We start from the raw sequence: 65,940 nt of genomic DNA, 5'->3' as shown, positions 1-65,940 counted from the left end.
TTGTGGATCAGAAGTGCACTACTTACAATGCAAGTTGAAATTTTCTTCTTTTATACATAGCAGTAGCAACTGCGGCTAGGGGAATAGCTAGGGGAATCATTCTGCATAACATATATAAATTGGTCTTCTGGGGTTAAACTTCTTAGACAAGTATGTATTGGAGAAAACAAATGAGAATAGTCATATCGTAGATCAGAGTAGAATTCACATTCTGTGAGGAAATGTACTTCGTGTTCGACACACTGGCGGTCACATAACCTACATAAACGGAGGTGTAGTGGTGTCTTTGGACGGGAGTAGCGACCAACTTCAACCTCCAAAGGGAGAGAACTGCAGCGTAGTTTTGCCAAGGTACTACGGTGCTGTCTGTCTAAAACAGAGCGGACATAGGTCGACGTATTTAGAGTATTCTTAAAGAGTCTGAAAGTCCTCAACTTATTCCCATGTTCATGACCAGTGTCATTCCATAAATCACGTGACCAACAATCGGCGTCCTTGCATCTCAATGTGCGTGTGATTAGATGGAATTCACTAATAGAGAAATTAAACAAATCCATAGATGGAAGTTGTAGTGATATAAACATTGCGTTAACTGTCTTATCCCATGATTTGCGGAAGGTAAGAGACCAATTTCGAATCTGTGAAACAAGTCTAGATGGCGGAACAGAGTTGATCTTTCTGCAAAATCGGAAAACTTCTATTTTCTGTTTAGTAAGCTGAGCAGGCCAACTCATCTCGCCCGGACAGCTAAATTTGGAGTATATTTGCCCACTCCGAGAAAAAAACGACAAGCTTTATTTTGAACTGCGTTTATACAACTGAATTCTCGATTGCCAAAAATAACTGAGCCATATGATAAAATTGGTTGAACAAGATTATTGAATAGCGTATTATATACGTCATATGGCATTCCTCCAAATAGTTTAAATTTACTTATAATTACACCCAGAGCTCTACTCGCGGATTTGGCGATTTCTTTGGCTGTAGAATTCAAATTTAAGTGTTCTTCTAGCCATAAACCAAGATATTTGTATGATGAGCATATGTCAATGTTGTCATTGCCACACTGAAACTCAAATGATGTTCGTTTCACAGATGGTGGCCGGTAATGTACTACTTTAGTTTTGCTGGTATTAACTTGAATTCGCCATCTCTTACACCAATTAGCAACACAGTGAAGCATTGATTGTAATGAATGCTCATTTGGCGCAATTAATGCTATGTCATCAGCATACATCAAAAGACTGAGAAGACTACCACCAACGTCTACACCGCATTTTAGATTGTTTATCTCATGGGCCAGGTCATTAATGAATACTGAGAATAGTGATGGGGACAAGACACATCCCTGCCTGACACCGCTCTGTATATCAAACCCTTCAGTAAGCCGATCATTTACCGATACACGGGATACACTGTTGTCATATAAAGACTTTACAGCAGAATAAAATTTACCATTAATTCCTAACTTCATCAGTTTGTACCATAAGCAGTCTCGATTAACACGGCCAAAGGCCTTCATGGCATCAATATAACAGACAAATGTAGAGGACTTTGAAAATTTCCTGTTATTAATTACTGAAAACAAAGTGTATATGTGCTCAATAGTATTACGCTTACTTCGAAATCCATTTTGCTCCTCAGCCAATATGTCATTATCTTCTAGCCAACTTGTGAAACGAGAGTTTAGTATATCTGAATATATCTTACAGGGAATGGAAAGTAGTGATATACCACGATAGCCAAGGGGATCTCTGGGGTCACTACCCGGTTTCTTAATAGGCGTTATTATACTTTCATGCCAAATATCTGGACAAACATTATTCTCGAAGCAGTAAGTAAATATCCGGTGCAGAATGTCAACACAAGTCTCATTCTTAAGTGCCTCTGCAGGTATATGGTCACAGCCTACGGCCTTACCACACTTAGAGCGGCTAACAGAGCGTACTACCTCATCGCGTGATATAGGGGCCTGCAGACTGTTTACATCTACATCTACCTGAGGGGGGTCAACAACCATGCTGCTTAACTCGTCCTTGGTCTGATCATAGAAAGATTCATCAAATACACCCACTGGATCAGCGTTAAACAACGAGCTATACTCACATTTCCATGCATCTAAAACCCGCGACTTATCGGTGACAACCGTGTCTCCCTGGATTATCTCCCATGGAATGACAGAATCCCGATCGGAAGCTAAGCCAATCTTACCAATAAGTTTCCAAAAATCTCTGCAATTACTATCTTTGTATTTATGCAACAGTCGCTGCTGACGTTCTAACTGAAAGGAGCGTTTGAATTTTCTATGCAGCTTATCAAAAGATTTACGATTAGAGACAAAGGCGTGTTTTAATGCCCGTTTCTGAGAGTGAATGAGTATCTCCCTTACCCGAATAGCTCTTTTGCGCACTACCTTTGCAATGTATCGTATGTTATTCAAGGAGGGACAGATGCATAATCAAATGCGTTTACATCCATAGGCATAGACTGGTATTATATGTACCTATAAACCACTTCACAATGTCTCAGTACATAGCATTTAAAGAAAACCGATCCGTTAAACTCAAACACGTTTACTGTATAAGTGTTGGGTCCGACTTGGCCCGGGCTGTCAAATTCAACTTTAACACACACACACAGATGTATCATCAAATATGTTTATATCTATACAAAGTGGAGCCATACTCTCCACATCCAGTCATGGCCAAAATTCACTGTTACCTTATAGATTTAAATGTGATTGAACGTTGTATTTGTCATGTTAACTGTAACCTTTTGATCGAAATCCTAATCTTTTGTAAAAAGAAATAACTTACGCGTTTAGAGGCCTCCCAATCTTAAATCCTTGGTAGAAAACGAATGATTTGATGTAAAAGTATTACAACTGTTCGATAAATACTAGTAGTAGACGACACACATCATTCGATCAATGTAATGGTTTGATCTCGTTGTAGTGTACGTTTTGCAGCTATTTTGCTGAATAAATTGTAACTTAAACTGTCTATTCCAACAACAGGTAAAATGGGTTGAAGTTTTGGCATGTTTATATGGTGTCATAAGCTATGATCTTGTCAACCGTGTTTTGAATTTGTAAGAAATGTAAAAAAATATATATTTCAAGACTCACATATATGTTCACATTTATTGTAATGTGAATTTTTAAAATGTGTTTTTAACTTTCTCAATTATGTTTTGACATTTTACGCAATATTTATTTTAACATCAGATGCAGACCCTTGTCTGTTTTACATAAGATCAATCTTAGAACTGTTACTCATATAGTACATGTACTTACATCGGAGGTACCACTTAGGTTTTCGTACCTTAACATATGCACATGCACATGTTTTTGCAAGAAAAACACCTTCCTGCACGCAAAATTGAGTTGATACCATTAATGTTTGGTTTCACAGTTCAGGCATCGTCTTACAATACGCTAACTTGATTATTCGATCACACTGAATTTAAATTGAGAAATGTTTCATCTTAACTACAAGTCCTGTGTCTCATCGACCCTTCTCATAGCGTCCGTATATGTACGTTAAGTGTGAAATTAATCCAAATTACACCTGTACTCAGCTTGCTTAATTGCCCCCTGTGTAATTGCAATCAAGTAGGTATTGCGTAATCAATCAACCATTTGCCCTTAATTAGCTGTCCCGAGCTTTTAGTGGTAGTTACCGTGGTAGCCTACAGTTTCATTGATAACTTATGCATTTGTTGAGGCTCATCAACAAAACCAAAATATTGTCTTTTTAACTTTCGGTAACATGTCAGTCCTGCGATGCTTCCGGTACACTTTTGTAAGCCATGATAGTGTAGTTTCCCTGACAAATACGAAATCATGTCATAACATATCGTCAAAATTGCTATGAAAAATACTATTCCATAAAAAAAACATACCATCACTGGCCACTGGCAAACATTAGCAGTATTAGAATAAGAAAAAATAATTAAACACAGTATGACGTGATGATGTGTAAGCATACAGAAAAACCTAGATAGGTAAACCTGCACAACTAACTTCAGTTCCTGTACTGTACTTGGGTTTTTTTACGAGCAGTACCTTCTTTTGCATCCTGCGTATCATTCTACCTGTCGGATCGACTTGGCCCGGGTGGTTAAAAACTATAATTGACGGCGACTTTTGACCATCACGACAATAATACTGAGTGCTCCATAGTGCACTATGACATTCGCGAATATCCACTTCCAGAAAACATCCTGTGTTGGTTTAACATGATTTAGGGATGCCCAACACGTTAATTAATGAAAGAAGAGTAGTCAAAACACTGTCATTTCCTGCCTAGGACATCACGACCCTACACGCTAAGGTCGGTGAGAAACATTCTCATCAAAGAAAACACACAGTCAAGACACTGACTTTTCTACGAGGACTCACGGTATGTAGTCATAATTATCAGTTTATTACAATGCTGAAGATGCATTTTGATTCAAACTCAATTAAATGAGCAAAACTATACGTTTGTGTACATTTGGGATCTGCCTAGATATGCACGTTTCGTTTTATTATTCTGCAATCCATTTTTAGTATTACCCGCTGGCCCGACCCGGGCCCGACTTTTAGGCAATCCCCTATTAAAGTGCACGGCTGATTATTCATATCAAGTTCAACCCTTCAGGCACCTGTTAGGACTATCCGAGTTTTCTTTACAGTTAACATTTTTAAGTCGTTCACCATATGGATTTAATTACCAGTTAATGAAATTTTATAATGTCTCAGATAATGTTATATCTAAATATATCGATGACATGCATCAACCAAGTCAGCGAGTCTGACCACCCGATCCCGTTAGTCGCCTCTTACGACAAACATAGTCGCCTTTTATGGCAAGCATGTGTTCCTGAAGACCTATTCTACCCCGGACCTTCACGGGTCGGTCTTTGTAGTAGTGATGTGTTCAGTTAGTAGTATTCATCACAAGTTTAATTGGGATTAGGAGACGTCCTGACCCTGTTATTACCAACAACATATTGCACTAATGGTTGCCAAATGTAATATCAATATTACAATTTCGTCAAGAAATGCGTACTGGAGACTGGATTCACTCCTTAGACATAATAGCAATGTTTGTTTATTACAGGGTACAGGAATATCCAGTCACACTTAACCATGGCATTTAAGTTACTATATTTCTTTTTCTCCACATGTAGTAGTATTTTATTTTTGTCATACCCTTTGTGCATCGTTGTCAGTATTTTCAAGGATTGATATAATGCCAAAGTACTTAAATGATATTACCATTACGTCAGTATGAGCATTGCAATCCAAAGGTTAGGTCTACTATCGTCTACAGTGCACTTTGCCTACAGTATTATCAAAACAATGTTATCAATCAGTGGCTGTCACTCATGAGCTCCCATTAGCTTCAGTATGAATGTACTCTCCCACAATGAGAGACTGAGAAAAAACCCTTGATAAGTGATAACAATTTTATTTATACTTTGCAACAAGAAAAACATTACAAATCATGACATCAAGACATCACATGATATGATCATTTCTCACTCATTAAAATAGCACATCACTGCGTCAGAAAATTGATTAAATATTGATTAAATGTCCACTCTTTTCCCTACATCATATCCCACTCATTACAATAGCACATTAATAACTTGTCAATCTGCATTGATCATGTCTTTCACACAGTCAGGCTTAAAGATGTGACCAGGCAGCATCAAGGAATTCAAGGGGGCCTTTGTGTCCATTTGATAGCTGATCTTTCAGTCTCTGCAGTCTCTGGTCAAGTTCAACATAGATTCGTTTGCGAGGAGGATGGCGCGCACCTTGCTGGAACTGTACCAGTTTGTTTCTCTCGGTCTTCTCCAGTAGCTGCAACACTCGGATCAAGGCGAAGATGTTTGGATGGGCACGCTGGACCGTCTTGTTGAGGTGACTGTGCCATCCTTCTGGATGATTGTTTGTCCTTGGACCTGTGTTGTCACCGTGGTTCCAAATTGATGGCTTGAACCGGGCGTCGTCATCCACCCATATGTTCATCATGTAATCGTTGAAGATTGTGTCATCTTGTCCATCATCAATGCAGACCATCTGTTGTTATCTTCCAAGTGTCGGGCAGGTCAACCTGAGTCAAGGACCATGGTAGGGCAGGTGTTGTCTTTCTTCGTCGACGGTACAATCCACTCTTCAGCGTGTTGTAGGACTGAAGGGTAGCAGCTTCTTCTCTGTTCAGGGTTTGCAGCTTCTCATTGTAGATGGCCTGAACAGGCGTCGTCTCTTCCTAGACTCGACCTCGGAGATTGCTAGGAATCTGGTGTTGGCCTCATCTTCGGGAGGATGGTTGTGGGGTGTACTGTTTCGGACAAAATCACCAACAGTTGTACATTTGCCAAGGCACCTTGTATCGACACACTTCCAGTGTACACAGGTCTGACGGCGATTGTTCAGTCTGTATCTGTACCCAACAAGGAGCACCTGCCTGCCACCTCTCTGGGACAAGACATACTCTACACGCTGTGGATTTGCCATGGCATCTGATGAAACTTAGATTTTTCCTGCATATTTTATAGCTAAACTCCAGTTGGAGTCCTTAGTCCCTATTACTCACTGTAGCTGCATGTGTGGACTAACCAGTATCATCTTGTATGGCTTAGCCTTCATACTTGATTAAATGTTGTTACTGATATTATACTTTGTTGTTAATTATATGCTGGCTAACAACATAACAAGATCAGAGAGTTACAAGTTTTATCTTGATATGTTGTTACAGTATCTTTGTTTGAAAATTTTAACCTGTAACGAGACAGTGAGTGGACTAATCCATTTGTCAGTTAGGGATGTACTATTATTAGTGTAGGCAAACTACCACACCATGCTACAATTCCTGTAGGCAAAGTGCACTGTAGGCGATAGTGGACTCCACCCAATCCAAAACCTCTACTGTGTGCACGCATTTCGCAGGGTTGACTACAAATGTGTATTCATGTATACTAAGTGGTAGCAACTTATGTTTCATCAAGATTTCTTCACGGAACTATCTCCTATCTCGAAATCTTGTCATAGTCCCCCCCCCCCCCCCCCCCCCCCCCCCTCCCCCTCACATTCATGCTGCTGGAATTTGATACTGGTCATATCAGGTTCCGGCCGACTGCTAACGCAGACTGGCATGGCTGCAGCCAATCTCTTTTCTAAATTGCCCCTTTACAGTATTAACAGTTATTTTTACCTGTTTGTATTCACTGAAGGAGTCTTTGTTAATTTTTCGTGTTCATATATACCATTTTGCTTAGCCGCCATTTTATGGTATATTCGAGTGGTACTCATATTTTAACCCGGATGTGATGTAGCGTTAAAAAATTGATGGAAATTTGATAGCTGACTCATTAATCAATTTCTTTCTCATGTACACAATTGTCTGGATTTATAAATATTGATGGAAATTTGATAGCTGACTCATTAATCAATTTCTTTCTTATGTACACAATTGTCTGGATATATATATATATATATATATATATATATATATATACGTTCTGTATGACACCACTTTATGACAACATCCAGCATTTTCTGTAGCTTTTCTGTAGCTCGTCCACATATAATACTACAGAGCCACAGATCTCGGCCCACTTGCACAAAGCGATCTTAGCGCTAAGACGATCGTAACTCCCATACTTAACATAGGCTTGCAATAGTCGTAGCGCTTATGTTCGCTTTGTGCAAGTGATCCCTTGTCAACAGTAACACCTTCATTTAGTTCGTCTAGTTCCTGTACCAGCTGCAGGTCGTTGATATACAGGGAGAACGGAGATGACGACAGAATACCGCCCTGTCACTTCCCCTGGTCACACAGAAGAATAGTGTTAACAGGTCGTGCGCATAGGGTTGGTTGTGTTGTCGTGTAAAGATGGTAAAGTTGTAAATAGTTTCCCCTTTATCCCAGCTATTTTCAACTTTTAACAAAATAATTTCTGTCCACATTATCAAACCTTTCTTTATATCCAAGAAAAAGGTAGATCTCTGTTGGTTACCGTCCAATCAACCCTATAATTATTGTGTATAAGCTATAGATGTGATCAAAACAGTTCCTCTGTTTAATCCATTCTGAGAATCAGCTATAATGTTCCTCGAATCAACCATAGTGATATTCGAACATTTAAATTTCACTATAGATCTTACTAGGAACTGATATATCGTCGTTATTTGGTTGAAATACTGCCGATGCGACGTTAAATTTTAACTCACGCACTCAGGAACTGATATAAGTGATATTCCTATGCATGTCAAAACGTGTGGTAAGTTGTTGTTTGTTTGTTTGTTGTTTAATGCCGCACTCAGCAATATTCCAGCTTTATGGCGGCGGTCTGTAAATAATCGAGTCTGGACCAGACAATCCAGTGATTAATACCATGAGCATCGAGCCACGCAATTGGGATCGATGACATGCATCAAACAAGTTAGCGAGCCTGACCACCCGATCCCGTTAGTCGGCTTTTACGACAGGTAGAGTTACCTTTCAAGACAAGCAAGGGTTGCTGAAGACCTATTCTACCCCGCATGCTGACAAATAGGATCTTAAGTCTCTTTCAAATATCACATGCTCCAGTCCTCACTTCAAAAATCTGGCATCAGTGCCTGTTTGTTTGCTTGTAGAACAAACAAAACAAACAAATGTTGTATCGTATCTAAATCCATCAAGCAAGATGTCTAACCCGTGATGTTTACCGGCTACAATGTCATCTATAGCATCCACATAGTGAAATGTTTGATTTGGTTTGGTTTGTTTGTTGTTTAACGCCGCACTCAGCAATATTCCAGCTATATGACGGCGGTCTGCTCAGTTATTAATATCATGAGCATCGATCCAGGCAATTGGGATCGATGACATGCATCAACCAAGTCAGCGAGCCTGACCACCCGATCCCGTTAGTCGCCTTTTACGACAAGCATAGTCGCCTTTTACGGCAAGCATGGGTTGCTGAAGATCTATTCTACCCCGGATCTTCACGGGTCCATAGTGATATGTGACCAATGGACATGCATGGTGCTATTTATTACAGACTAATTTCCTGCTTAATTTCCTTAATTTACTGCTCACATGTGCAGAGAATTTTTCTTTATCAGTCCAGAATTAGTTGCTAATCCCTCCTTACTCAATTACTTAATTAATTACGATCAGTTGTCCCCGTGTGACACTGTGACGTCATCCAATTCCCAGTGTGGCCACTGTGTTGAGTGAGGCGTAGGCAGGTCGGTGGCCACACTTGGAGGGTACCCCTGCAACAGGTACACTATAGTCTGAAACTACTTCTGGTCTTAATCCCTATTGGGGCGGTCGGGTAGCCTAGTGGTTAAAGCGTTCGCTCGTCACGCCGAAGACCCGGGTTCGATTCCCGACATGGGTACAATGTGTGAAGCCCATTTCTGGTGTCCCCCGCCGTGATATTGCTGGAATATTGCTAAAAGCGGCGTAAAACCATACTCACTCACTCACTTAATCCCTATTGTTCTTGACTACAATACCTGCCGGCAAAGTGAGAATACCCCATAATGGCTGCTAAGTACCACACTGTTTCTACACCGACTCCCTCCTAAAGCCAAGAGATGCAATAGCGAAGGCCAAACTAACTCTGTTTCTGAGAGATGGACAGCTACTCGAACGTATATACAGCAGCCAAAATATAAATGAAATTATATCAATATGCGAAAACAGAAATCACATCAAAACAAAATCAGAAATTCTGTGACTACAAAACTCACAATAGACATGTGTACCCTACCCACACAAAGGAGTCCCAAAGAGGGACAGGTCAGCCGAAATTGCTACTGCAGAAGGTGACCTCTGAAACACTTAAAGCAACAACAACTACACCGACTCCATCGACTCCATAAGTGAATTTGTGGTGATTTTAGAGACCGCTTCATGATCTGATGCCCATTTTCAGCTGGTGCTTCATTAATACAGTACTTCATACCAGAGATCATATAATAATTGTTCTCTCGGACAAAGACAAAGCTAGATCACAGCATGGACACTTAATACGATATTAGGGTCCATGATCACAGTCATCAAATACAGTGACAACGACATGCTTTAGGGCACCAACAAATCTCAGTTGTAATGTTAACAATGTTAAGAAATACATGAGTGTAATTTTGTATTGTAAAATATATATTTTGCATGGAAAAAAAGGCGACAACGATGACTGCAGTGAACGCGTTTCTGCTCGCTTTTTGACAGGCTGCGCAGTACAAGCCGTAGCACTGATGGTTTCGCGCATAGGCTAGAGGGCCGTCCCTCTATTATATGGTCTCTGTTCATACAGCTCTGACTTGCAAAAATATTTTGTATTAAATCCATTCATTTGTCAGAGTGTTATCCTTCTCGTCAGTCAACATATACAATACCATACACCGTCTCTTATTTAGTTGGTTCTTTAAAGGCGGGCTAGAGCTCCCCGTCAAGTTGATTGAAGTCATTCATAACCCTCTATTGTCTGTGCCAACTATCCCTCTAATAGTTTATGACGACAATTAAGTACATACATACAATGTCTCAGGAGAGGTTTCAAAAATGAAATAGATGATAACCATATATAAGATAAAGCTACGCTATAAATCGGAAAGAAAAACGAAGAATGAAGCGCGGTTTATTTCACGATAAAAATTAACATTGTTCTACATGACGTCATTTCTGGACATTCGAACATACGCCGGAACTTGATGACGTAAATTGGACGACGTTATTTGTGAGAGGGAAGTGTCTTGTGAGTTGTTCCCTATAGATGTAGCAGGGCAACGCAGATGAACGAATGATCGCATTCAAAAGTGGGAGAAATATGACAATCGGTACTGAGAAACAAGGTACACATTATCGACATGAAAATTGTGACAATATCTGGGAAATACCAAACATACACCCCCCCCCCCCCCCCCCCCCCCCCCCCCCATCTACATAAAACTTGTTGAAGTGACTGTAAGATGTGGCGAGGCCTGTGGCAGAGATACCAAGTTGACCGCAAGGGGAAATCTGGGGCGGTGCTCGGGATGAAGCATCCTTGTGAAAACAAAGAAAAACTTATTCCCAATAATATTACCGATTATTGTGCATGTGCATTTTAGTGATTCTGAATTTTGATTGGTCATCTGTAGTGATATGACGTTACATTCTTTCAGTTTATAACATTACATCATCTGAAAAATAGTTGATATCAGCGAAATCTCTCTCCAGTGGACACTTCAAACGTTTTCCCTAATTATCTGGCTTAGATGTAACAATGAGCAATATATATTTACGCATAACAATAGTTCCTTGTATTCATAGTTATGATTTATAAAATACTAGCGGAAATATTTTAAATCTTCTTGGCCTATATCTTATTCCAGTTACTTTAATGGAATATTTGATATGATTTACGTGTATATATACGGTATAGATATGCTGCGGGTCTGTATTTGTACTCTGCCAACAAATATGTTTTGTAACAGGCGTAAGTGGTAATACATTTATATTTTTGCCCTCGTTAAATTCTAAGCAGCCAAAAACACACGAAGAAGAACGTTAAAAATACATAATATCAAATCAAAGACGTATATATACGTCTTTGATCAAATAAATATCGTTGAAGGTGCTGCACTTTTTTAACAGTATGCATATCATTTGTAGTAATTTCATGTAAAGAAAGAACATCATAGTACAAAAAGCAGTACATATATGTACACCGTACAGTGATGTATGGACCAAATTATTGTAATTACCGGGTCTATTCATATTTTTCGTGGTATTATGTAAATCTTCGATAGAGTTATGTCCCTTAGACCCGGTTTTGCCAGAGGCGTTTGTGAGTATACACACTGGCATTTACTAATATAAATTCCCTTTCAACGGACATCTGATGGTCTTGTTTCTGGATACAAAGTGTATGGTGAGTACCCCCAAAATATTTTATTTTCATTCCATGTTCTTTGATGTAAAACGTCGGAATGATGAAGTCTAGGAACACAAGCTTCATCTAACAGTAAATCGTGATAATCAAGCCTACTCCCATTTTGAGAAACCTGTTGTCACGGTTACTTTCACATCGTCAGTCGGTCTTGTCTACGCTACGTGCCTCCATCACCGAGAAGTATTTACGATGGGTTAATTTTCAACACTGACAACACGGTCGAAGCAGTACTTACTTAATTTAAAAGTTTATGTAATACCAACATTGATATAAATCTCAATCATTATTTACACTATTAGTATCACAAGTGATTAATAACTTAAGTTAATGCATAAGCCTACTGAGTAGTTTTCTTTTGAAACTTTCTGGCAAATATTATTTAACACATTTAAGGCACAAGGTGAGTATTGCACTTTTGTAAATAAACATGATGAACCTGCAAACAAAAATAAAGAAGCAAGTTTATGATAGAAGCCTTGGTCCTGTTGTAGCATGGTATGCTATATTATCGTGGTAGATAATTTATAATGGATTGTAATGGTGAATGCTTACAAACACATTAACTGTGTCATATGAAAAAATGTTTTTTGTTCTTTATTCAACTTTTATGACACATCAAGTAGGATTGATCAATGCTGATTTTCTTTACCGAGTTTGGTAAACAAAGTACCTGTCATTGGCAACTCAAGCATGGGCAACTCTATATTATTGCAGTATGACAACTTTCTGTGTGATACGTTTTGATTATGTGGTTTACATCAATTCCTGTTTTGGATTATGCATGATCAGTATTCATACGACCGAGAGGTAGGGGTAATTCCACTTCAAAAACATTCCAGAAACTATCATAAAAAAGTTAGCGTGTATACGTACGAGTAGCCGTGACACACCGCTACGAATCCTGCATTCCGTCATGCGGTGAAATATTGCGCTAAGTTTTGCATAAGTAAACAGTCAACTGGGGATGTAGATTACAAGATTTACCGATACCACGACAATATAGAGCCAGTGATAATATGGAGTCATACTATACACATCTTGTATGGTGTGCCAAAACTTCAATTATGCCGTATGTGAGGTTTTCCTTATAAAATGTTTTTAATAACACATAAATCTGTTCTAGTTTTCCATGGTATGTATTTAGGCCTAATACTATTGCAACTTGCTAAGATCAGCATTTATAATGCCTGCACTCCATCCTCTCATTGACTGGCTATTTCTGCATCATTTTTGTCATGTTTGCAGTCTGCCATAACCGTTTGGATCTACAAGCCTTGACCAGTCATTTGACATTATTTTCAGTAGAATATACCGTATTCGAGGTAATAAGCGCCCAGGGCGCTCTCAAAATTAGAAATAGGGGGCTCTTATTAGAATAGTATTTTGAGTTGAAAGATCGTAAATTTCGTGGTTTATGCTGACAGCCTGAAATGTTTATATACGACAGAAATATTTTTCCAGGATTTAATTGCCAATAATTAAGGGTGCATATAACATACGAGTGCGTATTATACACAAATAAATAAGTCTTATGTACGTAAACCACTTGGAAGGGGTGCTAATTGAGATTGTTTACTAGCCAAGATATTGGCAAATATCGCCGTGGGCGCTTATTAGAGCAGGGCGCTTATTACGTCGAATACGGTAGTTGTAACTTTGATAAACAAAGCTTGCTGGACTGAAAGAAACTGTACGAGAATCGGGCTACAGACTAGTAGCTGAAGTCACCGACTGTGTTTATGTGGTCAATATACATGATAGTATGGTACACAAATATGTCTACTGAAATATATCACAAGATAATACCCTGCGAGTTATACTTGTTAAATTACATATTTAATGATGTTATAAATCTTATGTCATCATCAATGTTCATAATACCTGTTGGTTATCACATTTCTAAGCAATAGAAATGTCTTGCAGCTTCAGCATCTTGAAGATGACATAGCAAGTTTAGAAGTTGAAACATAAGACGTCTAGAAACAGGTGTATACACATGATTACTAAAACAGTGTTCTGATCTTTGACATATAATATTTGTCTGTGACCGACAAATTGATAGACTCCAGATACCAAAATATATTCTACTTGAATGCACTATATTATAAACATGATATTTCCATATCTTCAAGTTTGTATTCTTTAACCTTGAGGGGTCACGGGTGACCCAGTCGTCTAAGGCGCCGCGATTCGCTGTGCAGAGTTGCGTCACTTGGGCATGCCAGAAACCTATGATTGTGGGTTCAAATCCCGGTTCGCCCCGATTATTATCTAGGTTTGTCAGCACCATACCCGTGCTCGTGGGTTTCACCGAAGTGGTAAAAGTCTGAGACCTGCATCACTCCCACATTAAGCTGACACAGCGTGATATAACTGGAATACTGTTAAAAACGGCGTTAAACACAACTCACTCACTTTAACCTTGAAAGAGTCAACATGTTCAACTGATTTTTTAAGCATTAATAGTATTATTAAAGTAGGTTCAATCATGTTGTTAAGAAAAATGAGAAGAAAGCTATGTAAACATTCCAACAATAGCATCATGTGCACTATGAAATGGGGTCCTCCCAGTTGTCAGACACCAGCATATTTTTTAACAGCCAAATTTTTTAACACCCTTTTTTTAATGGTCATGTGACCCAGACACTGGCAATCTCTTTGAAGTTTTAAATGGCTTGGTTAAACTGTAAATATTTTTTCACTTAAGTTTGTGAGATGGTACTTTTATTTACAAGTGAGTTTAAGATGCTTCATTAACATAACCAGTTTGTTTTCGCTAGTAAGTAGGCCAATTTAAAGTTAACTGTATCCCTTTGAAGTGTATGTACTTCATATTTTAATGTTTCACAGTTTGTTGTCACTGATATTTTCACTGAGTAGATATGTTTTAGTCTCATAGCTTAATTCCATACATGCTAGAAGCGGATCTGTCACCTACACCATTTCGAATCATTCTTGCTTAAACAGTCAAATTTGTGTCTTCTAAAGTCATTGCTGTGTTATAGGACTAGTCTATTCGGATTTAAGGGAATATATCACACACCTGATGTGCCCTCAACCATGAAAGTTGTTTTTAGCAGTCTGACAAATGGAAGATGATCTATGAAACACATGTATAGTCTGGAAGGTAATTTAAGGTACCGATGTTTACTACAATATCTGAAAAACTATCGGACCTACTCCATTCATAGTTGGTATGAGATGATTAAACAGTCATGCATAACTGGATATTACATTTAACATTGTTTAAAGACAATCGGTGCATGAATAAAAAATCTGTCTATTAGCTATCACTATTTCATCAACAACCAGACCTGTTCGTCACGGGTGGAATGAGCATTCATTGAAACAGCCATCTGCATAATGCTACCCCTGCGTCACAGGGCCATATGACACAGTTGAACCAATCAACTCCACTTGAAAGGGTGCACGGGAATCACGCACTTTGAGACGCCCAACGCTAACAGTAAACATTGCAGTAAACGTCGGTACTTTAAATTACCTTCCAAACTATATATGTCGATATGCGTGATTTGGATGACTTGTTTCATCTTTGTTGTGGCGATGTGAAAAGCACCATACTGTACCACGGTAGGGACAGATTTGTTGTTGTGTTAATTCGAGAACTGGGTGAACAATAACTGGCAGTACAAAATTTACTGTCATGCAAAATGTCAAATGTCCTAAATATAGAGAAGAACATCATAATGCCATTTCGTCTATCAGTGTGGTTGTGTACCAGCAGAATGGGGGTCCACTTACAACATAGAACCAGTATGGTATTTGAACCATTTCCTTACATATGGACTCTGACAACAATTTTGTGTACTTTTTTATGCTTCATCTGTCCAACTACAATCAAAGAAAAATAAGGAATAATATTATACAGTATTCTCCGTATTTAGTGCCATACTCCAATAAGGCGCCCTCAACAACTTTTTACCAATCCTGCAAGTAATCTTTGTAAGCACTCCCTACTTAGACCGAAAATTTATATGATAGTCCATATTTTATTGTGTATATAACAGATTGTTTTCAGAAAATAGCAGCACATAAGAAGTATTTGATATGTTTGATGTCCAGAAATTGCATTTGGAGCCGCCAGAGGTTTTAAAGTTTTAACATTACTGTGCATTCTATATTCAATGATGCATACAAATCTGAAGAATATAATCCTTTGTCAATATTCCATCATTATAACAGCATCCTCAGAGCTATAGATAAGCCTTTGGTTATTTGGGTATTTTACCCAGAGGTTTGATTTTGATGCCCTTGGGGCTCAGTAGTATGGAGTTGTATGGATCTTCATCTCAGTGATCACCATGCAGCAACTCAGACTTGAACAGCTAGTTGTAAGTACTGGCCACCCACCCACCCACCCAAACCCACCCTTCCATCCACCCACATGAAAAGTATCAGTGAGTACTTGCAGATCAATAATAACACAAATGCATCTTGAGCTGTTAAAAAACTTCAGCATATTAAGCAAAGCTTGATATATTTGTTTCGTCATGGAGACATCCAAACAGAATGTCCAATATGACAATACGAACACATTCGTGTCCGTCTTCTTGGGATGGACCATTAAGAAAGTGAAGGTTTGCAGTTAATTATTGATGTTAGCTCATGGTTAGGGAATTGACTAGATCAGCGTACATGCCACACTTCAGTAGTGAGCAGCGAGGGAGAAACAGGTGGGACAGCTCCTACAACATTCCTGGACTTCTTCCTCAGTTTCACACCTTCACCTTCTGTTGCAAATGTTTCACATAGTGACTTTCACATTTTCCACCTTGTATTGCAAATGTTTAACATATAGTGAGTTTCACATTCTCCACCTATTGCAAATGTTTCCCATATCATGCATATAGTGAGTTTCACATTCTCCACCTTCTATTGCAAATGTTTCACATATTGAGTTTCACATTTTCCACCTTGTATTGCAAATGTTTAACATATAGTGAGTTTCACATTTTCCACCTTGTAATGTAAATGTTTCACATATAGTGAGTTTCACATTCTCCACCTTCTATTGCAACTGTTTCACATATAGTGAGTTTCACATTCTCCACCTTCTATTGCAAATGTTTCCCATATCATGCATATAGTGAGTTTCACATTTTCCACCTTCTGTTGCAAATGTTTCACATATTGAGTTTCACATTCTCCACCTTCTATTGCAAATCTTTCACATATACTATATAGTGAGTTTTACATTTTCCACCTTCTATTGCAAATGTTTAACATATAGTGAGTTTCACATTTTCCACCTTGTAATGTAAATGTTTCACATATAGTGAGTTTCACATTCTCCACCTTCTATTGCAACTGTTTCACATATAGTGAGTTTCACATTCTCCACCTTCTATTGCAAATGTTTCCCATATCATGCATATAGTGAGTTTCACATTCTCCACCTTCTGTTGCAAATGTTTCACATATTGAGTTTCACATTCTCCACCTTCTATTGCAAATCTTTCACATATACTATATAGTGAGTTTTACATTTTCCACCTTCTATTGCAAATGTTTAACATATAGTGAGTTTCACATTTACACCTTGTAATGTAAATGTTTCACATATAGTGAGTTTCACATTCTCCACCTTCTATTGCAACTGTTTCACATATAGTGAGTTTCACATTCTCCACCTTCTATTGCAAATGTTTCCCATATCATGCATATAGTGAGTTTCACATTCTCCACCTTCTATTGCAAATCTTTCACATATACTATATAGTGAGTTTTACATTTTCCACCTTCTATTGCAAATGTTTAACATATAGTGAGTTTCACATTCTCCACCTTCTATTGCAACTGTTTCACATATAGTGAGTTTCACATTCTCCACCTTCTATTGCAAATGTTTCCCATATCATGCATATAGTGAGTTTCACATTCTCCACCTTCTGTTGCAAATGTTTCACATATTGAGTTTCACATTCTCCACCTTCTATTGCAAATCTTTCACATATACTATATAGTGAGTTTTACATTTTCCACCTTCTATTCAAATGTTTCACGTATAGTGAGTTTCACATTCTCCTCCTATTGCAAATGTTTCACATATAGTAAGTTTCACATTCTCCACCTTCTATTGCAAATGTTTCACATATAGTGAGTTTCACATTCTCCACCTTCTGTTGTAAATGTTTCACATATAGTGAGTTTAACATTCTACTCCTTCTATTGCAAACATTTCTCATATGGTGAGTTTCACATTCTCCACCTTCAATCGTAATAGTTTCTCATGTTTCAGAAATTTGATTATTGATCACATGTTTATAAGGTCGGTAATAAAATATTAACCCAAATATTATATAACATATTTCCTTTGTGTCATGTTGATATAAAGGTATACATCCCCAGTCTCCATTTGGTAGGCATTTTTGGGAGGATTTGTAATTTATAAAAGGGAGGATTTGTAAATTGTTATGACAAGATACATCAAGTTGAGTGGGGAGGATCTGGCCTTGGCTGAACCATTTCCTCTTATGTTCAGCATATCTGAAGTTGAGTGGGGAGGAACTGGCCTTGGCTGAACCATTTCCTCTTATGTTCAGCATATCTGAAGTTGAGTGGGGAGGATCTGGCCTAGGCTGAACCATTTCCTCTTATGTTCAGCATATCTGAAATCAAGGGGGGAGGATCTGGCCTATGCTGAACCATTTCCTCTTATGGTCAGCATATCTGAAATCAAGGGGGGGGAAGAACTGGCCTTGGCTGAACCATTTCCTCTTATGTTCAGCATATCTGAAATCATGGGGGGGAAGAACTGGCCTTGGCTGAACCATTTCCTCTTATGTTCAGCATATCTGAAATCATGGGGGGGAAGAACTGGCCTTGGCTGAACCATTTCCTCTTATGTTCAGCATATCTGAAATCAAGGGGGAAGGATCTGGCCTTGGCTGAACCATTTCCTCTTATATTCAGCATATCTGAAGTTGAGTGGGGAGGAACTGGCCTAGGCTGAACCATTTCCTCTTATGTTCAGCATATCTGAAATCATGGGGGGAAGAACTGGCCTTTGCTGAACCATTTCCTCTTATATTCAGCATATCTGAAGTTGAGTGGGGAGGAACTGGCCTAGGCTGAACCATTTCCTCTCATGTTCAGCATATCTGAAGTTGAGTGGGGAGGAACTGGCCTAGGCTGAACCATTTCCTCTCATGTTCAGCATATCTGAAGTTGAGTGGGGAGGAACTGGCCTAGGCTGAACCATTTTCTCTTATGTTCAGCATATCTGAAGTTGAGTGGGGAGGAACTGGCCTTGGCTGAACCATTTTCTCTTATGTTCAGCATATCTGAAGTTGAGTGGGGAGGAACTGGCCTATGCTGAACCATTTTCTCTTATGTTCAGCATATCTGAAGTTGAGTGGGGAGGATCTGGCCTAGGCTGAACCATTTCCTCTTATGTTCAGCATATCTGAAGTTGAGTGGGGAGGAACTGGCCTATGCTGAACCATTTCCTCGTATGTTCAGCATATCTGAAATCAAGGGGGGAGGAACTGGCCTTTGCTGAACCCTTTCCTCTTTATGTTCAGCATATCTGAAGTTGAGTGGGGAGGATCTGGCCTAGGCTGAACCATTTCCTCTTATGTTCAGCATATCTGAAGTTGAGTGGGGAGGATCTGGCCTAGGCTGAACCATTTCCTCTTATGTTCAGCATATCTGAAGTTGAGTGGGGAGGATCTGGCCTATGCTGAACCATTTCCTCTTATGTTCAGCATATCTGAAATCAAGGGGGGAGGATCTGGCCTAGGCTAAACTATCCCCTCTTATGTTCAGCATATCTGAAGTTGAGTGGGGAGGAACTGGCCTAGGCTGAACCATTTCCTCTCATGTTCAGCATATCTGAAGTTGAGTGGGGAGGAACTGGCCTTGGCTGAACCATTTCCTCTCATGTTCAGCATATCTGAAGTTGAGTGGGGAGGAACTGGCCTATGCTGAACCATTTCCTCTCATGTTCAGCATATCTGAAGTTGAGTGGGGAGGATCTGGCCTATGCTGAACCATTTCCTCTCATGTTCAGCATATCTAAAGTTGAGTGGAGAGGATCTGGCCTATGCTGAACCATTTCCTCTCATGTTCAGCATATCTGAAGTTGAGTGGGGAGGAACTGGCCTTGGCTGAACCATTTCCTCTCATGTTCAGCATATCTGAAGTTGAGTGGGGAGGATCTGGCCTATGCTGAACCATTTCCTCTCATGTTCAGCATATCTGAAGTTGAGTGGGGAGGATCTGGCCTATGCTGAACCATTTCCTCTCATGTTCAGCACATCTGAAGTTGAGTGGGGAGGATCTGGCCTATGCTGAACCATTTCCTCTCATGTTCAGCATATCTGAAGTTGAGTGGGGAGGATCTGGCCTATGCTGAACCATTTCCTCTCATGTTCAGCATATCTGAAGTTGAGTGGGGAGGATCTGGCCTATGCTGAACCATTTCCTCTCATGTTCAGCATATCTGAAGTTGAGTGGGGAGGATCTGGCCTAGGCTGAACCATTTCCTCTCATGTTCAGCATATCTAAAGTTGAGTGGGGAGGATCTGGCCTACGGTAAGTTAAAAATTTTAGGGGGCGAAGATCTGGCCATGGGTGGGGAAGAACTGGCCTAGGATATTCCTTCCCCGGGAAGGTTTAGCCTAGGCTATTTTGTCCCTGGGGAAGGACAGGCCAGGGGAAGGTTTAGCCTGGTACACCAGTAATTACTAGAACATTAGATTATAGTTCAAGTCCAAAGTTTCACAAACTGCCCCCAGGATGTTATATAGATGAGGTTGATCAATGGGATCAAAGAATCCAAATGTCTTAACTAATTATTATTGAGGTTTATTGTTTCGGAAAAATTGCATTTAAATTTGCCATATTAAGCGCCTCTTCCAAAGAATGTCTCAGGACCAACTTCTAGACCAGTCTATAAGTAATCATTTTGAACTTTACCTGACAGTTCTTGTTTTCTTGTGTATATTATAGATATTTAAAGAAAACAGCAGCATGGTATATGATTGTCTTGTAACGATTATTCAAAAAGCTTTAGTTTCATCGACAGTTGAACTAAAATTTGTTCACTACCGCTCGATCTCGTTTAGCTCATTTGCATGGTTCTATTTTCTCCCCTTTGTCAGTTATCTAGTCATGTGAGATCAAATAAAAAAATGATTTGTTTGACTTTACGTGTTTACACTAAGGATGAATAAAACATACACAACTCAAATAATTTAGTCATGCCTGGTCAAACTGGGTTTAGAACTGATCAGCTTAACATGGTATATTTGGTAAGGTGTGAGTGTTTCCAACTAGAAAAGTCATGGGTAACAAAGACGGAACAGTCTTGGGTCAGTGGCAATCCACTATTTTCTTGTGTATAATGCACACTTTTTTTCCAACGGTAAATGGTCAAATTGTTCCATGTGAAAAAAAATAACTGACAATAGCGATGAGCTGCTACGCTTAGGGTTATTATTATTTTAAATATATTTAGTAAAAGCTGCAACTTAAATAACAAAATATTGGAATATATTATTCCTGAAAAGAAAATAGTTTCAGATACAATTTTTGCTGATCCTTGCATAAAATCCTGTAAAGTAATGTCATTGGGTGTGTCTTGACCAAATCACTGGTAGATTCCAAGAAAATGTGTGTTCAGCTGATTGCTGTTTCCGACTTAGTTTACGAAAAAATACACAAGGTAATCTTAATCCCTGGATGTAAAACAATGCCTAGCAGAACAAAAAATACAATTTAAAAGGTAAATCAACATGTCTGGTGATTTTTTATCTCAAATTTCAAATTTGTACTGACAAAATTTCTTATCACCCGTTCGTTTACCAGAATTCGCTGAAGGGGTACAGTGTAATTTTTTTCTGCGCATACTATTCGAAATGTTTTTCCCAAATACTGAATCCCCTAGAGGGGGGTCTGATTATACTTGGGTGCACACAATCTCAAGAAAATACGGTAGCTATGTTGCCATTCATTCAAACCCACTTTGTTATTAATTTTCATAACCAATACCCTAAGTACACTGTCTCCCATTCAACTAATTAAAACATCTAGTACCGGAAATGGTCACCAGAACGTCCCTTTAAGGATAGCCTTATGAATGAGTTGTCTGATTGGTTACTCAGACTGACCATCAAGGCTGAGTAATGACCCTAAGGTCCATCTCTGTGTAGTTCCCGTGGTAAGTCCCATGCTGTACTGATGCAATGTGGTATAACTCCACATCAACCCCACTGTGTTGACATGTGCTCAACAACAATCACCATCAGAGAAGGCATCCCTCAGTGTTGCAAAACATGTAGTACCAGTCTGTCAACTAGTCAACAGTCATTTACAAAAACGTACATGTTTTGTCCTATGATTTTTTACTAAAGGGACCATTACCATGAACTTGATGATTTTAGGCAATTTGGGTAAAATGTACATTGTCCAATTTTTATATTTTTTAAGTCCACCTCCCCTCTTATTCTTAAAGTCGGATGTACTTTAACATTAGCTATAACGTTAAAAAAAGCATTCAAAGTAATTTTCTCTTTATAATGTCAGTGAAAAACAAATGTTATGAGCAAATCTTTATTATTTTGAATAATATTAACCTGATTGGGAATTTGCTTACTCCAACTTGGACATTTTGACCAACCTTTGCTGTAATCGTGAGAGGTTCAGTCAGTTGACCTGTGAGAATGCCAACATCAATTGCTGTATGTAGTTAGCTGTAAATTCACCTTTTATTGCCACTGGGACTAGTCACTACTGTGGACTGCCTATTTAACAATAAGAATAATTAGAGTGAGTGAGTGAGTGAGGTTTTACACCGCTTTTAGCAATATTCCAGCAATATCACGGCGGGGTACACCAGACATGTGAATCATTAGACAGAACTGCTAAATCATTCACTGCCTGTCTGGAAATATTAGCCACTCACTCGAAAATCCTGTCTGCCAAATTTTCAACACAAAAGAAGTTTTTTAGCATTGTCTATGGCACCACAATTCGTTATTTAGAGTTGCCTCCCTTAGATGTGTCAGAATCATGTGATGATGCAATTGAAATTTGAATCTGCGATTTAACTGGATTATGATTTGACTTGACCAGCTGTTGACAGCATCTTGCCTTTAGGTTTCACCATCACCATCATCCCTTCTAGCTGTGCTACCTGATAGTGATACAATAAGATATAACTGAAATACTTTTCAAGCGGCATTAAACCTGCCCAACTCTCTCACTAACTACAAGCTGTTCGACCCGTAAAGATCCGGGATAGAATAGGTCTTCAGCAACCCATGCTTGCCGTAAAAGACGACTATGGTTGTCATAAAAGGCGACTAACAGGATCAAATCGTCAGCCTCACTGACTTGGTTGATGCATATTATCATATCCCAATTGCGTGGATCAATCATGGATGATGCCAATCACTGGTTTGTCTGGTCCAGACTCGTTTATTTACAGACCGCCTTTATATAGCTGGAATATTGCTGAGTGCGGCGTTAAACAACAAACATCACATCACCATCTGTTCCTGACCCTACCTAATAGCAATGGTGTACCAGTGTGTTGATTGATTGCTTGCTATGCAGATTGCCAGACCTGTTACAGGTCATACTGCTGAACTGCCACTGACTATCATTCATCATCTTCATCACGCAAACTATAGCTGCATCCTGCTCTCATAAGATACATATTAACAATATGGATAGGATTACTCATGAACTTTTCTATTATTGATATTCAATGATTAACTTTCAGACCTTCAGCCACTGCAGTAATCGACTACTGCCTCCGGCAATGAATCATATGAATGGTGGAGACAAAGATCTGTGCTGCTATAACTGAGAGTGACAAGTAGAAGCCTGCCTGCATTAAGACTCCCGTGACGTCAGATCCAGTAAGATGGACAACTGGGTGCCTAACCCTAGAGCCAAGCCCTACGTCCCCCGTAGTCGCTTCCAAGGAGGCAATGTGTATGGTCAGCATATTCGCAGTTACAGCAGTAGACGATGTATATCCAAAGTGTTGCAGGTAAGGTTATTGTTTTTGTTACCTGATTTCAGGGATGAGAATTTCATTACATCCAGGGTCATTTTTTGTCATACAAGCCATTATGATTTACGCATAAATCTTTTGGTCCCCTGGCTTACTTTCAGTGTTTTTTATGTAAAAAAGCAACCCCATTCTCATCTCTTGTATTCGAATATAGGACTATATTTATTAAGATGATATTATGTGGCAGTGTAATTTGTTTGTCTCTTGTATTTCAGATAAGTGATTGTTTAGGAAATGGTCTGATTCAGAACATTTACATAGGTAACAGGTCATGTAATGGTTGATGTTAGTTTGGCTGTTTTGCAGAATTAACATTAAACATTGTTACATAAAGGTTGATTTCATGATGGTTTAGAGTGTTGATTGTAATGTTACATAATGGTTGATTGCAGGGTAGATTGGTTGACAGATGGGCTGGTTTATAGAGTTCATTTTAATGAATTTACACAATGGTTGGTCACAGGGTGGACTGGTTTAGAGAGGTGACTGTAATGTTACACAATGGTTGGTTGCAGGGTGGGCTGGTTTGGAGAGGTGCTGGTTTAGAGAGTTGACTGTAATGTTACACAATGGTTGGTTACAGGGTGGACTGGTTTAGAGAGGTGCTGGTTTAGAGAGATGCTGGTTTAGAGAGTTGACTGTAATGTTACACAATGGTTGGTTACAGGGTCGACTGGTTTAGGGAGGTTCTGGTTTAGGGTGTTAACTATAGTGTTACGCAATGGTCGGTTACAGGGTGGACTGGTGTAGAGAGGTGCCTGTTTAGAGAGGTGCTGGCTTACAGAGTTAACTGTTACGTTACACAATGGTTGGTTGCAGGGTGGACTGGTTTAGAGAGGTGCTGGTTTACAGAGTTGACCGTCACGTTACACAATGGTTTGTTGCAGGGTTGACTGGTTTAGAGAGGTGCTGGTTTAGGGAGTTGACTGTCATATTACACAATGGTTGGTTGCAGGGTGGGCTGGTTTAGATAGGTTCTGGTTTAGGGAGTTGACTGTAATATTACACAATGGTTGGTTGCAGGGTTGGCTGGTTTAGAGAGGTGCTGGTTTACAGAATTGACCGTCAGTTACACAATGGTTGGTTACAGGGTGAACTGGTTTAGAGAGGTGCTGGTTTTGAGAGTTGACCATCACGTTACACAATGGTTTGTTGCAGGGTGGACTGGTTTAGATAGGTTTCTGGTTTAGAGAGTTGACTGTGATTTTACACAATGATTGGTTACAAGGCGGATTGGTGTAGAGAGATGCTGGTTTAGAGAGGTGCTGGCTTAGAGAGTTGACTGGTACGTTACACAATGGTTGGTTGCAGGATGGACTAGTTTAGAGAGGTGCTGATTTAGAGAGTTGACTGTAATGTTACACAATGGTTGGTTGCAGGGTAGACTGGTTTAGATAGGTTCTGGTTTAGGGAGTTGACTGTAATGTTACACAATGGTTGGTTGCAGAGTGGGCTGGTTTAGATAGGTTCTGGTTTACAGAGTTGACTGTAATGTTACACAATGGTTGGTTACAAGGTGGACTGGTGTAGAGAGGTGCTGGTTTAGAGAGGTGCTGGCTTAGAGAGTTGACTGTTATGTTACACAATGGTTGGTTGCAGGGTGGACTGGTTTAGAGAGGTGCTGATTTAGAGAGTTGACTGTAATGTTACACAATGGTTGGTTGCAGGGTGGACTGGTTTAGAGAGGTGCTAATTTAGAGAGTTGACTGTTATGTTACACAATGGTTGGTTGCAGGGTGGACTGGTTTAGAGATGTGCTGATTTAGAGAGTTGACTGTTACATTACACAATGGTTGGTTGCAGGGTGGACTGGTTTAGATAGGTTCTTGTTTAGAGAGTTGACTATAATGTTACACAATGGTTGTTTGCAGGGTGGACTGGTTTAGAGAGGTGCTGATATAGAGAGTTGACTATAATGTTACACAATGGTTGGTTGCAGGGTGTACTGGTTTAGAGAGGTGCTGGCTTAGAGAGTTGACTGTAATGTTACACAATGGTTGGTTACAGGGTGGACTGGTTTAGAGAGGTGCTGGTTTAGAGAGATGCTGGTTTAGAGAGTTGACTGTAATGTTACACAATGGTTGGTTACAGGGTCGACTGGTTTAGGGAGGTTCTGGTTTAGGGTGTTAACTATAGTGTTACGCAATGGTCGGTTACAGGGTGGACTGGTGTAGAGAGGTGCCTGTTTAGAGAGGTGCTGGCTTACAGAGTTAACTGTTACGTTACACAATGGTTGGTTGCAGGGTGGACTGGTTTAGAGAGGTGCTGGTTTACAGAGTTGACCGTCACGTTACACAATGGTTTGTTGCAGGGTTGACTGGTTTAGAGAGGTGCTGGTTTAGGGAGTTGACTGTCATATTACACAATGGTTGGTTGCAGGGTGGGCTGGTTTAGATAGGTTCTGGTTTAGGGAGTTGACTGTAATATTACACAATGGTTGGTTGCAGGGTTGGCTGGTTTAGAGAGGTGCTGGTTTACAGAATTGACCGTCAGTTACACAATGGTTGGTTACAGGGTGAACTGGTTTAGAGAGGTGCTGGTTTTGAGAGTTGACCATCACGTTACACAATGGTTTGTTGCAGGGTGGACTGGTTTAGATAGGTTTCTGGTTTAGAGAGTTGACTGTGATTTTACACAATGATTGGTTACAAGGCGGATTGGTGTAGAGAGATGCTGGTTTAGAGAGGTGCTGGCTTAGAGAGTTGACTGGTACGTTACACAATGGTTGGTTGCAGGATGGACTAGTTTAGAGAGGTGCTGATTTAGAGAGTTGACTGTAATGTTACACAATGGTTGGTTGCAGGGTAGACTGGTTTAGATAGGTTCTGGTTTAGGGAGTTGACTGTAATGTTACACAATGGTTGGTTGCAGAGTGGGCTGGTTTAGATAGGTTCTGGTTTACAGAGTTGACTGTAATGTTACACAATGGTTGGTTACAAGGTGGACTGGTGTAGAGAGGTGCTGGTTTAGAGAGGTGCTGGCTTAGAGAGTTGACTGTTATGTTACACAATGGTTGGTTGCAGGGTGGACTGGTTTAGAGAGGTGCTGATTTAGAGAGTTGACTGTAATGTTACACAATGGTTGGTTGCAGGGTGGACTGGTTTAGAGAGGTGCTAATTTAGAGAGTTGACTGTTATGTTACACAATGGTTGGTTGCAGGGTGGACTGGTTTAGAGATGTGCTGATTTAGAGAGTTGACTGTTACATTACACAATGGTTGGTTGCAGGGTGGACTGGTTTAGATAGGTTCTTGTTTAGAGAGTTGACTATAATGTTACACAATGGTTGTTTGCAGGGTGGACTGGTTTAGAGAGGTGCTGATATAGAGAGTTGACTATAATGTTACACAATGGTTGGTTGCAGGGTGTACTGGTTTAGAGAGGTGCTGGCTTAGAGAGTTGACTGTTACGTTACACTATGGTTGGTTGCAGGGTGGGCTGGTTTAGAGAGGTTCTTGTTTAGGGAGTTGACTATAATGTTACACAATGATTTGTTGCAGGGTGGTCTGGTTTAGAGAGATTCTTGTTTTGAGAGTTGACTATAATGCTACACAATGGTTTGTTGCAGGGTTGACTGGTTTAGAGAGGTTCTGGTTTAGGGAGTTGACTTTAATGTTACACAATGGTTTGTTGCAGGGTGGGCTGGTGCTGGTCCTGTTGGTGACTGTGTTCATCAATATCACCTTTATTCTGGACACCAGCAAGAAACTGCGAGACAACCCACAAAGCACAGGTGAGAGATTCTGGCACATCCTAATCCGAAGTACGGGATATGTCAAAGGGTCAAGGTATTATAAGGCCATTTGGCCCATGGGATATGTATCTAGGTAATGAGAACACCTTTCACAAGTTACAATGAAAGTTTAGATGTGTTCAGAAAAACATGATAAGCCTGAGAAGGGAGAATCAGACTCTTTTCTGACAAAGGCTGCTTTCAGAGGTTTCCAGGAAACAGTTTACTGAATTTGAAGATAAGCAAATCATACACCCAAGATAACTTTCTTAGAAGATGTAGATAAGACCAGTATACTGATATTGATATTGATATGCACTTGTGACATTTTCATTTATTTTTACACAATCGCCCCCCCCCCCCCCCCCCCCCCACACACACACACACACACACACACATAGAGCACAATTAAGCAATCTTTTGCAATTTTTAAGCTGTAGAATGAATATTACTGATTACTTGTGTTTCAAAAGTCAAAATTTGTCTTTTGTCTTGGGTCGGTCCCTGCAAAATAACTGTGACCGAAAAATGTTTCATCTTATTTTAGAATATACACTTCCCAAATCAAATGTAGGTCCTTCCATGCCTAATTATTTAATACTCAAGATAAAAAAATCCACACAACCTCCCCATCTACCCTACTTCATACAAGAGGGTTGCATTGGCAAAACATACATTTTTAATGGTGGCCTAAAAAAACAGTGGAAAAAGTACTTACCTAGATCTGACGAAAACTGACTCAGGCCAGTCACAAACTGCTGATAATATGGACAAGGTTTATGTTTATAATATATATTTTGCTAAAAAGGCATGTGAGTTATGTCATGTTTAAAAGCTGAATGTTGGACAATATTGAAAGCTTGAGACAGCCAACGCTACGCCCTTCACTATGGTGTTGTTTGTGTTCAGATATCCTGATCAGCCAAATGTGTAAATGCTGTCCCTCAGTCTGTGTGCGTCCTATTCAAACCAAGAGCACAGTTTCCACAGATCACTATAGAAGGCAAGGGGACAACTTGGTATCTGTTGTAGAAATATGCGTTGGGTCATATTCTTACTGTGTCATCTTAATTGTAACGTGATGACCCAGTTAAACTGACTGCATCTGTATTCGGCTATTAGATGTCATTTAGAATTGCACAGGTCTCTGAGGCAATAATTATTAGTTTAAATCATAAGTTCTCGATTATGTAAACAATCCAAGAAGTGAGTAAGTATGGTTTGATGGTTTGATGCCGCAGTTAGCAACATTCCTGCAATATCACAGCTGGGGACACCAGGAATGGGTTTCACACATTGTACTCACATGGAGAATTAAACCTAGGCCTTGGCTTAATGAGTCAGCGCTTTAACCACAAGGCTAGCCCAGCGCCCCACAGTCTTGAAGTGTCTTTGAATGGAGTGCAGTAGTGCAATCCTGTTTATTTCAAAGTCTGGACAAAGTTGGACAGGTTTTAATTCACCATTACATGTGGATCTGAATTTCATGATTCATACGACAAATGATATTAAATTCCACTGATAGGAGATCATTTATTTACAGCTGTTAAAGACTAGCAGCATATGTTTCATTTGCGTCATTGTGCTATCCATGGATCAGAATTGATTTTTTTCATTCTTAAACACTGTTAAAAGAGATGTAATATGCTATCATGCCTGTTTGACTGACTCAAGATGACTACCATATGTCGCTGTGTATAAGGCATTTTTTCATACCTAGAATTAGGGAGCTTTAAAGGGGGGTCGTCTTATATACAGGGTTGAAAAGTTTTGATGTTTTTTCCCCCCAACACAAACACATTACCGGAAATACCATGTCAGCAAATCCGTGCTGAAGTACGCATCCTAATCATGCAATTACACTGTCTGGTTACAAAAAGAGAACTTTAGTGGATAGAGAATGGATATATATATCATAAATGCCATACTTTGACTTTCGGAAAGTCATATTTGTTGTAGTTTGACTATTATATTGTTAATTGTTTTTAGCATGAAATAGCAATTGGGTGTTTCACTTGATCAGGGCTCCAGATAAGGTTTTGAGCAACTGTGTATTTACTCCAATGTTTTCATCACATTGGTAATTGAGAGTATTTTCTGGGTATACGATATGTTGTTATTCCCTTGGCTCCAGTCTGTCGGTAAACTTGTCTTTGAACCAGTGTTTAGACTTTTTCTAAAATAATTCTCCTGTTCGGGTGACTTCTAATTTACATCTTTTCGTGTGATTCCAAGCATGTCTGGTGTGTCACGCTGCATAAACAAGACTAGGTCGTAACAGCAATTTGCATGTGGAAGTTACGACATGCAAAACAGTGTTTTTGTGCAATACTCACTGCAGTAGAGGGCGTTGGGTTAGCCTAGTGGTTAAAGCGTTTGCTCATTAAGCAAAACAATGTGTGAAGCCCATTTCTGGTGTCCCCCGCCGTGATATTGCTGGAATATTGCTAAAAGCGGCGTAAAACCATACTCACTCACTCACTCATGAAGCAAAAGACCCAGGTTCAATTCCCCACATGGGTGCCATTTCTGGTGTTCCCCGCCATGATGTTACTGGAATATTGCTAAAAGCGGCAATTACCAGGCTCGCTCACTCACTCACTCACTCACTTACAGATTGGGATGAATGGAATTATGAAATAATCAACAACTAAACATCTTGTATCTTACTGTGTGACTATTGAAAGATCATAGCGTCAGTTATAATTCCGTATCTTCAAAATGATATGTGGACTTTTGTAAACATTTAAACTAGTTACTACTGCATGGTTTTATGCGACGCACAAATATGGTCTAAGACTCACAAATGTAGAGAATAGACACAGAAAAAAATTATACCGCGTCCCGTTCATTCATTGTACTTTCCTACAGTGCATCAAGAGCAGTTATGGGTGTCTGTAATTTCACCCATCAATCATGACCACTGTCCACATGATCATTGATTCATTCCAGGCTCTAAAGTAATTATCTGAACATACAGTACATGGTACACTACACCATGTCATTAATTTACAGGACCTTCAGTTTGCCTGCAAGGACCCTTAAAATTATTTATTGGGGTCAACTGAATCCCCACTTTTTCAAGTGAAGGTAAAAGCCTGCTACTAGGTCTTGCTGGAGGATTTATGTTTGTATGGGTCTTCTAAGTTTTTGGACCGCCTCCGTGGTCTAGTGGCAGAGCATCCGCCCGGGGAGTGGAAGGTCCGCGTCATACCAAAAGACGTTAAAAGGTACTTGTTGTTACCTGTCTGGTGCTCGGCATTAAGGGGCTAAAACAAGGACTGGTTGACTCGGAGTCAGTATACTGTGTCTGAGTGGGGTATTCATGTTAAACTGTGGCATGGTATCTCAGTGTGCTGGTACTATAAATTGGCATCAGTCCGGACTAGTACAAGCAGCCACACACACACACACGCACATCCATGCACGTCGCTATATAAGTGCAATAATCTTGGACGCGACATTATACCCAATTTCACCTCACCTCACCTAAGTTTTTGATGACTCATGCATATCAGAGACATCCACATTGCAGCTGATCGTTACTTTTAGCTTCATTCTTACAGCATGTACACAACCAGTCCTAATTGCCATCTGAGGCAATCAGTTAATATTCTCTACCGTAATAGCCTAATGAATTCTTCATGACAAATGGATTGAGAAGGATTATGTTTTATTGCTAAGGTGGTAATGGCTTGTTTCAGCTTTGGAAATCAATAATAATTTATTATTTGTGATCACTCATGCATATGTGACGATTGTCACCATGACAGGTATTGATTGGGGTGAATTCTCTGAGACCCTGTCCTGGCTCTGTCATAATGGTTGCAGCTCAGAGATTATGGGTAGTATACGTGAATCTGCATTTCCACTGCGAATCCAATATCCTGCATTATTCTACTTTACATGGTATACGTGACCCTGCATTTCTACTGTGAATCCAATAGTCATTATTTTACTTTACATTGTAAGACGATAAATCAACAGTGTAGCTAATTATGAAAGTCAAGATGTCCTTGTTTGGTTGGTTGGTTGGTTGGTTGTTTAACGCCGCACAATATTCAGCAATATTCCAGCTATATGACGGTGGTCTGTAAATAATCAAGTCTGGACCAGACATTCCAGTAATTGATATCATGAGCATCGATCAACACATTTGGGATCAATGGCATGCATCAACTAAGTCAGCAAGCCTGACCACCCGATCCCGTTAGTTGCCTTTTACGACAAGCATAATCGCATTTTTGGCTCTGTATGGGACGTCACCATGGTCACAAAAAAGGTCCAGTTGTGTCGTCAGTAACTCCTCCTTATGTTTCTTGCACATGAAGGGGGGCATTGGTGGCCCAGTCGTCTAAGGAGCCACGATTCACTGTGCAGAGTTGCGTCCCTTGGGCACACCCGAAACCTATGACTGTGGGTTCGAAACTCGGTTCGGCCCAATTATGTTTCTAGGTTTGTCAGCACCATACCCGTGCTTGTGGGTTTCACGGAAGTGGTAAACATCTGAAACCTGCATCACTTTGGGTGTTCCTCCCACATTAATCTGACACTGTGATATAACTGGAATAATGTTAAAAGCGGCGTTAAACCCAACACACCCACACACGATATATAGGGTTTATTATTCTTTTTAGAGTCAAACAAAGCTATGATCACAAATGTTTCCTAGATATTTTTCTTAGTAGAATATGTCACACCGAAGGCCCGGGTTCGATTCACCACATGGGTACAAGTTAGGCCAGAAGTGAAGCAGGCCTCAGAGGTTTACCACTTCTGGTGAAACCTACGAGCACGGGTATGGTGCTGACAAACCTAGAAACATGAATGGGGCGACTCACGAATTGAACCCACGATCATAGGTTTCTTGCATGCTCAAGAGATGCAACTCTGCACAGCAATTGGGGTGCCTTAGATGACTGGGCCACCCTGTAAGCAGTAAGCATAACCAGGGTGTATTCAGAATGGACAGAATGTACTGATACACACAGGGTCATGACAGTGAAACACCAGACAGTCATGATCAGTTTTAGAAATTAGGAAATATGTATGTGTTCGGGGGGGAACCTGATTGGCATCATCCCTGAGATTTTTTTGCTCAAGTAGTTAAATCTAGCAACCCCTGATCAAATATATTTTTTTAACAAGAAGTATGTGACACGAACCCCTTGAATTTCATTCCGAATTTCAAACACTGCCTGGAAGTGTTTCTTTCTATATGTTGGCCCAGTCGTCTTAGGTGCCGCAATTCGCTGTGCAGAGTTGCGTTCCTTGGGCACGCCAGAAACCTATGATCGAGGGTTCGAATCCGATTATGTTTCTAGGTTTGTCAGCACCATACCCATGCTCGTGGGTTTCACCGAAATAGTAAACGTCTGAGACCTGCATCACTTCGGGCTTTCCTCCCACATTAAGCTGACATGCCGTGATATAACTGGAATACTGTTAAAAGCGGCGTTAAACCCAACTCACTCACTCACTCACTCTTTCTATATGTATGATCTAATAAGGTGGAAACACTTCTGATGTGTCAACCCAAGGTATATTTTTAGTGAAGCATATTCAAACAAGGGGCACTTTGGGAAATATATACCAAACACAGTAAATCTCAGGGTGGTTCTGAAAAGATATATGGAGGGTAAAAGTACAAGTATACAAGTCCATATTGCAATTTATCATCCAAAACTGCCTCCCACAGGGGATATAGCTTGGGTGAGATCAAGCGATATCTACATTGTAGATATCTCTGCAATGAAATTGCATCACAAAGCTTTGCAGACCATTGTGACGTCATTGGTTACCATGACGTCACAATCAAATGACATCACTAATGGCTCTGCTACTGAAGCTGTTAGCAGTACTTTTTATACTGAGACACTGCTTATTTCTGTCTACAAATTGAAAAAGTTGGAAGAATGATGTAGGATGATAAACAAAATCTCTCCCTCGTGTCTTTTGATATCAAATATATCAACACTCGTTGATAAAAGTGGAAAAACTTGTCTGCAAGACTCAAGTTTTTCCACTTTTTCAACTCGTGTTGATATATTTGATATCAAAAGACACTCGGGTGAGATTCTCTATATTTATCAAGATATGTTGCACGATTTATTGTATAATTCTGATTTTCTTCAATTTTTCAAACAGTTTGTTCTTTGCCGAATTCTGGAAGCAAGTACCTTCTTCATTGTAAACAACTCTCCACATGGAAAGTGTGACTGTCGCCATGATGGTGATGTTACCTGATGTTACCGATTGATGGAAATGAAATTATCACTATGAATTAACCTTGATCTTCTCGAGAAACAAATTACTTTGCATTTTGTAATGAAACACATTATCAAAGTTGATATTTGAAATCAACCGATATACTGACCCATAAAAAATAATATTGTGATACTTATCTTTGAACATGTTGAAAAGAACACCATGATTTACTGGTATAATTATTACCATGCACCCTTTAACCATTGTGTCCAGATAGACAGGGTTTAACTGTATTCAGATTTGCTCATTGTCATACAGGGATGTGTGCACCCATTCAGGAGTACATCACACACCATGGGGACACACACACATTAGTCTTTCATTCTCTGGGACTTGCCAGAGTTGACTGAAACTCTTACCAGACTTTACATCACTATTGATTGATATACTTCATTATTGAGGTTCATTGACAATTGTGTATCGCGTGTTGTTTGTGTTTGTGCATGGAGCCGTGCTTCAATGAAATACAACAGTGCTGCACATCATCATGACAATCGCTTCGAAGATTTAGTCTTAGATGTTGTCAATACTCATACAATAATCATGACAATTAGTTCTGTTTCAAAAGGGTTTATTCACAGCCTCTTATAGAATCAATGCAACTACAGTTAGTGTCAGTGAAAGCGTTGCAGATACTTCAGTATTGTTTAGGTTTTAGGAAGCCTTGATTGATTTCATCTCGAGCTTTGTTCCTTCATCCTTAGCAGGATTAGAAATTGGCACTAGTCCTATGGTCCTTGCCAAACTGCCCAATAGTAAAGGTATCCCAAGGACTAGTAGAATTTTTGCCATTTTTAAAGGTTTTGCTATATGCTATCATTATAAGGACTAGTGGACTGAAACTGTTAGTTTCTACCGCTCCTTAGGGAGAAGGTTTTTAGAGATGCTTTGTCTTTGTAATGAAGTGTACAGCGCCATGACAAGACATAGTTGTGGGGGTGCTGTTAGTGGTGCCGCTGGCATGGTGTGTTTGCCCTTTTTTGCGAGCACCTGGAGTCTTCACTGGTTTTCAGTCGTCCATTCATATGGTTTTCATTACAATTTTGCCATTTGCACTAAAAATAGCTGTGTGGGGATTCCAAGGCAGTATAGGTCCAGCTTTCCCCATTCCTGGTCATCAGAGGCAACTAATGTGGATTTCGGTGACCAGGCTCTGTAGCATGATAGCATGGTCAATGCTCATGTTTTCAATCATTGGTTTGCCGGGTCCAACTTTGAATATACACACCTCTGTGATATGGCTTGAATGTGTATGTGTCAGACAACATTCAATCAATGTTTTATTTCTCATTTTCATTTTGAAGCAGCTGAAAAAAAAGAAATAATGAAGATTATTACTTAGGCATTACTGAGAAGATCTTAGTGAGTGTGATTCTGGTTAATCCCCCTGACAAAGGAGCTACTCATGTACCAAGGTGGAGAAGGTGAAACGTGATGTCAGGTAGCAGTTCTGGGAGAATGTTTTAATATTTTATTGTGGTTAACAAATATTTGGACAATGTCTTAACTAGGGGTGAGTTTTCATGCCACGATATGATACATGATATGTTTTGTTCTGTATCGATACAAGACAATACCCTTGCTGAAATACTTACTACTTGTTCAATGACACCCCAGCATTTGTCTCAGTTAAATATTGCAAAATGTGTTGAAATCCACTACTAAAAATAGCCGCTACAAACATGTGTCTACAGCTAGCTTTTCCTTTTGAACCTGCTATGAAATATTTACAGTCAAGAAGTTTCCACGTGATTTGACGTAAATATGTATCGCGATATGTATAGTATTGTGACCTTGCTGATCAAAGTGGTGTTCAAGCAAACCCACTTATTCTTGAATGTAAATGACCCAAAAATTCAGACCCATGAATATCCGGGATAGAATAGGTCTTCAGCAACCCATTCTTGCCATAAAAAGCGTCTATGCTTGTCGTAACAGGTGACTAACAGATCGGGTTGTCAGGCTCGCTGACTTGGTTGATGTTTGTCATCATATTCCAATTGCGTGGATTGATGCTTATGATGTCAATCACTGGATTGTCCGGTCCAGACTCGATTATTTACAGACCGCCGTCATATAGCTGGAATTTTGCTGAGTGTGGCATTAAACAACAAACAAACAAAAACAAGTCATATCAACCCTACTATTGTATAGTGAGATGATCTGTGAGGACATGGACAAGAATGTTGTTGTAATGCCAGGCCTTATAATTAACAGGGAAAACCATGTGCCTGTTCTTTAATGCTCTTCATGTAATAACTATTATGGGTATTTGGTGGTAACAATGGCAACCAGGTTGAAAGTACATGGTAGGGGTGTCACGATAAATTGAAATATCGATATATTGCTATTGGTAAGCACTTAAAGTCAATAAATCGATTGTTAAGTCAGTTTCCGATCAAAAGTATCGATTTCGGTTAGGAATATTGATAGTTTCGATTGTATTAACATATCATGCGATTGAACCAAATGCTGTTCAAATTTGTTTTTCTTTTGATCATGAGTGGTAGTAATTTACACATGGTAATGTGGAAGTTTCTTTTTAATAAATTATTAGGGTAAAGAAAAAACCAAATCAGTCATACCTCAAACTTTACTTTTATTTGTTGTTATGGTTATCACATTCAAAGGAAACTTCAGTTCCGAGGTTAAATTCAAATTGAAAAATCCTTCTAAAATGATACACTGAAAACTATCGATATTTATCGCAATAGTTTCTTTCAATATCAATAGTTATCGCAAAAGTTTCTTTCAATATCAATAGTTATCGCAATAGTTTCTTTCAATATCAATAGTTATCACAATAGTGATTTCCAGACCATTAGTCACCCCTAGTACAGGGACTGATGACCTTCAGAACACCAGCTCTCAGATGTAAAACCATGGTAGTTGGGCTTATTATGGCTTACTGTACAGTTTCAGCTGGTATAGTTGCTTGCCCTGTCGACCACTGTTTGACTGATTTACTCCACTTGGTAATGCTAAAGCACCTTCACACTCAATTAGCAGAGAATGGCATGTTTGCAATTGAGTAAACTGCACAATTATCATTTGTCCTATCAAGATAATTATCTGACTTCATATCCAAGACGCTTTTGATCATAGGTCAGGCAAAGAGTGGATAACAAAGTTTGAAGAATGATTGACCTATCTGGGTATCAGCAACACGTGTGATACACATTTCAATGGAGAAGGCTATTATTAACCTTCTCTGTGTGTCTTCTGCTGAAGGTAGCCTGATATTTCAAGCATCTGTTGCATGTTCCTTCCACAGCTGTTGACAACAGCCAGTGTAGCCTCAGTGCTGACCAGTGATGTGGCTTCAAGGTGGCTGTGAACATGCTAGGAACAAACCAGTTTTGTGAATATTCATGCAAGAAACCGGAGGACAAGTTTTTAGCTTGACATGTCTTCAGTTTTATAGCCCTGAGAACAAACTGGATTAATACTCATTTCTTATCTAAGAGGATCAAGAACAAGGATTATGGATTGATCAGTAAATCTCCCATGGCTATGAATAATGACATATTGCAACAAGCTGATTGACAGCAACACGTTGGATTGATGTTCTTCTGAATGTGGATGATCTGAGGAGTAAAATACGAGGTTATTTATTGGTGACTCTTCCTCAACAGTGAGCAACAACCTCGAAACTTGGACTTTCTTGTTGTTTTGACTCTGGTGCAATATTACGGACTGCTGGTTACGTAGGAAGTGATGTGCAGAAGTTTATTTGAATATTTTGGTGTTATTGATCCTCCCCAAAAGTATTAATCTGACTATACTGATTCTTGCAGACAATGCATATTTCAGTCGTGAAAGTTTTAGGGTCTTGATGACCATGCACTTGTGATGACCTTGAGTGTATGATCAAACCCTGGCGACAAGAGGATGGATGTACGAAGATCCTGAGTGACTTCATTTTTCAGATCTTGTGTTTAAATTTGTTACAAGCCGAAGGATCAAGCAATGGTTACTTTTACCAACTTTTTTAGAGATATGCCATTGATATCTCATATTGGACATGTGTCTGTTGTGGTTGTCATTGTGATAGCTGTCATGACGGTGACCTTCAAATTAAGGGGAAGTAACTCTTGTTCAGAGGGCAACTCCTGGCTTGGAGAACTACAAACAGAATGTAGGACCTTTTCTCACCTAGCTCCTATAACTTCTCCCAGTCTCTTAATAACCCTCATCCATGTCATCTGTGTACTGTCAGTCAAAGGAGTGATTAATGGATATATGAAATTTTAATGACAGTGTCATATGCACCATGTCAAAGTCCCAATTGTATTGCATTGATTTTTGATATTGCAGCTCTTGCTATAATAAATTATGCTGTATGATCGGCGTGCAACATCTGACTCATGGTCAATAGATCTACACCTCAGCAGTACTATATAAATACCTCAAGTCATTCTCTGTCAGGCTTATGAATATTGCAGTATTTGATGCCTCCTGGAGATTCTGAGTTACAATTAACCTATCAGTGGTAGAAATTAACAGTTTTTGTTCACTAGTCCTTATAATGATAACGTACACCAAAGCCCCTAAAATTGAGGGCAAGTTTTTACTGGTCCTTAGGATACCTTAACTATTGAGCAGTTGGGCAGACTAAGGTCTTGTGCAAATTTCCAACAGTGACCTTTGACTGATGATGTGGCTTCATGGATCGTGGTCAGACCCTATGACTTAGTTTATTGCGTGTAATTGTACCCCGATGACTTAAATCATTGCTCATGATATCAGTCATTGGTTTATCTGATCCAGGCTAGTGGTTAAAGCATTTGCTCATCACACACGTTCGATTCCCGACATGGGTATAATGTGTGAAGCCCATTTCTGGTGTCCCCTGCAGTGGGTAGAGCAGTTCAGTCTCTGGCTGCTTCATGACCACCTTCATGGTCTAGTGTGTAGGGGAGTTCAGTTGCCGGCTGCTTCATGACCACCTCCATGGTCTAGTGTGTAGGGCAGTTCAGTCTCCGGCTGCGTCATGATCACCTCTATGGTCTAGTGTGTAGGGCAGTTCAGTTGCCGGCTGCGTCATGATCACCTCCATTGTCTAGTGTGTAGGGCAGTTCAGTTGCCGGCTGCGTCATGATCACCTTCATGGTCTTGTGGGTAGGGCAGTTCAGTCGCCGGCTGCGTCATGACCACCTTCATGGTCTAGTGGGTAGGGCAGTTCAGTCTCCAGCTTTTGTCATGAGCACCTCCATGGTCTAGTGGGTAGGGCAGTTCAGTCGCCAGCTGCTTCATGACCACCTCCATGGTCTAGTGGGTAGGGCAGTTCAGTCGCCAGCTGCTTCATGACCACCTCCATGGTCTAGTGGGTAGGGCAGTTCAGTCACCAGCTTTGTCATGAGCACCTCCATGGTCTAGTGGGTAGGGCAGTTCAGTCTCCAGCTTTGTCATGAGCACTTCCATGGTCTAGTGGGTAGGGCAGTTCAGTCTCCGGCTGCGTCATGAGCACTTCCATGGTCTAGTGGGTAGGGCAGTTCAGTCTCCGGCTGCGTCATGAGCACTTCCATGGTCTAGTGGGTAGGGCAGTTCAGTCTCTGGCTGCGTCATGAGCACTTCCATGGTCTAGTGGGTAGGGCAGTTCAGTCTCCAGCTGCGTCATGACCACCTTCATGGCCTAGTGGGTAGGGCAGTTCAATACCCTGTCCGCATCCTATCAAAAATGTCAAAAGATGGTACTTGTTACCCTGCCTGGCGCTTGACTTTCGGGGGATGAAACATAGACTGGTTGGCTCAGAGTCAGTACACTGTTCTGAGTAGGGTATCCATGTTAAACTGCAGCATGGCGTCTCAGTGTCTCATGGTGTCCAGACTCATATAGTATAAGATGTAACTCACACATAAACACACCTACACACATACACATGCATGTTGCTATACAAGTGTAATTATCTTGACAGCGATGTTAAACCCCATGTCACCTAACCCACCCACTGTAAGCTTATGTGCTTATGTGTGTCGACCAACAAACCCTGGTTTCTATAAGAATCAGTTGAGCATCATGTTAATTTAAGGGAGGGCGCAGGTTCACTGTGAGTTTCTGCTTACTTAACATTCTCAGTGTTGTTGATGAATGTCAATGCAGCATTCATCGATTACCCCTAATTACAGAGACAGTGTCTCAGTTTTACACACGGCACTGATGAAGATGTCCATCTTTCATTATGTTAAAGGGGATTATGCTCCACGGTTTAAAACCAGTTTTAGATCTAGTGCCAAGAGTGCAATTGGAACCATGTCTGTTGTAACCTAGGTAATCATTATCTGCTAAATTGTAATGCTTAGAAAAATTTGTTGGCAGACCACCAAAGTGGGGTTTTAACATGTTACTGTTAGATGATTTGCATCTAACTCACATGGTGTGATAATTTGCTTCAACCCTCTCTGCCTGTTCACGGTCGAGTGTCTACACTGCAGTTGTCTTTATCAATAATATTGATAGGTTTACTTGCTGTCTGCAGAATTCCTGACGCATCGATGAACAGGTCAATTAAACAGAATCTCTCAATATATACATTTCTGCCACAGCATCAATATGCCACAATGGTTGACTAGTTGAGCAAAACTGTCTGTCGATATCCCATTGTGACATGCCATCTCCCTGATGAACTGAAGGTGGTCAGTATGTTATTCCTATATGGGCTCAGTTAATCAGGCTGAATTGATTAGTAGAAGCTGATGGGGAAATTGTTCATTGTATTATTAATGTTAAGGATTTGTTTTGGGTGCAGGCAGGTACTGCGAGGTACATATAGATAGATACAATAGTGTGTGTCTTGTGAGCATTCATTTGCCATGCCAGTCAGATCGGGCTGTGTTATAACGAAAGATGTAAAAGATAGTACTTGTTGTTACCCTGCGTGGCGCTTGACGTCAAGGGGATAAAACAAGGACTGGTCGACTCAGAGCCAGCATAATGAGTTTGAGTGAGGTATCCATGTTAAACTGCAGCATGACTGCATGCGACCAGTGAAGATTCCCCGGGTAGAATAGGTCTTCAGCAACCCATGCTTGCCGTAAAAGGTGACAAACGGGGATCGGGTGGTCAGGCTCACTGACTTGGTTGATGCATGTCATCGATCCCAATTGCGTGGATCGATGCTCATGATATTAATCACTGGATTATCTGGTCCAGGCTTGATTATTTACAGACCGCTGTCATATAGCTGGAATATTGCTGAGTGTGGCGTTAAACAACAAACCAAACCAACCAATGACTGCATGCTTGACAATGGTATAAGGATCTGTACCTAAATATCGCCTTTACAGTAATTAAAGAAGTTGTTATCCATAAATTGTGTCTAAATTTGCAGCATGGTATCTCCGTGGGTTAGCAGTGTAAAACTGCACCGTGAATCTGAACTAGTAAAGACTACAAGCAGACACCGAATGCATTCACCATGTTCACATCGTTAAATAAGTGCTATAACCTTGAATGCAACGTTAAATCCCATTATGCCTCACCTCCTTCGCCATGTTGATATTTACCAGATGTTGCCATGATGTGAAGTTAAACTGAAATTGTTGTCTCGAATCACTCATATGCAAACATGTTGTCAGCTTGATAATTTCTAATCATATTAATGTGACATCAGCAGTTTTCATTCCTGTAATTTGAGTTAATTTTTATTTTCACTTATCTGCAAAACTGATCTGCTGCAGAGTTGCCATCTAAATAATGGTAACTGTGTGTCTCTGAATTTTACTAAACTCAGACTAGTAGACATATGTTTATTTTAATTTCATACCCTGTAGTTTTAATTCTTTACTTATGTACCATTTGTATTCGTTGGAATAATCAAGAAAATTTATTCTTAATCTGTTTGACCATAATATCAAATCAATTATCATGATTATGTCTCTGAAACGTTATTCATTTTGTGAAGAATGACATGATAGAAACAAACATTTTTAGTGCACTAGTCCTTATAACATGTATAATCATGATAATGATAACGTATTGCAGTATATACTAGTCCTTATGATACCTTAACTTAATTGGGCAGTTATATAATTAGGCAAGGACTGTAGGACAAGTGCCAATTTTTATCTGTGTATGACATTCATGAATGAAAAAAACATTTTGTAGTTACAATGTTGAACTCATCACAAATTTATAATTTATATCAAATATATCCTCAATCAATCAGGAAACTTTTCAGATGGGAAGTATAGTATTTTCACTGATCTAAAATAGGAATCAATGATATTGATACCAACAGCTACCATGTACACATGACTACGTGTGGTATTGACTGTACTCCACTGTACGTGTGGTATTGACTGTACTCCACTCTACGTGTGGTATTGACTGTACTCTCCTGTATGTGTGGTATTGACGGTACTCCACTGTACGTATAGTATTGACTGTACTCCCCTGTATGTGTGGTATTGACTGTACTCCACTGTATGTGTGGTATTGACTGTACTCCACTGTACGTGTGGTATTGACTGTACTCCACTGTACGTGTGGTATTGACTGTACTCCACTGTACGTGTGGTATTGACTGTACTCCACTGTACGTGTGGTATTGACTGTACTCCACTGCATGTGTAGTATTGACTGTACTCCACTGTACGTGTGGTATTGACTGTACTCCACTGTATGTGTGGTATTGACTGTACTCCCCTGTATGTGTGGTATTGACTGTACTCCACTGTATGTGTGGTATTGACTGTACTCCCCTGTATGTGTGGTATTGACTGTACTCCCCTGTATGTGTGGTATTGACTGTACTCCCCTGTATGTGTGTTATTGACTGTACTCCCCTGTATGTGTGTTATTGACGGTACTCCACTGTACGTGTGGTATTGACTGTACTCCCCTGTATGTGTGGTATTGACTGTACTCCCCTGTATGTGTGTTATTGACTGTACTCCCCTGTATGTGTGGTATTGACTGTACTCCACTGTACGTGTGGTATTGACTGTACTCCCTGTATGTGTGGTATTGACTGTACTCCCCTGTATGTGTGGTATTGACTGTACTCCACTGTATGTGTGGTATTGACGGTACTCCACTGTACATGTGGTATTGAATGTACTCCACTGTATGTGTGGTTTTGACTGTACTCCACTGTATGTGTGGTATTGACTGTACTCCACTGTACGTGTGGTATTGACTGTACTCCACTGTACGTGTGGTATTGACTGTACTCCCCTGTATGTGTGGTATTGACTGTACTCCACTGTATGTGTGGTATTGACAATACTCCACTGTATGTGTGGTATTGACTGTACTCCACTGTATGTGTGGTATTGACTGTACTCCACTGTACGTGTGGTATTGACTGTACTCTACTGTATGTGTGGTATTGACTGTACTCCACTGTATGCGTGGTATTGACTGTACTCCACTGTACGTGTGTTATTGACTGTACTCCACTGTATGTGTGGTATTGACTGTACTCCACTATACGTATGGTATTGACTGTTCTCCACCTTATGTGTGGTATTGACTGTACTCCACTGTATGTGTGGTATTGACTGTACTCCACTGTATGTGTGTTTACTGTACTCCACTGTACATGTGGTATTGACTGTACTCCACTGTACGTGTGGTATTGACTGTTCTCCACCTTATGTGTGGTATTGACTGTACTCCCCTGTATGTGTGGTATTGACTGTACTCCACTGTATGTGTGTTATTGACTGTACTCCACTATACGTGTGGTATTGACTGTTCTCCACCTTATTTGTGGTATTGACTGTACTCCACTGTACGTGTGGTATTGACTAATCCGTATGGACAGCAACCATCTCACCTATGAGTGTTCAATAAGAGTTTGATTACATGGACTATTGATTGTGTCAAGCTTGATGTTTATCATGTTTATTCAGCCCTAATCACATGCTAATGGAATTATTATAAATAATACTAATATGTTTACCGTATTCCCCATATTAATCACCCTGCTCCAATATGCTCCCTTGACAAACCTCTAGGCCAATCTGTAAGTAATCTTTATAAGTGAGTGAATATGGTTTTACACCGCTTTTAGCAATATTCAAGCAATATCATGGCGGGGGACACCAGAAATGGGCTTCACACATTGTACCAATGTGAATCAAACCTGGGTCTTCGGCGTGACGAGCAAACCCTTTAACCACTAGGCTTATAAGTTCACCGCCCCTTATGTTTATGAGCACCTCCTACTAAGACTATGAACTTACATAACAGTCTATATTTTCATGTCAATATTACATATATTTGGAGAAAACAGTAGCACATGAGGGGTATATTATTTCCTTGTACCTGTTGCAGCTAATATTGAAAAGCTTTAAACTATGCTGTTCAGTACCAGGTCGATCTCGGAAAACAAATCTGTACTTGTTTTGTATCATAGGCTTCAATATGCATTCCCTGTGAGGTTTCTAAGTTGTCAGGGCACTTTTTACAGTGAATATGGTATATGCAGGTAAGTACTTCACAGTGATCGACTGGTGGTTAAATTGCTACTTCAATAAATTGCTCTTGAAGGAGCATGTGAAAATATGATATGTAGCACCTGGTGATAATGACTAAATTGCTAGGACAGGAGAGTGTCATAGATTAACTGATTAACTATATACATAAAGTGTAGGAGGGATTTGTTCAAGTATATGTGGCAAACGGAAGGAACGATTAATCAGAATGTATTATTAGTATTGTTGTTATCTAGTGCCTTTATGCAGTCCATACCAATGCTACAGTAGAAACTAACTGTTTTAGTCTACTAGTCCTTATGATGATAACACATAGCAAAACCCTTAAAAAGGACAAATTTCTACTAGTCCTTAGGATACATTAACTATTGGGCAGTTTGACAAGGACTGGAGGAATTAAGTGCCAATTTCTAGCTATATGACAGTCACAGCTGTCTGTGAATAATTGAGTCTGGACCAGACAATCCAGTGATTGACATCGTGATCATTTAACCGTGCATCAACCAAGTCAGCGAGCCAGACCTCCCAATCCCTCCTGTTACGACAAGCATAGTTGCCTCTTATGGTTAGCATGGTTGCTTAAGACCAATTCTACCGCAGATCTTCATGGGTTGAAGAATAGGAAAAAAGATGGTTGCATGTAGATATGACAAATACTTCTGTTGTTATTTCTTATCATATATATTATTTTTTACACACACAATTAACATCCACGATGGTGTACATCTGCTTCCTGATGGCTAGGTCAGACAGTAATACGGTCAAGTTGGATGTGTCGAAGTCGAACTATTTCTAGTTAAGAGAGCTAAAGGTTTGAGACAGCCTGGTTTAAGGCTGCATTTTTAATATCAATAGAAACATGAGTTGATGTGCGTCTAGGTAATTGTTATGGTTAGTTTGTGGTTGGGGGCGATCGGGTAGCCTAGTGGTTAAAGTGTTGGCTCGTCACGCCGAAGACCTGGGTTCGATTCCCGACATGGGTACAATGTGTGAAGCCTATTTCTGGTGTCCCCCGCCGTGATATTGCTGGAACATTGCTAAAAGTGGCGTAAAATCAAACTTACTCACTAGTTTGTGGTTGGTGAAAGTGCACCGGTGTCTGAAATAACTGCCTGCCCGCCTGCCCATGGCTGGTAACTTTTCTGACGGGCTGCATGAAATTTTCTTCCACCTGCCCAACTGTTTTAACACTACTCATGTATTCAGTTTAATTATTACTCCTTGTAGATTCTCAAGTTAATGATTGCATTATTGCAACTGAATCAAGAGACTATTTGTCTCTTATCTTTTGCAATTTTTCAGTATTTATAATGTCTGAATGCGGGCAGGTAGCTTTAAAGATGGGCAGGCAACACGTCACCTGTCCGACTGTCTTGTTGGGTTTTTTAAATTATTTCAAACACTGAAGCACACCAATAGATAAACAGTTCTTGTTACATGATGATATTAAGACGATGTAGTGATCCCAAGTTACAATGAATGATAACTTGATTCATGGTATGCAGTGTTTGAAAGTGTGTGTACTTCTAAACAGTAAGGTAATGACAAGGGCCCTTGTATATTATGCTTAATTTTGAACATGATTGTGCACATAAATACTACCATTTATTTTCAAGACAATATCCAAATTAGCAAAAACATTATTATCATGATAATAGAGGACATTTGCCTCAGATTGGAGGACAGATTGCCTCAGATTGGAGGACAGATTGCCTCAGGTTGGAGGATAGATTGCCTCAGATTGGAGGACAGATTGCCTCAGATTGGAGGATAGGTTGCCTCAGATTGGAGGACAGATTGCCTCAGATTGGAGGACAGATTGCCTGAGATTGGAGGACAGTTTGCCTCAGATTGGAGGATAGGTTGCCTCAGATTGGAGGACAGATTGCCTCAGATTGGAGGACAGATTGCCTCAGGTTGGAGGACAGATTGCCTCAGATTGGAGGATAGATTGCCTCAGCTCTAGGCTGAAATTAAGTATTGCTCTAGCCTCCATTTGGATTTTATTATTTTTCTTTTAGAGATATATGTTATTAAATAATATAGCTTTACTTCTTTACTCAGTCTAGAATGCATCCAGCACTGCTGTCCAGGTAGACAGCATTGGTCATACTCAATAGTCCACAGTTCTGAATGAATAGTGGATTATGTAATGCAATTAGATTTGTCGATAAAGCAACTAGTCCTTTGAGATTTTCACTAGTCGGGGACAATGGACTATTGGCTATGTCTACTCCACTATTATGGTCCCTGTTGTACATGTTGCAGACTCTGTTGACAAGGCTGCTGGTGGTGACGGCAAGGGCAGTGTGGTCGAGATGAGGCAGTCCAAGTCCATCTCCATCGAGGTTGTGTCCAGCAAGGAACTCGTCTTCGTCTCGGTGGACGGGACAACTGTGAGTATGGGTTATCAAGTAAAGGACAAACTCCAAGCTTACGTCTGGGATTGTACAAATTACAAGAACAAATAAATAATATATTGGGTTGCATTGTCCAGGTAAAATCGGTTCTTTGTGTGCGCAAAGCCTCTGTTGCCACATTTGTACAACTGACAAACATGTTCTCTGTTTTCAGATACTCCATGAAAATGTGTTTGAGCTCAATAGGGGCATGCATGTCGTCGTCCTGAATCAAGCAACGGTAGGTTCACTCTGCCTGTTTATTCGTGTTGTCAGTGTCCTTTCAAGGTCAGTCCCGTGAAGATCCGGGGTAGAATAGGTCTTCAGCAACCCATGCTTGCCGTAAAAGGCGACTATGCTTGTCGTAAAAGGCGACTAACGGGATCGGGTGGTCAGACTCGCTGACTTGGTTGCTGCATGTCATCGATCCCAATTGCCTGGATCGATGCTCATGATATTAATCACTGGATTGTCTGGTCCAGACTCGATTATTTACAGACCGCCGTCATATAGCTGGAATATTGCTGAGTGCAGCGTTAAACAACAAACCAACCAACCAACCAACAAACCAACCAACCAACAAACCAACCAACCTTTCAAGGTCATAAGGACCACAGGTAGGGCTGGGTCGGGTAACTCGGGTACCCAGGTCGGGTGGGTACTGAGTAGGCCCCGGGTACCCACAGGATTACCGGACCCGTGGTTATAGTCACATGATATTTGTCTAATGACTAAAATTATCTGGAACTCTATGGTTACACTACAAGTCATTAATGTTCGCTTTTTTTCCTGACTATTCCTTCTGATTTGTCATATGGTTGAATAAAGATATAACTTAAGTCAACTTCAGTGTATGCATGACCAGATTGTTTAATACATGTATCTAAATACGTTTTGCCAGGGCTATGCTAAAAAAGTTCCCAATCGGACATTTTGAGACATCTCCTGAGACCTACAGTGGGTACTCAGGTAGGGTAGAATAATAGGGGGTGGGTACCCGGGTTGTAAATTTGGACTCGTCCCAGCCCTTACCACAGGTCCTATATTTTTCATGAAATTGTGTTTTATCTTCACTTCACATAAAATCCCCCAAAGTATTCATGATCCCTATCCTTTTTTGTTCAGTATATATGTATGTTTGTCATCATGGTCAGCTATGTGCCACCAGTCCAAGATGAAAAGGTATCATGACTTCACATGACATACTTTTCCTCGGCTGATGATGACAATGGTCTCCCAGTGTTTTCATTGTCTGAATGTTGTTTGTTTTCCCCAGGGCAGTGTGATGGCGAAGCGGGTGTTCGACACGTACAGTCAGCATGAAGACGAGGCCATGGTGTTGTTTCTCAACATGGTGTCGGATGGCAGGATCATTATCTTCACCATCAAGGTGAGATACTTTACTTACAATTGAGTAAAGCATCGGTTCTAGGTAGGAGGCTTCAAGCTATCTTAAGCCAGGGTTAGAAATTCATTCTTCGTTTCACTAGTCCACAACAACAACAACAACAATAATGATAATAATTAAAAAAAAAAAAATAAAAAAAAATAATAATAATCTTGGTTCGCAGGCTCCACCCGCATCATCATAAAGTTCGCTGCACGTTTCATTTTTGTTTCCATTTTTAAAAAAACTGAATAAATACTTAAATATTCCATGTCCAATGGTAGTCAAATGCTGTATTCCTGTATTTTACTCATCAAAGAATACGTTTATGTAGGGAGGCCCTTTCCCACAACTGTTTATTTTGTTACACATCTGTTTATTTGGTTACATACTAGTTTGAACAACAACAAAAAAAAACGCCCGCCCACACTATATTTTCAAAAGCCATTGCCTGACAACCGATTATTTTACTTTTTTTAGCCTAATTAATGCATATTTATGACACCTAATCCATATCCTAAGATATGCTTATACATGTAGCTCATGGAAACACAACTGATGATGACTTCCTGTCATAGTTCGCCATGAACTCACTTACCACCAGACCACAAGGCTGCATACATTTATTCACTCGTTGGAGCCTATCAAATGGAATCTCTTGCAATATTATTATAATAAATATGTTGTGGCTAATATAGATTCCAATGTGTCCCTAATTCTCACATTACATGCAACAATATTTTTACACATAAGTCAACAGTAATATGATTTGTGAGTCAAAGTCAGTGTATGCATGACCAGATTGTTTAATACATGTATCCAAATATGTTTTGCCAGTGCTATTGTGAAGGAAAGCCCAATCGGACATTTTGTACCTATCTCTTGAGACCTAGAGTGGATCCCCGGGTAGGGCAGGGTAATAGGGTGGTGGGTACCCGGGTAGTAAATTCAGACTCGTCCAAGCCCTACCCTGATTATGTTTTTTGGTTTGTCTGCATCATACCCATGAATGTTGAGCTACACTTGATAGCCTGAAAGAAAAGATGGAAAGATGCTTCAGAACGTAATGTGTTATCATTTTATTTCAGGATGAGGCGTCATTCCATCTTAAGTCTGTGGCTCGCACATTCTTACGGAACCTAGGCAGTGAGAATGTTGAAGCTCTCAACTGGCGGGATATGTGGTGTTTTGCTGCGACCAAGGGAGGTAAGTGTTGTGATGTAACTTTCACGACTGAAAGAGTGAGTGAGTATGGTTTTGCGCCACTTTTAGCAATATACCAGCAATATCATGGCAGGGAACACCAGAAATGGGCTTCACACATTGTACCCATATCGGGAATCGAACCTGGGTCTTAGGCGTGACAAGTGAACAGTTTAACCACTAGGCTACCCGACCGCCCCTCACCACTGAAAGAAGGGAACAATGAAGCTCCGACAATGTAGTATTTCAAAGAACTGTCAACAAAACAACAGTTGACAGGAAGACATGTTTGAATTGGTTATATTTCTGTTTATACGTTTTTTTATTTATGTCTAATGCCGCACACTGCAATATGTCAGCTATATGATGGCAGAATTATGTCTTGAACAGACAGTCCAGTGATTGATATCATGAGCACCGATCTACATATTTGGGACACAATGATAACTCATCGACCAACTCAGATGATTGTCTTTCATATGTGGCTTGATTATATCTTACTATCTACCTGGAATTATTTAAGATATACAATTAAAATTTCCCATTTTGTATTTTCCTTAGAATATTTTTCTTGTGCATGAGCAGACACTTTTGAATGTGAATGGAGGACTAGAAACATGAAGTATCCATATTTCTATATCTTAGGCAAGAAGTTGGGGGAAGCACATGGCAAATCCCCCAATCTGTCCTCTTGGGGGGAGCGGGCAGCCTTCAAGGTGGACATCCCACTGTCCAGCATAGCAGGTGGGTACAGAGTTTTGTCCCTTGGGTGTAGCAGGATGAGTTTCAACAAAATTGGTAAATGTCTAACACCCGCATCACTTAAGGTTTTCCTGATATTTTCTTGTGACTTGAGGAGAAATATAAGAAATATGATTCAAAGCACTGTTAAAATGCACTGACTCCAAATTTTGATTTAATTCAGATGTCATTTGCACATGAAACAACTCAGGATTTGTCTTTCATTTTATGAGCAGTTGAAGATGTGTTATGTTGTGTCCATTGTAGATGCCGAGTGTACGTGGCCTGACGATGATGTCGGGCGGAGGAGGAAGGCTTTCTGTAGCAAGGTGGAGGGGTATGGCAGTGTGTGTAGCTGCCAAGACTCCGCCCCCATTGTCTTCACACCGGAACCGGTAGGTATATAACTATATCTTAGGTTTATGATAAGGGGATTAAGCTTTGAAAAAGCATCATTTCATGCAAATCTCAGGCAATCTGTGCATGTAAAAGCCACTGTCACCTGATGATCTGGCAAGTATTTTTTGAGCCTATAGTAAATACTAATTAACTGCCATATATTCGACTATAATTGCCTTTTTCATGATGTAAACGGGGCGGTCGGGTAGCCTAGTGGTTAAAGCGTTCGCTCGTCACGCTGAAGACCCGGGTTCGATTCCCGACATGGGTACAATGTGTGAAGCCCATTTCTGGTGTCCCCCGCCATGATATTGCTGGAATATTGCTAAAAGCGGCGTAAAACCGTACTCACTCACTCACTCATGATGTAAAACTATTCCTTGTTTGGGTATTATGCGGATCATATTTAGTCAAATGATGAAAACGTAAAGATCCAGAAGTCTTGTTTTTCACGTGGTAAGAGTTAGGGGTTTTGATGCAGTATAGGTTTACGTTTCTTTTATCTGTAATTCTGTATCGGTGTATTTACAATTTATGTTTCAGCTGAAAAACAGTAAAATAGCCTCTGTTCCAGTGGCAGTTATAGCCAGCGACCGACCCCATTACTTATATAGGTGGGTGAAATAGGTCATGCTGTGGATTATGTATAGGATAAAACACATCCGAGGGTTGTTATGATATTTAAAACCCGCATCCCGAGGGATTTTCTGAGGGAAAGGGTTTTAAATTTTTATGTTTCGAACATACTTTCCATGAACCTTAGGAAACGAGCGTAAAATATCTGTTGCTGGCGTACGGATCTTGAAAAGGACATTCTAAAAAGCAGTGCGGCTTATCAACACCTCTGTAGCCTTATGGTACACTCACTGGGCTACAGATATGAAGGTTGCGAGTTTGATCCTCGGGAATAAAAAGAAAACATTTGTCATTTGATTTTACATTTCATTACATGTTACAATCTGAACGGAAGTTATATTAATAAAATACCCAGGACATTATATAAAATCCCTGTGATATTATAACACATCATATAGCAAATATGACTTGAATATCCTATAAAATCCCGGGGATATTATATAAAATCCCAGGGACATTACAACGTCCCTGTTTATGAGATTTAACCCAACTGGAGAACAATAGGATGACGTCACCGGAGGTTTATAAGTTCAGTTTATTTTTAGTCTTTTCTGAAAGATTAATCATGTTAATAGATGTTCCGCTAGACAATTCAGAGATAGGATCTGCATCACTTGATGTAACTTGAACATTGTTCAGAATGGCGTTAGACCTCACTCACTCACTCACTCACTCCAGGTGCAGCCTCTGTTTTCAGACACTGGTGTCAGTTCCTCTATTGCTTGTTTCTATTCACCTTGTGGCTGTGTAGATGCAAGTGTTATTAAGAATCCTGGCTGCTCCTTTAGTTCAGGTGTATATCAGATGTATTTACTTTTAACTCTCTCTGTTTCCACATGTGTCAGAATGTTGCGGACCCTGTTGTCGGTGCCAGGATCTAACCCCAAGATGGTCACAGTCTTTATTGATGGCTACTTTGAGGTATGGTGTAAACATTGGGTAGTGGATGTTTTAAGTGTAATTGTTTCAGAACATGTTTTAAGCGGAATAAAAGAATTGCTTCTCAGGCAATGTCTTTTTAAACTATAGTACTGGTGGTGTTTTGGGGTGTTTTATTTTGTTCAGACTAGCATGTAACCAAATAAACAGTTGTGTACCATCAACCTGGGAAAGGGCCTCCCCACGTAAACAAGCATACACACTCCTATTGCCCCCAGGGCGGTCGGGTAGCCTAGTGGTTAAAGCGTTTGCTCGTCACGCCGAAGACACAGGTTTGATTCCCGACATGGGTATAATGTGTGAAGCCCATTTCTGGTGTCCCCCTACCGTGATATTGCTGGAATATTGCTAAAAGAGGCGTAGAAACCATACTCACTCACTCACTCACTCCTATTGCCACCATGACCATAACATGAGATGTGCAGTAAAATATTAGGATTTTTTATGTTTTTTGGAAAATGGAAATAAAAATGAAACGTGCGGCCCACTTTATGATGATGTGAGCGGTGCCTGAAAACCAAGGCCATTATCTTTTTTAGTCTGATTGTGTCAGTGTTATATTAAGTGAATGTCATTGGAACTAAATGCCTTTATTTCATGTTTAAATCATAGATTTTTAATTGACTACAATATTGAACTTTTAAGATGTTATTTGTGTTCATGTTTTAGTTGCTATAAAAAGAGAAGGATATGATTCCAACTGTTAACAAATTATTTATTTTGCTGTAGCCTACATTTTTTTAATTTTGTGACTCTGTCATATAGGAACCACTGGAAGTTACCAAGCTGTTTGGGTTGAGGGGAATACAGCACACACCCCTTGGAATCAAGAACGCCCGCATTTCCCAGCACTACAAGGCCAGCATGACAGCCACGTTCAACCTATATCCTGTAAGTTAATGACCAGATTGTTATCGTTAATGACGAGATTGTTAACGTTAATGATGAGATTGTTAATGTTAATGATGAGATTGTTAATGTTAATGATGAGATTGTTAATATTAATGATGAGATTGTTAATGTTAATGACGAGATGGTTAACGTTAGTGATGAGATTGTTAATATTAATGATGAGATTGTTAATGTTAATGATGAGATTGTTAATATTAATGATGAGATTGTTAATGTTAATGACGAGATTGTTAACGTTAAAGATGAGATTGTTAATGTTAATGATGAGATTGTTAATGTTAATGATGAGATTGTTAACGTTAATGATGAGATTGTTAATGTTAATGATGAGATTGTTAATGTTAATGATGAGATTGTTAACGTTAATGATGAGATTGTTAATGTTAATGATGAGATTGTTAACGTTAATGATGAGATTGTTAATGTTAATGACGAGATTGTTAACGTTAATGATGAGATTGTTAATGTTAATGACGAGATTGTTAATGTTAATGATGAGCTTGTTAATATTAATGATGAGATTGTTAATGTTAATGATGAGGTATTTTTGTTTGTCTGATGACACAGTTGTAATTAGCACTTCCAGGGATTCGGAACAAATAATATGCTATTTTCTCATTACTATATGAAACATGAAAGGAGAAAAAACATATTCGCCAGCACAATGGCAAGGTACTTTTTCAAAGCTTTCTATAGCAAAGTTCAACAAGTTTGACAGTAAATTAAGATTTTTGCTTTGTCAGTTTTCACTTCACGACTTATCATAAGGGCATGATTTTTGTAGCGTTTAGTGACAATGTTGTAAACGATACAAATTAGCAATGGTTTCAATGTGAGCACGAGATGTTCACTGATGATATCCTTTGTACATTTACAGAATGCAGAGTATGCCATTGTCATTGAGGAAGACTTGGACGTGTCCCCAGACTTCTTCAAGTAAGTTTCCTGGGAGATTCTTGTTAGCATCTGGAATCTCAGCATGTGTGAAATACACAACATACATGGTAGTTATACGAGCAGTAGTAAGGCTGGCATTTTATGAGGGCTTCAAATTGTTTCCCATCAACTTTCATTCATGTTCTTCATGGTAATTGTCAAATCAATGAATTTACCTGTGATTTTTGGATAAGGATTTTATTGGAGTTTAATGAGGTAGAGGATCAAAACTGTGAGTTTAGGTACATTATATCTAACCTCAGTATCAGTTTTATTGTACAGAGTTGAGTTGAACTGATGTTATTGAAATATTGTTACTTATATAAGCCGAGAACTGAGATGGACAGGTTATAAGGAAATGTGAAATGTACTTGGCATGGTTGGATGACTGACATGACTAGGTTCAGTCTCATGAGATGACTCGAGGCAGTTATATGGTCGGATTCTGATACGTTGCAGATTCTCAGATCTATATCAGATTCCACATTTGGGGCAGATATTGTGATTTATGTTTATGTTAATATTTATTGCCAAGATTAATAACTGGCAATTTCTATTAATAATTGGTAACTTCTTTTTTATATATTCCTAATGATTCGGCATTAGGGTCTTTCGACTGTGGTTTCTTCCTCTGACCGCCATAAGAAAAATATCAGTTTCTGAGGTGTCCAGCTACATCGTCCTTGACCGATCACTGTGTCTAATAGTAATAGATGTTAACCTGACATGACGTCTGCATAGGCAATGAGTCGTGACGTTATCTCAAGCATTTGAACTGATTGTCCGGTCATGGATTAGATACTGACATGACGTCAGATCACAATGAGAATCTGCCACAGATCTGAGCATACACCACTGATTAGAGTCTCGCCATAGATCTGAGTCCTACATATATATTCAAATACACGTGTGAAAGTCGAAGGTGATTGAGGCTGATTTCTGTCACAAGTCCACCCAAGAGGTACACATTCGGTGTGAGGGTTTGTTGTTTAACACTGCAGTCAGCAGTATTCCATCTATATCACTACGTGTAAGTCAGCTATACCACTAGACCAAGCAACCAGTGACAATCGGGGCAAGTGACAGGCATACACCTGATCACCTGGGGAAATCCCCATGGGGTTCAAGAGAACAAAGAATATGCATCTAAAGGATAGAGAGTGTAGTGAGTGGTACTGCCTGTTGCAGCTACTTCAGCCAGACACAGCACCTGCTGGAACAAGATGAGAGCCTGTACTGTGTGTCAGCCTGGAACGATCAGGTGAGTCACCTTGTACAAAACATCATACCTCCGAACCGCCTTCGTGATCTAATGGTAGAGTGTCCGCCCGGAGAGCGGAAGGTCAGGGGATCGATCCCCAGCCACGTCATACCAAAAGACGTTAAAAGATGGTACTTGTTGTTACCCTGTCTGGCGCTCAGCATTAAGGGGCTAAAACAAGGACTGGTCGGCTCGGAGTCAGTATACTGTGTCTGAGTGGGGTATTCATGTTAAACTGCGGCATGGTATCTCAGTGAGCTAGCACTATAAATCGGCATCAGTCCAGACTAGTACAAGCAGCCACACACACACACACACACATACACGTGCATGCACGTCGCTATATATAAGTGCAATAATCTTGGACGCGATGTTAAACCCCATTTCACCTCACCTCATACCTCCATGTCAGAATGATACCTGATTGGTCCACGTGATCTTGATAAAATACTGTGTAACCCGTCTTGGAGGATGATACATTCTCAGCGGGGGAATAAATCTCTTATACCCCGCCATGAACAATACAGGCTGCAGGTGGATTTCAGAAAGGCAGAATAAATCCCTTATATCCCACTTCAAAGCAAAAAACTACACGCCTTTTTCGAGTCAATGGAAGTCACGTGACATAGCACAGGTTGATATCAGCTCAATCGAACATCTGTTTTCTATCAATTTTGAATTTGTGTTAATTCTTTTACAATGTTACATTAAAACATGTCGGTAAGATAAATTCAGTGTAGCGGGATCACGAAGGGTACATGGGTTTTATGCGTCCCTCGTCAGGAGGAGAGGGATGCTTAAAACCCTGTGTACCCCTCGTGATGCTGCTGCAACTTATATTGGATCTTGACTACTGTGGAGTTTTATCTGGGTCTCCAAACTTGAAGACAAGACTCCCTTGGTCTGAACATATTGTCTGTAAAACCTATGTTTTCTTGTAATTTTATTGTTAATGGAGAGTTATGATTTGACACACAAGAAGCCTGGGGTTGAATTCTGGCCACTGGAATTTGCATTTGCTGAAAACATGAAATTTGACATATTTGTTCATTGAACGTGTTGAAATCAGTCGAGCACAGTCTCACTTTGGGAGTTGATGTCAAATGAAAGTTATCAACAGAAGAAACAAGGAACGTGTACTCAAATGTTTAAAAGTTACTACGGAGAAAATAACATCTGTTGTGTTTTTCTGCAAAATGGGATGGAACTCCTCATTTTTATAGATGAAGTGTTTAACTGCCAGTATACCACTGTGTGTGCATACCTCTGTCTCACACCATCAGCATTAAGAAACCCAACTGCACTTGAAGTGTGTAGATGAGCATTACAAACTGCAACTGCACCTGATCTGTGTATGCCCTATGTTACTGTGCAGGGCTATGAGCACTCCTGCAAGGACCCGGCCCTGCTGTACCGTGTGGAGACAATGCCCGGGCTAGGTTGGCTGCTGAAGAAGAAGCTGTACAAGGAGGAGTTGGAGCCGCAGTGGCCGACGCCGGAGAAGGTGGGTCACAGAGAAGTGCACAACCAACAATGTTAATGTTCCCTTCTCATGTTGTCCAACCCGTGAAGATCCGGGGTAGAATAGATCTTCAGCAACCAATGCTTGCTGTAGAAGGCGACTATGCTTGTCGTAAGAGGCGACTAATGGGATCGGTTGATCAGGCTCACTGACTTGGTTGATGTACGTCATCGATCCCTATTGCGGGGATTGATGCTCATGATGTCAATCACTGGATTGTCTTGTCCAGACTCGATTATTTACAGACCACCGTCATATAGCTGGAATATTGCTGAGTGGGGCGTTAAACAGCAAACATCATCATCATCATCATCATCATCATCACCATCATCACCATCATCATCATCATCATCATGTTGTCCATTAGGTGATTCATTGTTTATTAGGACATGTGAACACTAGGATGAATGGACCACCTCAGTGGTGAAGTGGATAGATGGTATGCCCAGAGATCAGAAGGTTGTGGTTCGTACTCTGGCTGTGTCATACCATATGATGTTAAAAGATGGTACTTGTTGTTACCCTGCCTGGTGCTTTTCATTAGGGGGATGAAACAAGGAATTGGCGTCTTGATGCAGTATACTGTGTCTGAGTGGAGTATCTATGTTAAAAACTGCAGCATCTTGTCTCAGTTGGCTAGCACAATACAAACCAGGATTAGTCAGGACAAGTACAAGCAAGCTCACGAGTAAGTGAGCGTCGCTGTGTGAGTGCAGTAGTCTTAAACACATTGTTAAACCTAATTTCACAACACATGACCATGGATGAAGTGACCACATGGTGGCAATGACTGTTACATGTTACAGCAACGACCACATGGGAGCAATGACTATGTTACATGTAAGAGCAATGACCACATGGGAGCAATGACTGTGTTACATGTAAGAGCAACGACCACATGGGAGCAATGACTATGTTACATGTAAGAGCAACGACCACATGGGAGCAATGACTATGTTACATGTTACAGCAATGACCACATGGGAGCAATGACTATGTTACATGTAAGAGCAATGACCACATGGGAGCAATGACTATGTTACATGTTACAGCAATGACCACATGGGAGCAATGACTGTGTTACATGTTACAGCAATGACCACATGGAGCAATGACTGTTACATGTTACAGCAACGACCACATGGGAGCAATGACTATGTTACATGTAAGAGCAACGACCACATGGGAGCAATGACTGTGTTACATGTAAGAGCAACGACCACATGGGAGCAATGACTATGTTACATGTTACAGCAATGACCACATGGGAGCAATGACTGTGTTACATGTTACAGTAATGACCACATGGAGCAATGACTGTTACATGTTACAGCAATGACCACATGGGAGCAATGACTGTTACATGTTACAGCAATGACCACATGGAGCAATGACTATGTTACATGTTACAGCAATGACCACATGGGAGCAATGACTGTTACATGTTACAGCAATGACCACATGGAGCAATGACTATGTTACATGTTACAGCAATGACCACATGGGAGCAATGACTATATGTTACATGTTACAGCAATGACCACATGGGAGCAATGACTATGTTACATGTTACAGCAATGACCACATGGGAGCAATGACTATGTTACATGTTACAGCAATGACCACATGGGAGCAATGACTATGTTACATGTTACAGCAATGACCACATGGAGCAATGACTATGTTACATGTTACAGCAATGGGACTGGGACATGTGGATGAGATCAAGCTTTATCCGGAAGGACCGCGAGTGTGTCATACCCGATGTGTCCCGCACGTATCACTTCGGCTCCAAAGGCCTCAACATGAATCCCTACTTCCAGGAGATCTACTTCAAGAAACATTCACTGGTCACATTCTCCAATGTCAAGTTAAAAAATATTAACAGGTAAGGCCCCCCCAAAATAATAGTCTTGGTTCTCAGGCACCGCCCGCATTATCATGAAGTTCGCCGTCCGTTTCGTTTTTGTTTCCATTTTAAAAAACAAAACAAAAAAATCCTTAAATATTCCAAGTCCAATGGAAGTCAAATAATGTGTTCCATTTTTTTACTCATCAAGGAATACATTTATGTAGGGAGGCCTATTCCCAGGTTGAATGTACAGAAGTGTTTACATGGTTACATACTAGTTTAAAAAAACAACAACAAAAAACCAAAAAAACCCACTGCCTGCTTGCACTTTATTTCTAAAAGATATTGCCTGAGAACCAATTTTTTTAAGCCTAAGGAAAGCACAGCATTGACTGTGTCATAGATGTTTTTATGTTTTTTAAGAATGATGGAAGATTGAGTCTAAAACATTAAATATGTATAACCCAAACTGGCTTCTGCCTGAGATATCGGTTTGGTGTCATCAAGCAATATCTCCTAGGAGATATCGATGGATTACATCACAGTGCTTTGCAGACTGTTGAGATATCATTGGTAACCATGATGTCACAATCAAATGACATCACTATTTTTACTGACTGAACCGTGCGCGAAATATGCATATGTCGGAAAGCGCATGTTAAATTCCCAATTTAAGTAAGTACGTACTGACTAACATTCTCATCATAAGTTTGAAATGAAAGCGCCATGCTTATGAAGCTGTATTCAAGCTGTGAGTCGTTGCTCTAGCTGAGATATTTTCTCACGGGTTCATAATTCTATATACACCGATTAAAAAAATGGCGCTTCGCTGTTGATAGCAACATAACAATCATTACAAGATTAAAAAAGACAACAGAAACAGCTTCCCACATTAGGGTAGTGGATGACAGGTTTGTTAAATCTTCATTAGAAATTATAATGACTTTTTCAATATAATTACAACGTTTTCCATCTTATATTATTGAATATCTGCGAGTACCGGCACATGTCTTGCAGTCTGACTTCACAGTGTGTTTTGCCTTTCACTTCCTGGTTCGGCTTATCTGCGGGTCATATCATTTTCTTTCATATTTCAATGGTCAAGTTAATACCTCGGCTTATCTATGGGGACTGCTCATCTGTGGTCATATACGGTAATCTCTTTGCCTTTGAAGCTGGTGAGCTGTATGTTTTACACAAAAGACACTCCAAATTACTGTTTACAAGTTGAAAAAGTTGGAAGAATGACTTTGGATAATAAATAGAATCTCACCCTTGTGTTCTTCGATATCAAATATATCAACACATTGATAAAACAATCCTCTGAGATTTAAACGTATGACCATGTGTTGAGATACTTCATATGAAAAGACACAAGAGTGACATTCTCTATATATACACATACAGCAGGAATTCCAAGTGCACTCTTTCACACCTCCACCACAGCCTGCTGTTCAAGTGAAATGGATTCTTCCATTGCTAGCAGAATGTCTACTTTCCCAAAATGTGGTGTTCACACAGATGTTTGTTAAGTTTGTTTATCAGTATCTGTACGTGGTCCAATGTCTGCATGGTGGTGACACAGTGCTCACTGACTTATCTTCCTGTTTCAGCATTCAGAAGGAAAACTACGAGGAGGTCGTTAAAAGTCTCATCAAATCGGCAGAGGTGTTGGATCATAAGAAATCTCCATGTAGTGAAGACTTTATTCCTGTTTCACAGGTATACATGCAGGGCTGACCTCTAAAGTATGATGAATGTTTAGCAGTTATAACCTGAAACCTGAAACAGTCATTCACATTGTCATACTACATGACTGCTTCTGACTGAATAACTAAGTCTGTCAAGGGAGTTTAATAGTTAGAACTGTAATCTGAAACAGGCAGTCACATTGTCATACTACATGACTGCTTCTGACTGAATAACTAAGTCTGTCAAGGGAGTTTAATAGTTAGAACTGTAATCTGAAACAGGCAGTCACATTGTCATACTACATGACTGCTTCTGACTGAATGACTAAGTTTGTCAAGGGAGTTTAATAGTTAGAACTGTAATCTGAAACAGGTAGTCACATTGTCATATAACATGGCTGCTTCTGACTGAATAACTAAGTCTGTCAAGGGAGTTTAATAGTTAGAACTGTAATCTGAAACAGGCAGTCACATTGTCATACTACATGACTGCTTCTGACTGAATGACTAAGTTTGTCAAGGGAGTTTAATAGTTAGAACTGTAATCTGAAACAGGTAGTCACATTGTCATATAACATGGCTGCTTCTGACTGAATAACTAAGTCTGTCAAGGGAGTTTAATAGTTAGAACTGTAATCTGAAACAGGCAGTCACATTGTCATACTTCATGACTGCTTCTGACTGAATAACTAAGTCTGTCAAGGGAGTTTAATAGTTAGAACTGTAATCTGAAACAGGTAGTCACATTGTCATACCACATGACTGCTTCTGACTGAATAACTAAACCTGTCAAGGGAGTTTAATAGTTAGAACTGTAATCTGAAACAGGCAGTCACATTGTCATACTACATGACTGCTTCTGACTGAATAACTAAGTCTGTCAAGGGAGTTTAGAGTCATTTTAAACAGGGGTTCTTGGTTATCATGACTCATCGCTTTATGGCTGGAATAACGCTGATGCAACGTTAAAGTCTAACTCACTCACTGTTCTCGTGCCAAGTCAGCAATAAACTGACACACTCCTGGAGGTGGGCAGTGAGGTTAAGGTATCTTCCTGTAAGCTGTCAACTGCAAGATGACCTAGCTATCATTGGATAGGACTGTCATGACTGATCGTCTTTCTTTGTATTTCAGGATAAGACATATGTTATGTACATACAGATGAATTCACCAACAGATTATGTTACTTGGAAACAAATAGCAAAGGTAAGTGTTGCAAAGGTATTCTCTGCCAGTTGTAAAAAATATGAATGATCATACAAATGTTGTAAGAGAAATTTTTAGGCACATTTTAGAATACCTATATTATTTTTAATCCTCTGTTTTGTTGTTATTTCAGTGCTATCATTTATGGGATTTAGATGTCAGAGGATTTCATAAAGTGAGTATGGCTTAAGAATGTAGAATGTAGTAGGGGGACGATACACTGATACATCGGTGGATCACCATTCTTTACTTCTCGATATAAGTATTGATCACAAACACTAACACTAACTAGTAGTGAAAGTAAGTAGTTAGTGCTTTTAGTTATGACTATTGTTCAATTGTTTCATTGTTTTGTGATGTGGCCCGTGGAGATGTGATGTCATCTCAATGTATTGTTGCAAATAATGGAATATGACTCTAGGGCTGGGACGGGTAACTCGGGTACTTGGGTCAGATGGGTCCTGAGTAGGACCTGGGCACCCACAGGACACGTTGACATTTTGTTCCCAACTCTTGAGACCTGCTGGGGGCACTGGTGGCCCAGTCGTCTAAGGAGCTGCGATTCTCTGTGCAGAGTTGCGTCCCTTGGGCACGCCAGAAACCTATGATTGTGGGTTCGAATCCCGGTTCGCCCCGATTATGTTTCTAGGTTTGTCAGCACCATACCCGTGCTCGTGGGTTTCACCGAAGTGGTAAACGTCTGAGATCTGCATCACTTCGGGCTTTCCTCCCACATTAAGCTTACACGCCGCGATATAACTGGAATACTGTTAAAAGCGGCGTTAAACCAAACTCACTCATTCACTTGAGACCTGCTGTGGGTACCCGGGTAATAGGGGATCAGGTACCTGGGTAGTAAAATGGACTCGTCCCAGCCCTATATGACACCATCCATTGTTCATGTGACATAGTTCCAATGAAATACTCACTGAGCATGTCTCACTTGAGATCAGGAACCCCACATTATTCAACAGTTTCCTAGAAAAGAACAATACATAGAATTACCTACACACAATTACGAATTGCCTGTCTCTTGTGAAATAATCTTCCTATTCCCTTGCCAATGTTTGATATTCAAAATTAATAATAATTTAATAGAATCCGTAATTCCTTTTGGTTGTTAATTGTTCTCTGAAAGGTTGCTACTAACACTGGTGTTATTATTTCAGAGCATGTGGAGGTTGTTCTATAAAGGGAATCACCTCATTATGGTGGGGTCACCTGCTTCTCCATATGCGTAAGTATTCTATAGGTCAGCCATGATGTTATTGCTATGTACATATAAAACAACAGGAACTAATTTGATATTCACCGGTTGGGTATCCCATGTTAGGTCCCATGTACAATATATCAGGGACATCTCATGTTACAAAAATGCAATTTTTAAATTGGTTATTGTTTGGTCAACTTTGCAGTATATTTCAATACAACCATATGATTAGATTGTCGTTTAAGGGAACAATGGAAATACAGTGATGATTTACATGAAATAAATATGTCAAAAACAACTGTTACACTTAATGTGTACCAGCTATTGAGATGATCCCTCTTTCCTTAGTTAGGCTCTCTACAGCGGATATTACCGTAATCTTTTACTACAGTGCGCAGCCAAGTATAATGCACACACCCTTCTAACGGAGTCAGTATTTTGGTAAAAAAAGAAATTTGAATATTATGTGCAGAAAAACTTTTTACCGTAACCCTTCAGAAAATTCCGGTAAACGAATGAGTGATAAGAAATTTGGTCAGTGCAAATTTGAAATTTCAAAATGATTTTTATCACAGTGCCAGCTGGCTAGGCATCTAGATTGAGGCAAGGCTCATTTGACTTTATTTGCAGAAAATGTATGTACTTATGTAGTATGAAATAAGGAAATGAGATAATATAGGTGTTTATGTACCAAATTATTCTTGTAATAGTTATTTCGGATGAAATGCAATGTTTCACTGTTAAACATCAATGCCAGGCCGGCTTACAAACTGCCATTGGGACCTGAGACAGCTACGTATCCCCTTTCATATCCCCTAATTTTTGGTAACGGTACCAAGCGCTCATATTATAGATGACGGTATGTGTCAAGAAGCGCTTTCTTGTTCTTTGAGTTTCCCTACCCCAGTATTTTAGCAAACCATGAATTGGTTAACAAGTCTTGCCTCTCAAGCATTTGTCCCTATCTGTGACCCATCCCTGGATAGACATACATTCTTACGATTGAGTAGTACAAAAATGCTGAAAGAAAATAAGGTTATCCACCCCCATAAATTATGTCTCTCCACACCACTCCCTCCCCCCCATACTTGCACAATATCATCTATCATCCAAACTGCTGTAATAGTTCAATAGTCTTTAATACATTTAAATGTCTGTACATCAGATGTTAAACAAAAAATTATCATCCACTGAAGTAGTGCTTGCGTGAAAATTAATATTTATATTTTAAGCAAATGTTTTCTTTTGTTTTCAGTGAATTCAAACCAAAAGATCTGGTACCATTATTTCTGAATTCAACAGAAGTGGCAAGAAGGTAGCATTGGCTGACACAACCAATCAACATCCATTTCTACATCAACCAATCAGATTCAACATGAAATTCAGCCAATCAGCTGTCAAGATCTACCATTCAAATCAAACAGTAGAAGTCATTAATATATCTTGTGACAGCAGAATATGCTTGCAGTTTCCTTGTGTGATATTATCAATCCATATAGATTTTAATGGACAGGATATTGTTATGTATTATTGACTTAAAGGTGCAAGATTGGGTCTTAGTTTGTCAAATAAATTATATTGGAGTTGTATTTGATGTGGGAATACAAATACCAAAATATCACATTGTCCACCCTTCCCTTTGAAAGATATTAGCCATTAATAAAAGGTGAAAACCTGACATGGCTGTCTGATATAAGTAGATTCAAATAAATTGTGAAAAGATGATGCAACGCATGAACAGACGGAAACCCGTCTATTCATTATGTGAAACATACATCAGTTTTTAATTTGACATAATCAGTGAATAAGGATTGGTGGTTTAAGGGTCCAGGACGTTGACAGTTCTGGGTGTTTTTAAATCATGCATGAAATAATTTCCGAATGTGACATCACACCTTTACTTCTTGCACGATTCATTTCTCAAACCAAAACAATAGAGTTAAGCAAAGCGATGCCAACAACCAAAGTGCTGCGCAGAATAAATTGGCTTTGGCCATGGTTTTATCAGAGGCAAATTGAAGAGAAAACTCATGTGTTATTCTTATGGGGGAGTAATTGATGACCTGCTAATGAGCCTACTCCTACAGTGTAGTCACTGGAGCAGAAACTTCTCTGGTGGAATAAGTGAGCAGGGCAGAGTAAGTGCAGGATTTATTGGCTGTTGTTTGTAAACAATGCTTCAGAATGGTCAACGTCCTGGCGCTTTTAGTCTTCAGTCTAGCATACATGGAAGTTGTGTGTAGACAAAATGTTTCTGTATCATAATATGTGAAAGGCACATAGGCCATTTAGATCATGCAATTCTGACCTTGCACCTTTAAAATACATGATTTCCTTACATTTAACATATCATGTCTCATTGAGACAGAGATGACATATTTGTGATGTACAGAATGTGGTTAGGCTTAAAAAAATAAAAGAAATGGTTCTCAGGCAATGACTTTTGAAAATATAGTGTGGGCGGGTGGTAGTTTTTGGGGGTTTTTTTTGCTTGTTCAAACTAGTATGTTACCAAATAAAAAGTTGTGTACCATCAACCTTGGAAAGGGACACCCTTTATTTAAATACAAGCATACAAACTCCTATTGCTGCCATGACCATAACATGAGATGTGCAGTAAAGCAGTGTGCATGTAAAGGGAAGTAACTGCGTGCTATATTAAATCGCTTAGATATTAGGATTATTTATGTATTTTGAAAATGGAAAAAAAAAAAAAACGTGCGGTGGACTTTATGATGATGTTGGCAGTGCCTGAGAACCAAGACTATTGTTTCCTTTAGCCCAACATGATTCCACATGATCCAGGTGGGTGAAACACAAATCCAGATGTATACTGCAAAGATTATTAGAAATATTCAATCTTTTTATGTATTGGAACAATAATAAATGTAAGCATGTTACACATGGCCTACACCATGTGTCGCATGACGACTGAAAACATTGCTGAGACCCCACCCACTCATGTGACACACATATCATGCTGTCAGTTTCTGTTTGTCCATGGTGCCAAAATGTTGATGTGTTTAAATTTGTTTCATAACCTGATGCCATCCTTCCTTTTATTTTTGTATTTTATGGTTTCTTTTGTCAAACTAGTTGATATGTATTTTAATTCCATGTAATATTACTCTTAAAAGAAGTTAAAGAACACCTGATTCTTTCATATTACTATAGATGATCTGCCCTGGCCTGACAGTACCGTATTTTCTTGAGTATAGTGTGCACTTTTT

General features: G+C 39.8%; 1 protein-coding gene across 1 annotated transcript; it reads left to right on the top strand.

The window, feature by feature from the left end:
* The first annotated feature begins 11,795 nt into the window (after positions 1 to 11,795).
* On the top strand, positions 11,796 to 65,454 carry LOC124134553 (protein O-linked-mannose beta-1,2-N-acetylglucosaminyltransferase 1-like). The gene is made up of 21 exons (XM_046499445.2): positions 11,796 to 11,907; positions 23,678 to 23,950; positions 27,610 to 27,706; positions 46,685 to 46,812; positions 46,991 to 47,056; positions 48,092 to 48,205; positions 49,291 to 49,408; positions 50,051 to 50,149; positions 50,414 to 50,541; positions 51,089 to 51,159; positions 52,027 to 52,102; positions 52,886 to 53,011; positions 53,910 to 53,968; positions 55,157 to 55,229; positions 56,605 to 56,733; positions 58,449 to 58,639; positions 60,217 to 60,325; positions 61,429 to 61,500; positions 61,634 to 61,675; positions 62,670 to 62,737; positions 63,966 to 65,454. Exons 2-21 carry the CDS (start codon positions 23,822 to 23,824, stop codon positions 64,027 to 64,029), a joined length of 1,959 nt encoding a protein of 652 aa, XP_046355401.1. The 5' UTR covers positions 11,796 to 11,907; positions 23,678 to 23,821; the 3' UTR covers positions 64,030 to 65,454.
* The last annotated feature ends 486 nt before the right edge of the window (positions 65,455 to 65,940 follow it).

This window comes from Haliotis rufescens, unplaced genomic scaffold, assembly GCF_023055435.1.
Source record: "Haliotis rufescens isolate VD_foot unplaced genomic scaffold, xgHalRufe1.0.p SCAF_2, whole genome shotgun sequence".
Taxonomy (NCBI): domain Eukaryota; kingdom Metazoa; phylum Mollusca; class Gastropoda; order Lepetellida; family Haliotidae; genus Haliotis; species Haliotis rufescens.
This window is presented reverse-complemented; position numbering and strand designations above follow the sequence as displayed.

Coding starts and splice junctions, on each gene's coding strand:
- LOC124134553 (XM_046499445.2), top strand. CDS start 23,822: ATGGACAACTGGGTGCCTAACCCTAGAGCCAAGCCCTACGTCCCCCGT. Junction 47,057..48,091: donor TCGTCCTGAATCAAGCAACG/GTAGGTTCACTC, acceptor TGTTTTCCCCAG/GGCAGTGTGATGGCGAAGCG. Junction 49,409..50,050: donor TTTTGCTGCGACCAAGGGAG/GTAAGTGTTGTG, acceptor TCTATATCTTAG/GCAAGAAGTTGGGGGAAGCA.